The following is a 72,089-nucleotide window of genomic DNA, read 5'->3' on the forward strand; positions in this document are numbered from 1 at the left end:
ACTCTTGAGAGTCCCATGGACTGCAAGAAGATCAAACCTCTCCATTCTTAAAGAAATCAGCCCGGAGTGCTCACTGGAAGGACAGATCCTGAAGCTGAGGCTCCAGTACTTTGGCCACCTCATGAGAAGAGAAGACTCCCTGGAAAAGACCCTGATGTTGGGAAAGATGGAGGGCACAAGGAGAAGAGGATGACAGAGGATGAGATGGTTGGATAGTGTTCTCGAAGCTACCAGCATGAGTTTGACCAAACTGCGGGAGGCAGTGGAAGACAGGAGTGCCTGGTGTGCTCTAGTCCATGGGGTCACGAAGAGTAGGACACGACTAAACGACTAAACAACAACAACAATTGCAGGCATAGGCAAACTTGGCCCTCCAGATGTTTTGGGACTACAACTCCCATCATTCCTGACCACTGGTCCTGTTAGCTAGGGATGATGGGAGTTGTAGTCCCAAAACATCTGGAGGGCTGAGTTTGCCTATGCCTGCCCTACTGTACTGAATAATAATAATAATAATAATAATAATTTATTATTTGTACCCCGCCCATCTGGCTGGGTTTCCCCAGCCACTCTGGGCGGCTTCCAACAAGGATGAAAAATACACTAAAATGTCACATATTAAAAACTTCCCTGAACAGGGCTGCCTTCAGATGTCTTCTGAATGTCAGGTAGTTGTTTATTGCTTTGACATCTGATGGGAGGGCATTCCACAGGGTGGGCGCCACTACCGAGAAGGCCCTCTGCCTGGTTCCCTGTAACTTGACCTCTCGCAGTGAGGGAACCGCCAGAAGGCCCTCGGAGCTGGACCTCAGTGTCCGGGCAGAACGATGGGGGAGGAGACGCTCCTTCAGGTATACTGGACCGAGGCCATTTAGGGCTTTAAAGGTCAGCACCAACACTTTGAATTGTGCTCGGAAACGTACTGGGAGCCAATGTAGGTCTTTCAAGACCGGTGTTATATGGTCTCGGCGGCCGCTCCCAGTCACCAGTCTAGCTGCCGCATTCTGGATTAGTTGTAGTTTCCGGGTCACCTTCAAAGGTAGCCCCACATAGAGTGCATTGCAGTAGTCCAAGCGGGAGATAACCAGAGCATGCACCACTCTGGCGAGACTGTCTGCAGGCAGATAGGGTCTCAGCCTACGTACCAGATGGAGCTGGTAAACAGCTGCCCTGGACACAGATTTGACCTGTGCCTCCATGGACAGCTGTGAGTCCAAAATGACTCCCAGGCTGCGCACCTGGTCCTTCAGGGGCACAGTTACCCCATTCAGGACCAGGGAATCCTCCACACCTGCCCGCCTCCTGTCCCCCAAAAACAGTACTTCTGTCTTGTCAGGATTCAACCTCAATCTGTTAGCCGCCATCCATCCTCCAACCGCTTCCAGACACTCGCACAGGACCTTCACCGCCTTCACTGGTTCTGATTTAAAAGAGAGGAAGAGCTGGGTATCATCTGCATACTGATGAACACCCAGCCCAAACCTCCTGATGAGGCTTCTACTGAGGCTTCTGCTCTCTGTTTTTGGTTTTCGAAAGTTTTCAGAAATCGAATGGTCTTCTGGAATGGATTACGTTTGAAAACTGAGGTTCCACTGTAATGAGTTATATGGGGCTGGGTGAGAATTTGGTTACCATTGAGCAAATTCAAGTCAGGGGAAGCATAGACTTGTAAACCATGAGGGACCCCGAGGGACCCCCACCTAGTCTAAACCCCTGCAATGCAGGAAACTTTTGCCCAGTGTGGGGCTCAAACCCACAACTCTGAAATTCAGAGCCTCATGCTCTACCGACTAAGCTACCCTGATTTGCTAGAGAAAGCTTTCCTTCAAATTAACTTGAGCTCTAGTGCAGCCTCACTGGTAATATGAACCCAGGATTCTAAGTTCCTTTCCCCTTTGTACAAGCTTCCTAATTTCCATCAGTCGCAACACTACAATGCAATCAATCTGTGACTATGAATCCCATGCTTTCAAGACTGGCTTAAAGCTCTCCATATGAGATCATATTCTGTATAGTGCTGAGTGGTGGTACACAGAACCCATGGGGGGAATTGCACCTTTTTCATTAAGGGCTTATCCATACTCCCCCTTGCCCTGCCCCTTTCCCAGGAAAAACTGCTCTTTAGCACTCAACTGGAGCAAACAGCAACTGGGTTTTCCATGGATTGCTATTTGTTTTGGGCTTTCCCTGGAAACGGCTTGGACCTGTGCCTAGAAATGGGGGGTCAAGCAGAAAACCACTAGCACCCAGGCTTTTTCGGCACAGGAAAAGCGTAAGTGTAGATGAGCCCTTAGTCCTCACTTTGGAAAATCCAGCGTCTCTTGTGAATTTTGACTGGTGCCATAAATGTTCCAGGTTGCCAACTGCTTGCTTGAATGACATGCCCTGGACATTTCTTAAAACATACTTGTGCTTTTATACTGAGTACACTGCATGATGGGCTTTGTGATCTGCTTGTGCTACATCAGCAGCTTGTTGTTCTCATGCAAGTGCCTTAGGTTCACAATAATACAAACCTCTATCCTGAGGTAGCCACCACTGGCAGTGGGATGTATAGTCACGAATGTATAGTCCATGCTAGGTAGGTCGCACTGCATCATGGTTTGCTTGTCTTCCCAGGAAGTGAGCACTTCTTAGATGAACAAGCAGTTCTGATTCAAGTAATGCAGATTTCAGTAAATGTGCACGTACATTTTGGAAAACCAAGGCTGAAATCCTATACACACTTATTGGGGTGCAAGCCCCAATAAACTCAGTGGGTTCCATGAGACATGGAGATGGGAAGATTCCTTTCTCTCTCTTCTGAATCAAATGCTGCTTATCTTTCATTCACTACTTGTCTCCTCTGCTCTGAGAGGCTATGTAAATCTGAGCCCTTGAACAGCTAAGTCATGGTCTAATGAACAAATAATGAAGAGTGATAGCAATCCCATTCCATTTGTCCTCAGAATCGAGATATCAGGTGTATTATGCTCTGAATATGCTGTAATTCTAACTTTCACCCATAGACCTTATTCTCTGTGAATGTGTTAATGGCATGTATGCTTAGGAGTGCAGTAAGTCTGCTTGTCCAAGTTATCCAGCGAATGACAGGCTGCTGGTTATTGGCCAGTGTCGGCCAGCCTTGGACAGGTGTTCCCTGGTAGCAGGCCCAACCAACCTACGGAGACAGTTGGGCCCAGTCCCAGGGGTTGTTAAATTGCAGCCTGCCCAGCAGTCTTCCCTGCTCCTTCTTTGGATCTCCTACCTACCCTTCCTTAATTTGATTGCTTTTACTGGTGCTTTGACTTTGCTATGGACCAAGTCAGCCACCATATTCAGGGCCAGGCAGGATTTTTTTTCATTTGGCAAGTTGGCACCAGTCATCTGGTTTTCACCTACCTCGTAGCAATCATCATAACTTTGTAAGGTGGTTAGGTACTGGGTAAGCCTGGATCAGGCATCCTCAAACTCAGCCATCCAGATGTTTTGAGACTACAATTCCCATCATCCCTGACCACTGGTCCTGCTAACTAGGGATCATGGGAGTTGTAGCAAAAAACATCTGGAGGGCCGAGTTTGAGGAAGCCTGGCCTATATCTTGACTAAAGGAGAGGTTGTAACCTCCGCCTGCCACTCCTAGGGAAAGAGAATCCTGTAAAAAGGACCTGGGGGGAGTGGCTTCTGTCCAACGCCCAGGCAGGGGCCAGGACCATACCACTCCTCCAATAGGGACCCCATGGAGGGTACCCCAATTTGATGTACACAAACACCAAGATGTGGTTTACCCTTAGATGCACTCCCAGCAGACGAGCTGGAGTGGTATAGCAACAGCTTTACCCAATACCTATACCAAACCATTCTCCACTGCAACCAATAAAGTTGTGGCCACATTCAAGCCCAAACCCAATATGCTGTCGTCCTATGTGGTTATTCATCTCCCTAGGGAACTGTGGGGTCATGGGTCTTTGGCACGCAATGGCTAATAACTACCTCAACACATCTGCGGCAATGAATTTCAATAATTGATTGGCCAGAACAGTTAACAGCTGCCCCTACAGCCTGAGCTACATGGGATGTGGGTGCAATGTGGCGGCTATGGGCCTGATCCAAACCATGCATCTCCCCCTCCTGTCCCACCTTGCCCCATGACTGCTGTTGCCCAGTATAGCAATAGGGGATCCCACCAACGAGTTCTTGTCATCTCAGCTAGTTTGGTTATCTTGAGTCAGATCACATGGCTCATCAAGGCTACTTTATGTTGTCTATTTTCCTCCCCACCCTTTTTTTTTAAAAAAATGGGGCCAGGCAGCCACTGTAGGACTCTCTGTCACACCTAATTGTGACTCTGATTGGTGTGCAAAGGTGTGCAAAGGAACTACTAAGGTGACTAAGCAAAGGTAGCCTCCCTTTCGCAGGCCGAACCAGCAAATCAAGTCCTGTGCTGAGGTTGAAACGTGAAGCCCATAGAAGCCACACAATGCTGTTGGCATTAACATGCCAGCCTGCATTCCCCCTCCCCTTTAATCCCCATCTGCGCTTTCTAGGGAGAGAAAAAAAATATCCTAACCTTTCTTGTTTCTTAACCTGTTGCCAATGCCTCATTTGCAGCCTCCGAATAACCTGTTTGCAATATTAAGCCCCTGTTTGGAGGCACCCTGAGTATAAGGCAGCGTCCTCTGTTCCTATGGTAACATTAAATCTGACCCTTCCAAGTGCTCCTATTTTCCAGGGATATTCCTGGATTTACAGAAGCAGTGCCAGTTTCCGATTTGGTCCTCAAATGTTCCACTTTCCCTCAGGATGTCCTTGTTTTTATTGGAGAAATGTTGGAGGGTATGGATCTTACAGTGGTACCTCGGGTTAAGTACTTAATTCGTTCCGGAGGTCTGTTCTTAACCTGAAACTGTTCTTAACCTGAGGTACCACTTTAGCTAATGGGGCCTCCTGCTGCTGCCGCGCCATCGAAGCACGATTTCTGTTCTCATCCTAAAGCAAAGTTCTTAACCTGAAGCACTATTTCTGGGTTAGTGGAGTATGTAACCTGAAGCATCTGTAACCCGAGGTACCACTGTATTTTGTTTGCTTCCAGGTCTCTGGGTCTTCATCTGTTGCCTTCTCTTTTCCACCCTCCCCCTTCTTCTTTTTCTTCTTTTGAAGAAGAAGAAGAAGAAGAAGAAGAAGAAGAAGAAGAAGAAGAAGAAGAAGAAGAAGGGTTTGGATTTGATATCCCGCCTTTCACTCCCCTTCAGGAGTCTCAAAGCGGCTAACATTCTCCTTTCCCTTCCTCCTCCACAACAAACACTCTGTGAGGTGAGTGGGGCTGAGAGACTTCAAAGAAGTGTGACTGGCCCAAGGTCACCCAGCAGCTGCATGTGGAGGAGCGGAGACTCGAACCCGGTTCCCCAGATTACGAGACTACCGCTCTTAACCACTACACCACACTGGCTCTTTTAAATAAAGGCCAGGCAGCACCCATGGGACTCAAACCAACAGGGCCAAGGAACTGTATTTGACTGGGACGCCAAGGAACCGCTAGGCTAAGCTGGCATCCTTTCCCCTGGCAGAAATGGTGAATGCAGTTCTTGGTAGAGGATGAAAAAGAAGGTTCAGCTGAGAGTCAGAGCATGGCAGGGCATAGGGCATGTCCTTGAGCCGCAGTGTGATCCAGGATCTTGATTATTATTCTGAAAGCAACTCCAGAGAGAGAGAGAGAGAGAGAGAGAGAGAGAGAGAGAGAGAGAGAGATGGGGCCAGGAAAGGAGAGGGGAAGAAGAAGCCAACTCAGCTTTATCTCCTCCAGATTTTTCATTTTTCTCCCTCTCCTGGGCTTCCCTCCCCACCCCCACTTCACCCTCTTCCCAACACTGCGCATGAAGATGAAATTACCAGGTTAAGATGAATGGAAACAGCTTGTGTGAGAGGGATACAACAAAGCCAGGGAGATTTATGGGGACGGGCGAGAGGCGGGGGAATCTCTCAGGATGCCAGCGCTAGGGAGAAAAACATCCCTTCTCTCCTGCTACGGTTGGCGCAGGCGACTCTGCGGAGCCAGCAGGGGCATGCAACTGTGGTGGCGGCGGGGATGGGGGGCAGGCAGGCCAGGAATGTGCCTTTGTCCTGCTTAATTTACAGCCTGCTTGGATTAGGTTGCAGCAGGAGCTGCTGGGAGCACAGGGAAGAATGTGTTCATTCTTGCAAGGCAGTGTGCGCCTGGGTGTAAATATGGGTTTGTGGGGAGGAATCTCTTCTTCTGAGGGGTGCTGGGCTGGTTTCCTTATACCTGACCTGATAGCATTTTAAAAAAACTAACTGTTTTTCTGGAACAGCTGCCATACAAATCCAAAACAAAATCACAGAGAGAAACAAAAAACTGGAATCGGAGACTCTTGCTTCAAATGACTGGCGTTAAAGGCCTGTGGTTGATTTCTAAAGAAAGAACCAACTTTTTCCAACCCACAACCAGGACACACATCTTCTGGGGTGCGCTCCGGGGTGAGTCATGTGACCTGCACCTCACTCTCACACTGAAAAAGTGCTCTGTCAGGCACCTACCCCAGCCTCTCTACTGCCCTGAACCAACCCTCCACCATCCAGGAACAGGGCAGGAGTGCCACTGTCTGGAGGGCAATTCTGCTGCATTGCCCTGCCATGGACACCTGCTCCTGCTGCCACTGCTCATTGGGTAGAAATCACAGAATTGTAAAGTTGGAAGGGACATCAAGGATCAACTGGTCCAACCCCTGCAATGCAGGAATCTCAACTAAAGCATCCATGACAGATGGACATCCGACCTCTGCTTAAAACCTCCAAGGGTCCACAATCTCCCAAGGGAGACAGTTCCACTATCGAACAGCTCTTGCTGTCAGAAAGTTCTTCCTAATCTATCCATTCTTAAGGAAATCAGCCCTGAGTGCTCACTGGAAGGACAGATCCTGAAGCTGAGGCTCCAATACTTTAGCCACCTCATGAGAAGAGAAGACTCCCTGGAAAAGACCCTGATGTTGGGAAAGATGGAGGGCGCAAGGAGAAGGGGACAGCAGAGGACGAGATGGTTGGACAGTGTTCTTGAAGCTACCAGCATGAGTTTGACCAAACTGCGGGAGGCAGTGGAAGACAGGAGTGCCTGGCATGCTCTGGTTCATGGGGTCACGAAGAGTCGGACACAACTAAATGACTAAACAACAACAACATCACCCTGCCTGATCCATACTCCAAAGCTTCCCCTTCTCATGCTGCCTTCCCCTGCAACAATTATCAGTTGGGTGTCTGTCATTACCACAATTTCTGTTCCTCCATCCTCCGTGTGATAGATATTTGAATACGGCTATCATATTTGTGCCAGGTTTAGGGTGGGTAATAAGTTGCATCATTGAATTTTACCTGGGGTGTTCCACTGGTGTATCCATCAAGGGGGGCGGATATTTAGCATTCTGCCAGTGTCGTGGTAAAGGTAAAGGGACCCCTGACCATTAGGTCCAGTCATGGCTGACTCTGGGGTTGCGGTGCTCATCTCGCTTTATTGGCCGAGGGAGCCGGCGTACAGCTTCAGGGTCACGTGGCCAGCATGACTGAGCCGCTTCTGCCAAACCAGAGCAGCGCACGGAAACGCCATTTACCTTCCCGCGGGAGTGGTACCTATTTATCCACTTGCACTTTGAGGTGCTTTCGAACTGCTAGGTTGGCAGGAGCAGGGACCGAGCAATGGGAGCTCACCCCATCGCGGGGATTTGAACCGCCAACCTTCTGATAGCACCCCGAAGCTGTATATAACTGTAAAGTTGTATTAATTTAAATCTGCCTGTTATCACCACTCACTCTAATTCTTTACCATACTGTTTGCACAACCCTAATCTCCAAGCACCGACAGGAGTTCCAGCACTGAACCAGGGTACGGTTTGCTTGGAATGAAGGACAATGGAGACTGTGATGTTTTTAGGACATATATACAAACTAAGCATAGGATGGAGAGGCTCATAGCATTAACACTCCAGCAGTTCTTGCTTGCCCATTGGGTTTCCAGGGGAGTCCCAAAATCCAGCATACAGCACACATGTTTCTGTGTCTCCAGCTTCCAGGATCAGCCACACTCACTCACAAAACTCTCATATACACAGCTGCCTCCACCAGCAGTGAGGCCTGCTATTTTTCTAACCAGGTGAGGTGGGGAGAGGCCCACCCATTTGTCTCTATGGCAACCACTTTAGACATGTAAATGGAAGTACTTAACAGCCCAGCCAAACGTATTAACAAAGGAACTGGTTTGGCTGGCTTCCACTTACAGATCCCACATACACAGGATCACAGGTTTGTAAGGGTCCCAGGGCATCATTCAGACTTACCCCTCTAACCTATAAAAGGTAAAGGTAAAGGTACCCCTGCCCGTACGGGCCAGTCTTGACAGACTCTGGGGTTGTGCGCCCATCTCACTTAAGAGGCCAGGGGCCAGTGCTGTCCGGAGACACTTCCGGGTCATGTGGCCAGCGTGACATCGCTGCTCTGGCGAGCCAGAGTCGCACACGGAAACGCCGTTTACCTTCCCGCTGGTAAGCGGTCCCTATTTATCTACTTGCACCCGGAGGTGCTTTCGAACTGCTAGGTTGGCAGGCGCTGGGACCGAGCAGCGGGAGCGCACCCCGCCGCAGGGATTCGAACCGCCGACCTTTCGATCGGCAAGCCCTAGGCGCTTTAACCCACAGCGCCACCTGCGTCCCTCCCCTCTAACCTATAACAATATATATAAATGTTATATACTTTATTCCAAACAGCTCCCTCCCTCGTTCTCGCTCTCTCATCTTTGGTGAACATTTTGAGAGGTTAAAAATAGCACTGCCCTTTCCTACTGATCCCCCTTTTCTTCTTGTGAAAATGTCCACTTGTTTATTTGAATTTGTCCTTACTCCACCTAACTCTTGGTGATGTCATGGCAGAAGAAAATGTGATGGACTTGGGCTACATAACATTGCTTGCAGCTCTACCTCTGTCACCATATGGTTCTTGATTGGAACCCATGTGATTAATCCAAGGAGGAAGAAAGACAGTAACCCAATGGACTAGCGGGTGCAGAAGGGCAACCCTAAAACTGCAAGCAGCATGAAAACAATGGTACCAAATGGATTTTTTTTCTTTAAAAAAAAGGCAAATACTTGATCATCATCAAAGTGCAAAAGGCACCCATAATATGGTGTCCTTTATGCAACTTTGCATCAACACTTCATGGCCTCCTTCTCTGACTGGGTGTTGATTCCGGATGTTTGCACATTGCAAACATGACTTCTTCATTTTCTTTGGAAAGTAAAGGGTTACGTCCACAAACAAATTGCATGAATTTGGCTGCATGGTCCTGCAAGCCATGCAGATTGCAAAGGCAACAGAAAATTACCTTCTAATCGATCTTGGTTTGAATTATGAAAATGTTTACTTTGGTAATTGGATCCAAATCCAAATCCAGGCTCATAATGAACTGAAGAATTAAGGAAGTATTAAATGTGACTTACGAAACTATTAGATTCAAAAAAATTAGTTTTGCATTTTGATGCCTTCACTGGAATCTAGAGTGTACCTTTGTCTGCTTTGATTCCCTCTGACTGGAGATTTTAGCTTAGTAATTGGCAACAGGAACTTCACATCTGGTTGTCAGCAAAGATCCTAATTCTAAGGATTCCTCCTATCCACATTATATACTTCAGCTTTCTCCCGCTTGACACTGAAGCGAAGGGCACTCTAAGGGTGTGCACAGATGTGACATTAAAGTACTACTTGCAGTCAATTTTTCTTCCATCACATGAGCTTGGCTTCCTTCCGGCTTCACAATGTAAACAGCAGATGTACATACTAGGGAAGGCTGGTTCATTTATCAGCCTTTCCCTCCCCCCCCCCCCCCCCCGCATGCTTCAGGTGGGCTGTCCACCTTTTTGTTTCATTTAATAAAATCCATCTACTAATTTAAACATTCATTTATTTTTTAAAAAAAATCAATTAAATTTTAAAATTGCAATATCTAGCAAGAGTTATAAAACTGCTCCGGGTTTTCTAAGGGAGGGAAACAAATGGGATTGTGATGTCACAGATGCTAGCCAATCAGTACTATGCACAAAGCAGCCTCATTATTCAGATATGCCACTTTAATCTCCTCAACAGCAATGGAGTTCGGGTGTGTATTTCCCCTGTGGGATCCAACAGGCAAATGGTGTGGAGAAGGTAAGTCGCACAAGGGGGAAACTCTTGACAGTGCTTCTGTTGCTGTTCAGATTGTTACGGAGGTGTGGGGTGAAAGAGACCTAGGCCTATAAGAGGGAAGGAATGACTAAGTGTTGGAGTCAAACTTACTGACCTTTCAGTCTTGCTCATTTCAGTATACATCCCCAGGTACGCATTACAGTGCAACCTATGGCTGTGTACTCAGTAATAAAGTTCACTGACTTCAGTGGGACTTACTTTCAGGTAAAGATGTATAATAAGGTTGCAGCCCTATTGTACGTTAAAAGGATGTAGCTTTCCCCTAAGTATCCTGGGAACTGTACTTTGCTAAGGGTGCTGGGAACTGTAGCTCTGTGAGGTGTAGCTCTGAGTGGGCAGCGGTTCTCAACCTGTGGGTCCCCAGATGTTGTTAGACTACAACTCCCATCATCCCTGGGCTCTGGCCTTGCTAGCTAGGGGTGATGGGAGTTGTAGTTCAACAACATCTGGGGACCCACAGGTTGAGAAAGGCTGCTTTTGGGGAATGTATGGTGGGACTGACTAACTAGCAATTTAGCTGGATCCCTCGTCAAGGGAGGGCTGACAAAAGGCTTCCCCAAACTCTGATCTGAGCCTGGTCAGTTTTGGCTCCCCAGTCCATGTCCTCCTTTACAAGCTGAGCTCTCCCTCCTCTCCTGCAGTGGAACACTCCTTAAGCGATGACTGGGGAGTGGGGACACAGTATAGCAGCCATCGCAGCAACCCACACTACACTTAGCAGGGCTATTTCGCCTGCAGCTTGGCTGCCTTCCATCCACTGTACGTGGGCTGGATATATTATCTACAGAAACCTAGGGGGACCTGCAGGATTATCCCACAAAGGGTAAAATGTGATTCTTTCAACGGAATGCCTGGATGAGTTCCAAGATGCTGAGTAAGTTCTTCACAAGGGCAGTAAAATCCTAGATGCATGGAATCCAGAGATTCTCTCTTGCACGTGTCCATGTGGGCGTGCGCACACTAAGACTGGAAGCCACTTCCACATGGTGAAATTCCATACTGCTGGGGAATGTATATGTATATGTATATGTATTTGGTTAGTCGTTTAGTGGTGTCCGACTCTTCGTGACCCCGTGGATCCCTCCTGTCTGGTGCATCTTATAGAGCAAAAAATACGGTAACTGCCCCAGAAACAAAGACCAGCCACTTTCACACCATACATTTATAGCACTTGGATAGCACTCTAGTCTAAACAGTCATTGCTTCCCCCAAAGAATCCTGGGAACTGTAGTTTGTTATGGGTACTGAGAGTTGTTGCTGTTGTTGTTTAGTCATTTAGTTGTGTCCGATTGTTCGTGACCCTTGGACCAGAGCACGCCAGGCCCTCCTGTCTTCCATTGCCTCCTGCAGTTTGGTCAAACTCATGCTGGTAGCTTCGAGAACACTGTCCAACCATCTCGTCCTCTGTCATCCTCTTCTCCTTGTGCCCTCCATCTTTCCCAACATCAGGGTCTTTTCCAGGGAGTCTTCTCTTCTCATGAGGCGGCCAAAGTATTGGAGCCTCAGCTTCAGGATCTGTCCTTCCAGTGAGCACTTAGGGCTGATTTCCTTAAGAATGGATAGGTTTGATCTCCTTGCAGTCCATGGGACTCTCAAGAGTCTCATGTCTATGTCTATGTCTAGGACAAGGATGTACATGGGGCCCAAGCTTGTGGGTGGGGCCAATCAGGTGGGGTTTTCTTGCCTGATAGGCACCACTCATGTGGGTACAGGAAGCAACCATAGCTGAGTGGCTGAGCACACGGTGCGCACCTTAAGTCCCCAGCTTCGCTCCCTGTATCTGGCCCAGACAAAACAGTCTGATGGTGGATCACATAACTAAACACTCCCCAGCAGCGTGGGGTTGCACGATGGGGAAGGCACTTCCATGCCACTTAGTGGCTGCTTACACACCATGCATTTAAATCACACACACCCAAGAATCCAGGAAACCGTACTTTGTTAAGGGTGCTGGGAGTTGTAGCTCAGGCATGGGGGAGGTAAACTACAGAATAACCAGGGTTCTTGGGCAGGCCCTACTATCTGGCAGAGTGAGGCAGCTGCTTCAGGCAGCAGATGCTGGGGGGGGGAGGGGGGGAGGGCAGTGATATTTGTCCTCTAATTGCTCATCCAGACAATTGTTTCTTCTGCATTCATCCAGATTTGCTTGTGGGGTGTATACATGCCTTCCCAATAATCATTTGTTCATCCCATACTTTTTTGGTGCATTTCCCTGTCACTGGGTGTAATCCTTGACGCCTTTCCATGGAGGCGCAAGTTACAGCCAAGGCGACATTTTTCCACCTTCGCCGCATCAAGCAGTTGGTCCCTTACCTTTCCCGCCCCGACCTGGCCACAGTGATCCATGCGACGGTCACCTCCAGGGTTGACTACTGTAATTCGCTCTACGCGGGGCTGCCCTTGAAGCTGTCCCAGAAACTCCAGGAGGTGCAGAATGCTGCAGCGAGGCTCCTCACGGGGTCTCTGCCATGGGAGCATATTCACCCAGTGCTTTTCAAGCTGCACTGGCTCCCGGTGGAGTACAGGGTCAGATTTAAGGTGCTGGTTTTGACCTTTAAAGCCCTTCACGGCCTAGGACACTCGTACCTACAGGACCGCCTCTCCCGGTATGCCCCACGGAGGCCGTTAAGGTCCAAAAATAGCAACACCCTAGAGGTCCTGGGCCCTAAGGAAGTTAGATTAGCCTCAACCAGAGCCAGGGCCTTTTCAACACTGGCTCCGGCCTGGTGGAACGCTCTGTCTCATGAGACCAGGGCCCTGCAGGATCTGATCTCTTTCCACAGGGCCTGTAAGACAGAGTTGTTCCGGCTGGCCTTTGGCTTGGAGTCAATTTGATCCCCTCCCCCTCTTTCTTTTTCCTGTCTCCTCCTGTGATGAGGCTGCATTTTAATGTTTTAATGTTGTATTTTAATCTTGTTTTAAAGTTGTATTCATTCAACTTGTTTTTATTATTGCTTGTTAGCCGCCCTGAGCCCGGCCTTGGCTGGGGAGGGCGGGGTATAAAAAATTATTATTATTATTATTATTATTATTATTATTATTATTATTATCCTAACCACAAGAAATCAAGTTTCCTTTTTTTAAGTGGATTTGTTGTGCCAGGGCGACAGGGCACCTTAATCCTGGCAGTCTAGACATCCCCTGAGCTAGCCTGCTGATCTGTCACCAAGTGATGAAGGCAGATTCAGCTGTCAGGACAGTTGACTTCTGGATGTTGAATGGCTAGAGTGGGTGGATGTGCTCCATCTTGTCTCTGATAGAAAAATGTTTTGGACAGGCCTCACAGAAAAAGCATGATGCTGGCAGTCACACTGCCTTTCAGAGAAGTTTGTCTGTCATGACTGGGTGCTTCTAGATAACATGTTTATTGAGCATTCATCCTGATTTGTTTGCACAGAGGTTAGACAACAACTGCCCCTCTTTTTTGGTTGGGATTCGGTCACGTCCCAGTAAATCCAGGCTGAGCAAACAACAGTTGATTATTTGGTTAACTTATTTAGGTACACAAAGACAGCAGCACGAATATTGTATTGTCCAAAGATGGCAAGAAGAAGAAGAAGTTCCAACAAAGGAAAATTGGCTTTGGAGTATGCAGAACTGGCAAGATTAACAGCAAAAACTAGAGACCAATGTGACAGGAATTTTGAGGTCTTAGATATATGTTAAATGTTCATAAGTGTACCAACCAAGCACATACATAGATCAGCACAGGAAGACCAACCTGGAACCATTTTGATTCCTAAACTGAGCAAATGTTTTCTCTGCAAGGTCAAAGTGGGGAACCTCCCCATTGTCTTTTTGTTCACAAATCCTGTCTTAAGGGCACATTTAAGATATGAATAGGGTGTGAGCCTGTGACCTGGCCCAGGAACTAAGTATTTATCACTACAAAAGAATGGCCAGGCTACCCAGGCAATCCAATCAAGTAACCTGCCAGACAGGAGATAAACAACGACAGGAGAAAAACAATATTCAAATTTCTGTTTTAGATCGCCTTTTCTGTGATGTAGGTGTGATGTATCTGAGGGGTGGTCTTAGGTTACACCCCTTCTGTGATGTATGTATGATGTTTCTGGGGGTGGTCTTGATCTAGGTAAAAGGTAAAGGTACCCCTGCCCGTACGGGCCAGTCTTGACAGACTCTGGGGTTGTGCGCCCATCTCACTTAAGAGGCCGGGGGCCAGCGCTGTCCGGAGACACTTCCGGGTCACGTGGCCAGCGTGACATCGCTGCTCTGGCGAGCCAGAGCCGCACACGGAAACGCCGTTTACCTTCCCGCTGGTAAGCGGTCCCTATTTATCTACTTGCACCCAGAGGTGCTTTCGAACTGCTAGGTTGGCAGGCGCTGGGACCGAGCAGCGGGAGCGCACCCCGCCGCAGGGATTCGAACCGCCGACCTTTCGATCGGCAAGCCCTAGGCGCTGAGGCTTTAACCCACAGCGCCACCTGCGTCCCACCTGGTCTTGATCTACAGGGTGGCAATTTCAAAAGTCTTTACAAGGCCTTGCACGCCATTTTTCTGGGTCCCTCCTCCTCTCTCCTGCGGGTGAGGGGAGCACCCTGTTGCAACAGATCAATAAAGATCAAGCTTACTAGCTGCTTTGCTTCTCAATATTCTCTGGTTGGCCTCTGTTATCTTCTCCTACCAATAGGGAACCTATGTAAGGACTCTATATGGGCTCTTGGATACCCCATAAGGGAAAAGGGCAATTTTTGTTTACAGCACAAAAATGACAAAAAAATGCATTGAGGACTGGAAACTTTTTATTGAGTATTTAGAGAACTATTATATAAGCAGCGTGAATTATTAAGATAAATAGGTTAAATGGAATGTGTTTAATAGTATAGACAAAATATGCAGCTTTTAAGGGTAAATATGGAAACCATGGAAGGGGAGGCTGTAAAGTCAACGGATAAAGTAACACATTGTTTCTGTTAACATTTGTAAAGTGTTTTTTTCTTTGTGATGTTGCAGGAATTTATGTATAGGTTGGGGGGGGTAGCCCACCCAGCAGATACTGTGGTACCTCGGGTTAAGTACTTAATTTGTTCCGGAGGTCCGTTCTTAACCTGAAACTGTTCTTAACCTGAAGCACCACTTTAGCTAATGGGGTCTCCTGCTGCTGCCGCGCCGCCGGAGCACGATTTCTGTTCTCATCCTGAAGCAAAGTTCTTAACCCGAAGCACTATTTCTGGTTACAGATAGGTAGCCGTGTTGGTCTGCCATAGTCAAAACAAAAAAAATTCCTTCCAGTAGCACCTTAAAGACCAACTAAGTTAGTTCTTGGTATGAGCTTTCGTGTGCATGCACACTTATCTGAAGAAGTGTGCATGCACACGAAAGCTCATACCAAGAACTAACTTAGTTGGTCTTTAAGGTGCTACTGGAAGGAATTTTTTTTGTTTTCACTATTTCTGGGTTAGTGGAGTCTGTAACCTGAAGCGTATATAACCTGAAGTGTATGTAACCCGAGGTACCACTGTATCATGCACATGCAGCCCACTGCCCAAATCAGCACAATCACTTTTGTGACTTTTGTGATTTGTCCCCACAAAACACTTCATCACAGTTTCTTCCTATCTATTCAAAGGGCCTTTGCTGCATGATACCAAATGTAAGAATTCACTGATAAATGTATATATGTACTGGCTCACTGGAAAACTTCAGAAATTCATATAGATATGTGAGCTCAGCTACTCAGCAGCCCCTCTGCCTGAGTGATAATCACTGGAATCCTGATACCTGAGTGCCAGACAGGTAGCCATTCCAGAAATAACAAACCCAGATGGAGATAAAAGGGTGTGATTAACTTGGCTGGGAAACAGGGAAATGTAAATATCTTTTTTGTTACACTTGATGGGTGTTTGGTGGAGAGCAAGGAGAACCATGGGGCAGGGTCCAGGATGCTCAGATTACTGCCACCAAACCTCCCCTTTCATGATGTAACCGTGATGTATGAGTGATGTAGTTTGGGGGGATGTAACATGGGGATTCTCCTGCCAACCCAGCAGTTCGAAAGCACATCAAAAAGTGCAAGTAGATAAATAGGTACCGCTCTGGTGGGAAGGTAAACAGTGTTTCCGTGCATTGCTCTGGTTCGCCAGAAGCGGCGTAGTCATGCTGGCCACATGACCCGGAAGCTGTACGCCTGCTCCCTCGGCCAATAAAGTGAGATGAGTGCCGCAACTCCATAGTCGACCACGACTGGACCTAATGGTCAGGGGTCCCTTTACCCTTTACTTTAACATGGGGATTAGCAGCTAATAAATGTTTGGGTTCTCTTTTGTATGGGGCTTCCATCTTGTTTCACCTTGTGGCAGGTGGGAGTCCTGTCACAACAGTCTTCAATAAAGACCAAGCCAACTGGCTGCTGTTTTGCTGTGGTATTCCTGGCTGGTGTCCTTGTTTTTTGTCCAAGGGAGCCCTCAGATTTCTCCGTGAATAGTTGTGAAAAAATAAGTTTTTTAAAAAAAACCCTAATGATGTTTTCTCTCTCTGCAAACAAATCAGAATGAATGCTCAATGACCAGTTCATCTGAAAGTGTCCAACAATGGCGATATATAATGAGCATTTATCCCCCCCCCCTCCATTTGTTTGCCGTGAGGTTAGATGATGTTGCATGAAAACAAGTGCTATCCCATGGCTTCTGGTACATTCTCCTGCCACTTCCTTTATGGTACAAAAGGTCCAATTTTGGGGGGAACTGGGCTGGCTAGGCAAGATCTCCCAACCAACTCTAATTGTGGAGCTTGACTTTGCCAGCATGTGATTGAATCCCACCTGAAAACAGTGACCGTCTGGAAGCATCCATCGCCTTGGTCACTGAGGAACTCCTGATACCTTTTCCCAAGGAAAACCAAAGCTTCCTGGAACACAGTTTCAAAATCTCCCTCTATATCGTAATAATAATATTATACTACTAGGTGCTATATATGACTATAGCCTCAATAGTTCCAGTATTGACACTCTGCTGGTATCAGCAGCAGCCGTACATAAATAATATGGTAAGTGGATGATAAATAAGCTGTGTGCGTATTTCTGGCCCCCCAAACACCCCACCCCCCACAATGGCAGCCCGCAAAAGAAAATAAATAAATAAATGCAATAAAACAAAATACAATGCAATAATAAAAAAGCAACATGTTTGAGAGCCCAATCAATTCTGCTGGAGCAAAGTGAACCCCCCCCCCCCCCGTTAGGGCTGGCGAACGGTGCCCACTAGATTTAGTTAGTGTTTAGAGTCTCAAATGAATAGCGGCTGCGGCCAGAAAGCCCACCATAAAAGCAGGATTACTTTGATAGAGTATTGATTTTCCTCCATGTGCCCATAAACCAGCCGCACATTGGATGTCGGGGGAAAGGGAAAATATCTATATATATAAAACTAATTCGGAGATCACAGCCCTGGGCAGCAGCAGCAGCAGCAGCAGCTCAGCTCTGCCCAAGCATGGAGCTCATGTGTGAAAGGGGGAGGGTAGCTGGAACCAGACTTAAAGGGAGGGGGTGATTGGGGGAAGCGGGGCTCATGCTCAAACTTGGGCTAGCCCCCACCACACCCTGAGAATGGTGGTGTGTGGGCGGGGCTTTTGCAGGCGTATTCGGCAGCTTGTCATTGATGCAACAATTGTGCATCACTATATCCAAACTTGTTCGAAAACCCAGCCATGGTATTGACATTAGCAAAACAACAGCAGCAACCAGAGGTTTGTTGTTGTTTTACAGTTGTGCATCAGCCATGGATTTATATTGGACTGTCCACACATCATTCTGCTTTATCAGTTTGTTCTGTGATGCTTCTGTTATAAGAATTTTAAGGTTATATATATATATATATATATATATATATATATATATATATATATATGAGATGTTCATAAATGTACCAAGCAAACACATACAACTATGTAAACCACATGTCTGAAACCCACAGAAAAGTCCTGAAACCCTTTTCTCTCTCCCAAAATTATCTCAAATATTTCTCTGCAAGGTCGAAAGAAATGGGAAATCTCCCCATTGTCTCCTTCACAAATCCTGTCTTAAGGGCACATTTAAGATATTAATAGGGTGTGAGCCTGTGACCTGTTACCTGGATTCAGGAATTAAATAACAAAGGAATGGCCAGGATGCCCAGGTAATCCAATCAAGCAACCTAGCAGACAAGAGAAAAAAACAACGCACTCAGATTTCTGTTGTAGACCACCTTTTCTGTGATGTAGGTATGATGTATCTAGGGGGTGGTCTTGTTCTCCAGGGTGGGCTATTTCAAATGTCTATATAAGGGCAGGCATACCTTTGTTCGGGGTCCTCCTCCGTCCTCCTGCATGTGAGGGGAGCACCCTGTTGCAACAGCTTTAATAAAGATCAGGCTTACTAGCTGCTTTGCTTCTGAATATTCTCTGGTTGGTCTCTGTTATTTTCTCCTACTGATAGACAACCTACAAAAGGACTCTATATGGGCTCTTGGGTACCCCATAAGGGAAAAGGAGCAGTTTTTTCTCATAACAATTCCACAGCATGATTGCCATCCAGAGGGGCAATCCTGTGTTATGCACAACGAGAGCAGGATAGGCCCCCTGCCTGAACATTGTGCAGTATGAAAATGCCTTGGCATGAAGATTTCAGCAGGCAGCTATGGGACATGCGTAGGTTGGAAACGAAGCACTGCATCAGCCCTGAAACTTTCAAAGGTGCAAACAGTATTGAAAGAGTGGGATTGTCCATAACCATCCTGATGGCGTCATGAGCCCAAATCATCACGGCTGCTCCATAATTGGATTTGGAGGAGCCATGGATCTGCACAGCCTGGGCTGCTCCCCACTTGCTGAAGTGGTGCGCTTATCCGCTTCGCTATTTGGGTGCGCATGGAGAACAGGGGTAGGAAGTCACCCCATACCCCACAATGGTATTGTTATCAATTGGGGGTGGTAAACTCTAGGGAGGGACGCAGGTGGCGCTGTGGGTTAAAGCCTCAGCGCCTAGGGCTTGCCGATCGAAAGGTCGGCGGTTCGAATCCCTGCGGCGGGGTGCGCTCCCGCTGCTCGGTCCCAGCGCCTGCCAACCTAGCAGTTCGAAAGCACCTCCGGGTGCAAGTAGATAAATAGGGACCGCTTACCGGCGGGAAGGTAAACGGCGTTTCCGTGTGCGGCTCTGGCTCGCCAGAGCAGCGATGTCACGCTGGCCACGTGACCCGGAAGTGTCTCCGGACAGCGCTGGCCCCTGGCCTCTTAAGTGAGATGGGCGCACAACCCCAGAGTCTGTCAAGACTGGCCCGTACGGGCAGGGGTACCTTTACCTTTACCTTTAAACTCTAGGGATTAATAAATGGTAGGATTTAGATGAGGTATCCCCAAACTTGGCCCTCCAGATGCTTTGGGACTACAATTCCCATCATCCCTGACCACTGGTCCAGTTAGCTAGGGATGATGGGAGCTGTAGTCCCAAAACATTTGGAGCACCAAGTTTGCGGATGCCTTATTTAAATTATTTAGGATGGGGGGGGGGGAGAGGAAAACCAGCCGCAGAGGAATTCTTGTGTGTAGCCTATGCAAAACAACCTGGCCAAGACAAGGGCCATTAAGAAACAATACAGGGCCATAGAGAGCCATTTGGAATGCAAGCGAAATGTCCTCTCCCCTTGCCCTTAGGTGTGAACTGAAACTTGGAAGGGGGGGTGGAAGGTTGCCAGGGTAACTGGGTGTGATGTGACAGTAAAACAGAGTTTTTAGCAGGGTGTTCTGGGAGGAAGAAGGAAGAAAGACTGGGATCCATTTTGGGTAGGCTGGCTGAAGGCTGGCTGCAGTGGTGTGGGGACAAGCCCCTCTTGAAATGACCATGCTGCAGGATCGGGACTCCCTCCATGCAGACTGAAGGAGTAAATTGGTAAATAAACCATATTTCTTAAAGCTATGATAGGTTCTGCTGTGTCTCAAACCTCCAAAGGAACACAGACCCTGGGTGAGTGCCTGGCTCTTGCTATCACTTGGCGGGGGGGGGGCACCCAACTCTTGCTAGAGTATCCTAACATTTCAAGGATTATTCTGTTTGGAAGGGTGTGTGCAGCATGCTCTAGATGCCTCACCACCACCAACAAAGAGAACAGGATCCTGCACCTTTAATAGCTAAGAAAGGATTTCAGCAGATGGGAGCTTGGCATGCAAACTTCACCTGCAGAAATCTATATAACTATTAAAGGTTCAGGAGTGCTGTTCTCTGCCTGCCTGCCTGTCTGCCTGCCTGTCTCTTTCCTTTGTCAGCAAGGGGGGCTTTTCACACCCTGGAAAGAAATCATCATCACAGGCCTTATTGTCTTTCAATTCAAGGCACAGTGTCTGTTTCCAACAACTTCCAGCTCCCCCACCCCTTGCATTTGGAAACCATACAAAAATCTGCTGCAGGAGCCAGGCTGTGAGCAACATCTTCTTGTTTCTAGAACCAAGGTGAAACTGCTAAGCTCCCTTGTTGTTTTTGCTATTGCTAGGAGGTGGAGCACAACCTTATTACAGTGGTGCCCCGCAAGACGAATGCCTCGCAATACGAAAAACCCGCTAGACGAAAGGGTTTTCCGTTTTGGAGGTGCTTCGCAAAACGAATTTCCTATGGGCTTGCTTTGCAAGACGAAAATGTCTTGCGAGTTCCTGCAGGTTTTTTCCCCCTTTCCCCCCTTTTTCTAAGCCGCTAAGCCGCTTATCCGCTTATCCGCTAAGCTGATAAGCCGCTAAACCGCTAATAGCGCTAATCCGCTAAGCCGTCATTGGGCTTGCTTCGCAAGACGAAAAAACCGCTAGACGAAGAGAATCGCGGAACGGATTCTTTTCGTCTTGCGAGGCACCACTGTATATTGATGGTGCTGAAATGTTACTGTTTGCAAATTGCTATTGTGTCGTCGTTTCATTACGCTACAATGAAATTGCTCGTTCCTCTTTTCTTTGTCGTGAGCTGCTTCGAACACAATTCTGTTTGTAGAAAGGTAAAAGGTAAAGGTACCCCTGCCTGTACGGGCCAGTCTTGACAGACTCTAGGGTTGTGCGCTCATCTCACTCTAGAGGACGGGAGCCAGCGCTGTCCGCAGACACTTCCGGGTCACGTGGCCAGCGTGACGAAGCTGCTCCGGCGAACCGGCACCAGAGCAGCACACGGAATGCCGTTTACTTTCCCACTATAAAGCGGTACCTATTTATCTACTTGCACTTTAAGGGTGCTTTCGAACTGCTAGGTGGGCAGGAGTTGGGACTGAACAACGGGAGCTCACCCCGCCACGGGGATTCAAACTGCCGACCATGCGATCGGCAAGTCCTAGGCGCTGAGGTTTTACCCACATCGCCACCCGCGTCCCTGGCGTTTGTAGAAAAGCAGCATACAAATTTTTTTTATCGAGGAATGAATGTTTGAAACATTGTTGCCCTTGACCCCTTTGAAAATACTATTGAGAAAGAAGAAGGGATGCCCCCTGTGATAGGAATTTTGAGGTCTTACATATATGTAAAATGTTAATAAGTGTACCAACCAAGCACATACATAGATCAGCACAGGAAGACCGATCTGGAACCATTTTTGATTCCTCAACTGACCAAATGTTTTCTCTGAAAGGTCAAAGGAAAATGGAAACGCCTCCCCATTGTCTTTTCCTTCACAAATCCTGTCTTAAGGGCACATTTAAAATATGAATAGGGTGTGAGCCTGTGAGCTGGCTCAGGAACTAAGTACGGTATTTATCATTACAAAAGACTGGCCAGGCTCCCCAGGGTATCCAATCAAATACGTGTGCATTAACAGGTAACTTGCCAGACAGGAGATAAACGACAGGAGATAAACAACGCACTCAGATTTCTGCTGTAGATCACCCTTTCTGTGATGTAGGTATGATGTGTCTGGGCGGTAGTCTTGATCTACACCCCTTCTGTGATGTATGTATGATGTTTCTGGGGGTGGTCTTGGACTCCAGGGAGGGAATTTAAAATGTCTATATAAGGGCAGGCACACTTTTTGTTTGGGGTTCCTCCTCCTTTCCTGCCTGTGAAGGGGGCACCCTGTTGCAACAGATCAATAAAGATCAGGCTTACTAGCTGCTTTGCTTCTCAATATTCTCTGGTTGGCCTCTGTTATTTTCTCCTACCAATAGGGAGCCTACGTAAGGACTCTATACGGGCTCTCAGATACCCCATAAGGGAAAAGGGCAGATTTTTGTTTACAACACCCCCACCCCACACACTTATAGTGCCGCTGCCCAGTTAGGGTTACCAGCATTTGTACTGGCCCAGCTCCTATGTAAAGCCCCACAAATGAGGCTGGGTCAACCAGATTCCAAATGCAAATAGTTGGAAGCTTTTTCTCTCACTTTGGATGTTGCCAGATATATGTTTATTGTGGAATGGGGGCTCCTCCTGTGTCCAAGGCTTTTCTGCAGAGTCCAAGAGGTGTCACTGACATGCAGAGCCTAGGACTTGCCAATCAGAAGGTTGGTGGTTCGAATCCCTGTGACGGGGTGAGCTCCCGTTGCTCGGTCCCTGCTCCTGCCAACCTAGCAGTTTGAAAGCACGTCAAAGTGCAAGTAGATAAATAGGTACCGCTCCAGCGGGAAGGTAAACGGCGTTTCCGTGCGCTGCTCTGGTTCGCCAGAAGTGGCTTAGTCATGCTGGCCACATGACCCGGAAGCTGTACACCAGCTCCCTCGGCCAATAAAGCGAGATGAGCACCACAACCCCAAAGTCGGCCACAACTGGACCTAATGGTCAGGGGTCCCTTTACCTTCACCTTTACCCACCAGTTTGGGGCTAGTGGGTATAAAATAGCATTTAGAAAGAAACTTTAGGTTCTCCCTTAACTGGAAAGTCCCCTCATTTGTTCGGAAACAGAAAGCAATCTGAGAATGGCAGGCTCTAGGTTTTAAGCACTTAAAGAGATCCCACTGAATTTGTGGTGTTTAATATGTGAATCTTGGATGGATTTACAGGAAGGTGATGAGAAAAGCACAGGGAAATATTATAGCATTGGTGAAACATTGTTGGCCACTGTGTGAACACCCTGGCACCCATGCTTTCTTTGAAATGGATGTCGGGGGAAACTGGAGTACATGTAGGGAGGTGTTGGAAAGATGATTTGAGGGTTTAGAGAAGCCAGGCTGCGATTGGACCTCAGGACTGCAATCCTTTCAACTTGTCAAAGGGATGACATGATTGCAGTGTGTAATTTACCTTTATGGGGAGAATGCAATAGGTGCCAAAGTCCTTTATAATGGAGCACAAACACAGCTCCATACCTCCCGGCACCTCGGGTTCAGAGCTGGACAAACTCATGTTTCTAACTAGGAAGGTGATTAAGAATTCTCATAGATTGCCTAGAGAAGGAGGGAGTGGATTTCTCTATTTTCATCTCAAACACTGAAAAAGGAAAGCATGTGGGGTCAGACCAATTCACATGCCAAAACTAAAGAGAAGATGGACAAACTCAACATTCCTAATAGAGATCATAATGGGTTCTGAATGTACATTGTGACCTCAGCTTTGTAACCTGCCTTGGGCATGTATGCATCTTGCAACCGTAGGATAGCTTAGTGTTATCCTTCTACCCAGGGGTCAGCAAACTATGGTTCGGGGGCTGGATGCGGCCCCCCAGGCTCACAAATCCAGCCCTGCTCTGGTTCGCCAGAAGCTGCTTAGTCATGCTGGCCACATGACCCGGAAGCTGTACACCAGCTCCCTCGTCCTATAAAGCGAGATGAGCGCTGCAACCCCAGAGTCAGCCACGACTGGACCTAATGGTCAGGGGTTACCTTACCTTACCTAAACAACAGCTTGGGTTGTAATTCAACTGAGTTCTAAAGCAAATGGTTCCCTGTGTCCTCGCCCCCACCAAAAAAAAATTAAAAAAAATCTGTTCTGGGGGTTCCTCTCACCCTCTGGAGGAGATTTGGGAACAGTGTGGGGCATGCACAGGGGATGAGAGGTTGAAGTCCCATTGCACTAACACAGTTGTTTAGCTGAATGCCACCCCTTGGCTTGCTCTTGTCCTTGCTGTGCTGCGCTGCACAATAGGGTCCGGGATGAATTCTAAGAAACTCATTTAAGAGGCATAATCATGACCATCCCATGCCACTTTCAAGTCCTTGAAGGAAAGGTGAGCATCATCCCATACGTATCACTTTCCGATTCACACACAAAAAAAATCCAGTATTTTGTGCAATACCTTCCAATCAGCTCTAACACTCCAACTTGAATTTGCCATGGTGTGACTGAATTGAATCCCTTCCAAAAATATTGACTGTTCAGAAGTTCCCCTATCCCTACTCAGAAGTAAGTCGAATTCTATGAGGCTTATTCCCAGGTAAGTGGGGTTAGGATGGAATTCAAAGTTGCACTAAGGCAATCTTTCTGTCAGGACAAGAATTTCTGCTTGCCAGACAGAACATACCGTCCAACTTTTGGTGACTCAAAACTGGGGCTTGCCTCTTCTGGGATGTGTTGCCGGGCAAGTCACATGACCCGTGCCTCACTCTCGTCCTGAAAAAAGCACTTTTTTCAAGGGGGTGGGGGGAGCACAAAGATCACAGCATCCAAAATGGCCACTGTGATCTCACACAGAAAAATTAAATGTCCCATTGTTTTCTAGGGCACTTAGCCAGTGTGGACAGAACCATCACCCCTTTCCCCCCGTTCTGGGGGTCCTGAGCCCCACAAGCAGATATGGGGAGGGAGCAGGGGTTGCACAGGATTGGGGGGGGGGAAGTCCCTTTGCACTAGCGTGACTCCTTACACTGGCTTTGGCTAGCAGAACAACGTAGTTGAATCCGTCCCTTAGTTTGATTTATAGAAAGATAGATGGATGTGTGTGTATTCTTACTAATAAAATGTCAACTGCACTTTGGCATAGATCTAACCATTGTTTGACAGGGAGCAAACTAGTAGGTGATGAAGATACTTTTGCAGACATATTACTCTGTGGTGCACTGACTGGGCAAAAGGAGCAGGGAGAGGCAAGGAGAAATGGTCCCGTCAACAATATATAGTAATGTCGGGAAAAGTGCAATTTGGGGAAGATACATTTTTGAGTTTCTAAGGCAGCTGAGCAAACATTGCATATATATTAAGCAAACAAAACCTTGTTATCTCCGAGGCCCTGACTAGTGCAGCATTTTTGATCCCCTTCTTAACACGTGTTTCAGCTGACTGATGTCAAAGAGGCCTGCAAATTGTGACAGTGCTTGTTGGAAAGAAACAGGTGTTGCACCAATAATCTATGTGTGTGCACCTTGGGTTCTTGCAATAAGTGCTTAAGATTCTTACAGTGAAATTAATGGGTTTTTATTAATGTGCTTAGCTGGAGCAGGATTGTGCCTATGCTCCACATGATCAATCACAGACAACTCAGCCTCTGACCGTCTCTGAGATGTTTCCTGGGTGGGGCGACCCCATTCCCCATCCATTGGTATCTCCCTTACTTATCTTGTCCATATTGTTTCTGTAGTACGTGTGTATCAATTGCTGGGACAACTAAATGCCTTTCTAAAATCTAGTGCGTTCCATGCTTGTCTCAGCCTGTCTTGAGTGGGGATTGGGAAACTGGGCTCAGGACAATTCAGTTCCACATAGTGCAGAGGTCCTCAAGGTCCCTGTCTCTTTAAGAGCAGCCCCTGGTAGGGAGGTGCTGATGTAAGAAGATTAAAGAGTCACCCTGATGGGGATGGATGTTAATGGAAGTGTTTCACTAAGTGGCTGGCGCTCAGCGCAGCCCAGAGGGCAATGACATGGTGAATCCGTCATCATAACAGCCTTGCCATCCTGTCCGTAAATCACCCACTCCGCCCAGCTGCAAGGAACCAGCCTCCCCACTAGATCAGGACTCGTCTCCCTACATCTAAACCCAGGTTCAGCTCTTGCATACGGCTGGCGGAGGAAGCAGAAACAAGTGCACTGCAGAGGGACGAGCCTGTAGTCTGCACACTCATTCATTGCATACCACAAATGGATTTGCTCTCCGTTTCCTTCCTGGAAGATGGAAACAATCTGAACCCCACAGCTAAGGATGACAGAACTAGAAAGAGGGCCTGTGGAGAAGGAGGCAGTGTTCTATGTATTTGGCTCCCAGGCCATTTAGGGCTTTCATGGGAGCACCTTGAATTGGGCCCAGAAATCACAGAACCATCATCATCATCATCATCATAATTTTTTATTTATATCCCGCCCTCCCCAGCCGAAGCCAGGCTCAGAGCGTCTAACAACAGTAAAATAATACAGCATTCTAAAATCAATTCATTATAAAATCAGTTCAAATCCAATTAATGGCAACCATTCGGCTAGAGTTCTGTGAGGATTATCAAAGGAGGCGGTCAGGCTGTGCCTTGGCCAAAGGCCTGGTGGAACAGCTCTGTCTTGCAGGCCCTGCGGAAAGATGTCAAGTCCCGCAAGGCCCTAGTCTCTTGCGACAGAGCGTTCCACCAGATCGGAGCCACAGCCGAAAAAGCCCTGGCTCTGGTTGAGGCCAGCCTAATCTCCCTGTGGCCCGGGACCTCCAAGATGTTTTTGTTTGAAGACCGTAAGGTCCTCCGTGGGACATACCAGGAGAGGCGGTCCCGTAGGTACGAGGGTCCTAGGCCGTATAGGGCTTTAAAGGTTAAAACCAGCACCTTAAACCTGATCCTGTATTCCATCAGGAGCCAGTGCAGCTGGTATAGCACTGGGTGAATGTGATCCCACAGCAGGGACCCCGTAAGAAGTTAGAAGTTGGAAGGGGTCCTGAGGATCATCTAACCCCTCCCCCCCTGCAATGCAGGTATATGCAGCCATCCTATACAGGGATCAAACCTGCAACCTTGGTGTGTTATCAGCACCACAATCTAACGAACTGGGCTGTTTAAAAACAGGGGTTGCTTCAAGTTCTGAATGGAAGCCCAGCCACTAATTTTGCTGTGGCATTTTGGACCAGTTGACGTTTCCAGATAGTCTTCAAGGGCAGCCCCATGTAAAGCACATTGCTGTAATCCAGCCTGAAAGTTACCGAAGTATAGAGTACAGTGGTCAAGTCATCTCAGCCCCAAAGGGCTATGGCTAACCAGCCATAGCTGGAAAAATACTTCTAGCCACCAGAACCTGCAGTGACAATTCTCCTAGTACCCTGGATCCAGACCTGCTCCTTCTAGGAATGTGTAGGCCATCTGACCATCTCAAGAGCTCAGAACACATAAGACAACAGTCTTTTTAAGATTCAGCTTCGGTTTATTGGACCACATCCAACACATCACAACCTCCAAGCACCGATCTAGCCCCTCAACTCACTGCTCCCCAATTCAAATGGAACAGAGATGCAAGAGCAGGGAATCGTCTGCATATTGGTGATACTGCACTCCACTTTCCTGATGACAATTCCCAGCTGTTTTCAGATAGATGTTAAACAGCATGGGGGACAACAGCATAGGATGCTACAGGATAACTCCTACGGCACCAAGCCATGCTCTACCGCATAACTACCCTATCCTGGAAGGAGGAGCAAAACCACTAATGTACAGTGCCCCCAACCTTCTGAGCCATTCCCAAAAGATATCATGTCCAGGGGTATTGAAAGTCAACAAGAGGTCAAGAAGAATGAGCACAGTCCCATGGTCTCGCTCCTAGCAAATTTCATCTTTTTTTTTTTTGTTAGAGTGTTTAAAAATTTTCCAATAAAAACATCCAATTAACATTCAAATCATAATCCAATAAAAATTTAAAAATCCAATTGTCTTCCGAATTTAGTTCTGGTTTTACGGCTTCCCACGGCCTGAACTTCAAAGCAACTCCGAATTCTCAGTCCTGCCTCTCACGATATTTCCATATCCGATTTTATCTCTCCAGACTTCTTTGCCTCTGGCTCTCTAGCAAATATCATCAACTAGGGCAATTAAGTCACATCATGCACACATAACTGTCCGTCCCCGCCCCCAGTGTTGGGGGCAGCTCAGTGCCTCTGGTGGGGCCCTGACCCATGCAGAGTGAAGAAACTGCATTTAGTCCAAACCACACACAGGGGTGAACTATCCCTGACAATGGGACCCTCCACACATGCACACAAACACCAAAGTATTGCCAATCTACTGTATGGCAAAGATCAGGTGGTATATGTGTGGCTAAAAGTGCCAGGCCAGCAATGCATACATGCCATAAAGTTAAAGCACATGACTTCCCTCCGCCCAACAATCTTGGAAACAGAGCTACAATTCCCAGAATCCTTAAGCTACATTTCCCAGAACTCTGTGAGAACAGCTTTAGATATATGCAGTGTAAGAGTCCCACCATTACAGAATTTAGATTCAGGTAGGTGTTGGTCTGATGCAGACAAAATAAATAAATAAAAATTTTAAAATGTCCAGTAGCACCTTAGAGACCAACTACGTTTGTTCTGGGTATAAGCTTTCATGTGCATGCATGCTTCTTCATCTATTTTAGTGTATCTGAAGAAGTGTGCATGCACACGAAAGCTTATACCCAGAACAAACTTAGTTGGTCTCTAAGGTGCTACAGGACATTTTTTTAACCGTTTCAGAAGCTGCTTTTCTTTAGAAATGGCAAGCAAAGTTTGCATTCATAGACTCATGGAGCTGGAAATGACACCCAAGGGTCATCTATCTATCCCAGCCCCCTGTAACTCAGGAATGATAGCTAGCTAGAATGATAGGGACACGGGTGGCGCTGTGGTCTAAACCACTGAGCCTAGGGCTTGCTGATCAGAAGGTTGGCGGTTCAAATCCCCGCGACAGGGTGAACTCCCGTTGCTCGGTCCCAGCTCCTGCCAACCTAGCAGTTCAAAAGCAAGTCAAAGTGCAAGTAGATAAATAGGTACCACTCCGGCGGGAAGGAGGAAGAACTGTGAGGGGAGAGACTCCATCAGGCAAGGCCTCTTTCCACCTGCCTTGCTCTGCCCTCTGTTTCTCAATGTGTATTGTACTGTTTTATGTACTGTGGCTTGCCGTTGTTTTATTGATTATAGTTTAGATAGGATTTCTGTTTAACTTTTATATGTTGATATTATTATTTTATACTATTCTAATGATTGTTGAATTAACTTTTTTGATAGAGGTTGCCTATTTTAAAGTTATGTTTTATTATCTCATTTTTGTATTGCATTAGATTGTTATAAGATGTACATTTTTTGTTTCTTCAGCTTGTAAACCGCCTTGGGTATTGTAAGATAGAAAGACGGTATACAAATTAAAAATGAAGATGAGGAGGAGGAGGTAAATGGTGTTTCCGTGCTCTGCTCTGGTTCGCCAGAAGCGGCTTAGTCATGCTGGTCACATGACCCGGAAGCTGTATGCCGGCTCCCTTAGCCAGTAAAGCGAGATGAGCGCCGCAACCCCAGAGTCAGTCACGACTGGACCTAACAGTCAGGGGTCCCTTTACCTTTAGAATCATAGGACTCACAATGCCGCCACCCCCAATCAAAAAAGTATTGCCAATCCATTCACATACAGGGAGTGCCTCTGAGGAACTGGATCCTGCCCTTCTTAAAAGGGCACTCCAGGGCTAAGCCGTGAGTTATTTTGTAATAGGAGGACTGCGGCTTCAGCACATTTGGGGAGAACAGCTAGGGACTCAGAAGCCTTACAAACAGATGTGTGGCATCTGGGCATGCTATGCAGGGGCGGGGTGGAAATTCACTTAGTACTAGAGAAGGAAGGGGGAGAAAATGTGTCCACAATGTGGCAATCACAGCTTCTGCATGGTACACAAAACAAAATAATGTCCAGGTGATGGAAAGAAAACCATACTGGATTCAATAAGCACTGAAGCTGGAGGCTGGCTGGAATCACGTCTTCTTGGCCTTGCCCAGATGAAATTGATCTGGGCCACATCAGCTTAACTGAAGAAGCTTCTTACACTTCCCCTTGGATGCAAACAAGCTACAAGATAGATAGATTCTATCTACCTAGAAAATTGTTTTTTATTCATTCACCCACACCCAGTGAAAGACCCATTCCAGATATCTTTCCTCGAGATAGAGCTGAGATTCAGGCATCAAGATTCAATATGGCATCACAAGCAAGGGAGGAGAGAAAGAAAAAGGGAAAAAAAACTCAAAATGGTTTGGAAACGTTACCATGGGCCTTTTTCAAAAGTCAATAAAATTGTGCCTGTATATACAGGACACTAAAAATGAACAAATAAAGCCCCAGATTTCTGGAGTCCAGTTTCATCTAAATATTGAATGAATTTTGAAATTGCTGGCATAGGGGAGCAGCGAAGGATGTGAGAGCTGCAAGCCATGTAAACGCTGTTCGAAACCCCATCTCAGCCAGGCAACTTTGGAGCAACCTTTCCTTTCCCAGGGGTGCAACTGAACACGAAGGGTGCATACACATGCAACCTTTGAAACAAACAGGGGTTCCTCCCCCCGACCCCACCCAGTGCACTTTTATACATAACAGTTTGCAATTGTATACTCCCTGGCGTGATTCCATAATCTGAAATGGCAACTACTATCTGTTGATGCAGAGAGCTGGTGTAAAAAGTGCTAATAATAATAATAATAATAATAATAATAATAATAATAATAATTTAATAATAATAATCTTATTTGCACCCCGCCGATCTGACTGGGTTGCCCCAGCCACAGTGGGTGGCTTACAACATATATAAAAACACAATAAAACATTATTTGTTAAAAGGCTTGCCTGCAAATGTCTCCTAAAGGTTATACAGTGCTACCTCAGGTTACATATGCTTCAGGTCACATATGCTTGAGGTTACAGACCCCGCTAACCCAGAAATAGTACCTCGGGTTAAGAACTTTGCTTCACAATGAGAACAGAAATCGTGCTTCAGCAGCGCGGCGGCAGCGGGATGCTTCAGGTTAAGAACAGTTTCAGGTTAAGAACAGACCTCCAGAACAAATTAAGTACTTAACCCGAGGTAGCACTGTATAATTACTCATCTCCTTGACATCTGATGGGAGGGTGTTCCACAGGGTGGGTGTGAGATGTAAACCACTGAAGCAGTCAAGTATAGCATTACCTGTTTTGCTAGAGTGGTCATGCAGGGGATGTTGGTCCAGCCAGTTGCATGTGACTAGTAGGCGGGCGTGACCCTTCCAGACCTGGTAAAAGGCCAAGTCACATAGCCATCTCCCTTCTTTTTCGTCCTACCTGCTTTCTGCTTCACCTGGACTGCACTACTGTCAGTCAGCAGTCCCTAGGTTATCTCCCATATGGGGTAAACCTGTTTTGTACATATTTGTAACTTTAAGCCTAAAGCCTGCCTTCAGGAATCACACTGCTCTGCCTGATTGTGAGTAAAACTATTTTTGTTACTTATGAATAAGACTGTTGTGTTCTTTTAGGAGGGATTCAAGAGGTCTTACCAGGAACACCTCAATCTGGACATGCCAGATTCAATTGCTTATTATCTTAAGAGACTCACACGAGTCTGCAACCAGCTTTCTGCTGTGTAAATGCACTCTGCTGTGTAAAGAAACTTGCTAGCGCGAGTTAGGAAGGATTACATTAATCAATATATCCTCTCCTGTTACCCACAACATTCCCACAGTGGGTGTCACTACCAAAAAGACCCTCTACCTGGTTTCCTGTAGTTTTACTTTTCACAGTGAGGGAACCACCAGAAGGCCTGGACGTCTGTGTTTGGTCTGAATGATGGGGGTGGAAACGCTCCTTCAGGTATACAGGGCCAAGGCTGTTTAGGGCAACAGCTCAATAGCAGTTGGGAGAGGGGTAATCCTTTATCCCTTGTGTCAGTCCCTCCCCCCAGTGAAAATCCAAACCCACACATCCCCCAAAGCTGCTACTTGCCTTGTGGAAAAAACACAAAGCTACGCTACAGGTAGCCCCTATTCTAGCCTCCACCCCACACCTGCAATATAGGGATATTACAACTGGCCTACCATACATAGCTATTGTTAAGTGTCGGTCAGGTAACGTATGGGAAGCGTTTGCAACACACGAAATGTGCTTTATAAACACTGAGGATGTTTAATAAATTACAAAATCCAAGAACGATCAGTTAGCAGTAATTGCCTAAAATAACTAGGGTTGGGAGATGATTGGTAAGTAATTTTTTGTTGATTAATCATCTGCCTTGTACCTGATTAAATAAACTTGCATATTACCGAAACCTCCCTCCTGGTGCTTTTTCGAGAATACTGAAGGAAGGGTAAGATTTAATGCACAGAAGTTGCTACTCATTATCAGAGACGGAACCATCATTTATAATTTTAGCTGTCATTCTCTGTTAAAGTAATACATACACTAGCGCGCTAAAATGGCCTCTCAGAATAAGCAGCCGTGCCCTTAACTCTCAGCATCATCATGATTAGAAATCTGCCCTCATGATTAATGTCAGCCCCCAGCAATTAGTCAACTAAAGCTCTAGTTGTTTAACCTACCAATTACGTTGACTGAAGCTTGCAACTCTACCAATAGCTATGAAAAGCAGAGGCAGGAAACCTCAGGCCCTGGGACTGTCTGTGGCCTTCTGGGCATCCATTTCTGGCCCCCACCTCTCCTTTAGTTGCTTTGTCCAGCTAGAATGTGTTCCTGTGTGTGTTTAGAAATCTCTGACTTAACGACTGGCTGGAATGTAGTCTACTGTAGTGGCATAGTGTGGGTGAGCAGGAGGACCGTGACCTCGGGTGCAAATTTCTGAGAGGGCACAGCTAGGTGCCCCCATTACAGGTACCCTCATCGAGGCCAGAGCCGCGGGGAGGCAATCCACACCTGGGTAGACCTTCAGGGCTGCAGCAGTGGCAGCGCCACCTCCTCCTCATGGCTGGCAAAGGGACATCTATGCCTGCCCCGCCCTGGACTGGACTGGCCAAAAGGAAGGGAGGGGGAGGGCAGTGGCAGTGCCCACCAAGGATGGAGGAAGACATTACCCAGAGCATCTCGCTGCAAGGAGAGGAGGAAAAGGCAACACAGCAGTGTTCCTGGCTTTGCATTTCTCTTCCTTATCTCTGCTCCCAGGTTGGGGCAAGTTTGCAAGGAGAGGCTCCCTTGATTAGACACTTGCCGGCCAAGGGACTGACTCTTGCCCAGTCCACCAGGGAAAGGCAACACTTGCCCTGTCCCGGGCTCAGGCAACCCACGCTACACCTCTAGCCTACCGTACAAAGGTAAGAGTCAAGTCTGTTGCTCCACCAGGGCCTGTAGACGGAGCCCCTTCTGTTTCTCCTCCTGCTTCGCTGAAGGGGCGCTGCGCAGAGAGGGAAAGCTGTGCAGCGCCTCTCCAGCGAAGCGAAGCCAGGAGACCAAGAGGGTTCGGTGCGCACGCATTCCTCTTGCTCTCCTGGCTTCAGCGAATGCAACGCGAAGCCATGGAGCCTGCATTCGCTCCATGAGACACACACACACACATTTCCCCTTACTTTTTAGGAGGGGAAAAGTGCATCTTATAGAGCAAAAAAGACGGTAATCAAATGCCATTTTTTAAAAGGAAATCTCATCCTTTTTGGTGCTCCTGCTTTGCTGGTGCCCTAATCATGTGCCTAGTCTGTTTGCTGGTTAATGCAGCACTGGAACACCACCCTCTTTTGCTGCTGGCCACACCCTAGAAGGCTGCTCATAAACAGATGCAGTTCTCAAGCATAGAGAAGTTCTCCACTTGGGTGTCGAGGGTTGTAGTTTAAATCTGCAATCTGAAGCCCACCCAGATGGAAGTAAGGGTGTGTTAACAACATTACTGCACAGTGAGGATGGGGGGTTGCGGGAAGGGAGGCCGCACAGCTCTTTCTCTGCTAGCTAGCTGATCACGTCAGCAGGGCTCCCATTCCTTTGCCCTAACAGGTGTTCACGCCTCAGCTAGACACAAATTAGAAACGGCTTAAGGACTCCACTGGGTGTGAAGCTGGTTTCGGATAACGTGTGGGAATTGTGAACACAACCTAAGTCCAATGAAATCAATGGGACTTCCTTCTGAGTAGACTGCAGCACTATTCGTATTTACCTGGGTGGGAGTAAGCCATATTGAACTCACAGAGGGATGTGCGTCCAAATCGGCATGGCACCATTGGTCATAATCGCATCCCATGAGCTTTGCTGATGAAGAGCAGAAGCGGAAAGGAGTCGTTGCAAAACAGAACATGCACTGTAGCCAATGCAAATGTTTCATTCCCATTTCAGAGATGGGTGGTGAGTACATAGTGGATATGCCTTATACAGTGTCAGATATTATACCACCTTTCCCTGCCTGAGCAAGATGAGTATTAAACTCTAAAGCTAATTTAAATATGGAAACAGATTCAGGGTTTTTTGGCTTATCCATACTTATAATCCAAACTGAATACATCGGAGAACATATATAAATGAATTCCCAATGAGCTGTCCAGGCCCCTCCAGATGGTCTTTAGGTTTGCCTAATTGAAGCGGATTGAACTATTCTCTTGCAGTAGAAAATATATCCACTTTAAAAAAAAAGAAATGGACTTGTTGTGGTTAGGAAAATGACAGGGAAATGCATTTTAAAGTATGGAATGAGCACATGATTAACAGGAAGCCGAATAACACCCCTCAAGCAAATAAGGAAGAATGCTGATTGTTGTATAACTCTGAAGAAACAAATAAGAACAAATGTTCAATAAGGACTGGACTTTATCTAACCTCTGCAAAAGCTTTGAGCAAGCAAATCAGAATGAAAACAGGCCGTCTGGAAGGGACCCTTCTCACATTAATAGTGCAATCTGAACCATGTTTACTCAGAAGGAACATCCACTAATCTAAATGGGGAATATTCTGTAGTAAAACAATCCTATAAGGTCTACACAGAAGCAACTGTGTACTCAGAAGTAACTCCCACGGTGTTCAAAGGGAATAGAATTCCAGTCTAAGGCATTCGCCTGTGCCACAGATCAGAGGTGCCACAGCCGATAGGGCGCCACAGCTACAATGCAGAATGTAGAAAAGGCATGAGGAGCACCAGATTTTGGTGTCACACAGGGCCGCACTAAAATGCGAGTCCCCAAGGTCTGCCACTGCATGGATTGCATAAGAAAAGCTCAGATCTAAGGTTTGTCTTAACTCTGGACCATTCCTGACCTGTCCCATGGGGGTGGGGAGAATCACCCCATAGATTTGTGTTCTTTATATGGATGGGTAATGAAGGGGCCTAGCTGCTTGCAACATTTCCAGCTTCCTGTTCAAGCAGGAGAACAAGGAGATGCTCTGAAAACTACTCCCAGAATCAATAACCATATGTATCTCATTGTGCAATTCACAGCTACACAGGGATGTCTCCTTCATTGAACAGCATGGCTTGGGTTATTGCTGCACCACTGTACCAGAACCGGTGCCAGGCTATTTAGTGCCTTGGCAGAACTAACTACAGTGGTAGCTCGGGTTACATACACTTCAGGTTACAGATGCTTCGGGTTACAAACTCCGCTAACCCAGAAATAGTACCTCGGGTTAAGAACTTTGCTTCAGGAAGAGAACAGAAATCGTGCAGCGGCAGAGGGAGGCCCCATTAGCTAAAGTGGTGCTTCAGGTTAAGAACAGTTTCAGATTAAGAATGGACCTCCAGAACAAATTAAGTACTTAACTCGAGGTACCACTGTACTTGTTCCCCCTCCCCCCCAAAAAAAATTGGCTAACTTCAATTTTCAAAAAAAGCAAGTGTTTGTAGAAATGCTAAAATTCTTCAAAATATAAAATGAAAACATTATCAGAAATGTATAAGACACAACAAAAACCTAATCAGTATAAAACTGTGCCCCTCAAAGGTCAATAACGCACCACCCTGAGGCCTGCGCCCTGGGTGGCTGCCTAGCACCCGGCTAGCAATGAGCGATGTCAAAATGTCACCGATCAAATCTTCGAACGTGTAAGGGGGGGGAAGGACCCACAGAAGGCGGGTGCCTTCTTCGCCTCTTCACCAGTGGCGTAGCGTGGGGGGTGCAGGGGGGGCCGGCCGCACCGGGCGCAACATTGGGGGGGGGAGCGCTTGCCGCCTCTGGAGTCGCCGAAGAGCCTCGGGCGCAGGCTGTAGCAGAGCCCCATGTCTCGCGGAACCGACGAGCTGTGCGCGCGTCTGGGCTGAAGGCGTGCGGCAGGCAGCGGCTCTCAGCGCTCGCCGCGGTCCCAGCGCGTCAGGGCCGCGGAGGGCGCGCCAGGCAGCCCCTCCTCACAGCCCCGCTGCCGCCGCCGCCGGGCCATGTTGCATTTTCCTCGCCTCTCTGCCCTCCTCCTCCTCCGGGCAAGCGGCGTCGTTTGGGCGGCAGCGCCAGTGGCAACTCGCCTCAGATCACCTGACACGGACCCGCCGCCGTGGCTACCTTACCGTAAATCATAGAATCATAGAATCATAGAGTTGGAAGAGACCACAAGGGCCATCGAGTCCAACCCATAGAATCATAGAATTCTATGAATAGCCCAGGCTGCAGCAAGAATAGCCCAGAATAGCCCAGGCAGCAGCAAGAAGAAGCTGGCAGCGGCAGCAGGTTAGGGGTTAGGGGCGCAAATTACTTGCCTTACCCCGGGTTAAAAGGTAAAAGGTAAAGGTACCCCTGCCCGTACGGGCCAGTCTTGACAGACTCTGGGGTTGTGTGCCCATCTCACTCAAGAGGCCAGGGGCCAGCGCTGTCCGGAGACACTTCCGGGTCACGTGGCCAGCGTGACATCGCTGCTCTGGCCAGAGCCAGAGCCAGAGCCGCACACGGAAACGCCGTTTACCTTCCCGCTGGTAAGCGGTCCCTATTTATCTACTTGCACCCGGAGGTGCTTTCGAACTGCTAGGTTGGCAGGCGCTGGGACCGAGCAGCGGGAGCGCACCCCGCCGCAGGGATTCGAACCGCCGACCTTTCGATCGGCAAGTCCTAGGTGCTGAGGCTTTAACCCACTGCGCCACCTGCGTCCCCTTACCCCGGGTTAGGGGGCGCAAATTACTTGCCTTGCCCCGGGTGCTGACAACCCACGCTACGCCGCTGCCGTTCACACACCAGACATTTTTTAAAATGGAAACCTCACTCACTGCCTCCTCCTCCCAGAATCGTGGGAACTATATTTTACCCCTCGCGGAGCTACAATTCCCAACACGCAGCGGATTTTGACATCGCGCTGAAATGGAATCCACTGTGACGGAATCCACCGGTTCGGCGGCCAGGGACCCTTCTGGGTGGGAGGGAGGGAAAGCGAGGAGGCAGGCAGGTATTGCCTTTTGTTAAAGCAGCGCTGCTGGGGGCGGTGGGCAGGTTTGGGGGCTTCGGAATGACACCACTTTCTCCCGACCGGGGCAAGAGAAAGGAGAAGCGCAGCAGCGAGGGAAAGTGAAAGAAAGAGAAAGCCGAGTCGGGGAGGAGCCACCGCCTGAGCCCCTGGGGAGACATTCCACGCTGCAGCTGCAGCCCGCCGCTCCCTCCGCCAAGCCCGGCTCATAAATTACTTTCCCCCTCCCGCGCCCGTCCTCCCTGCGAAACGCAGGGACCGGCCAATAGCGCGGCGTCCATCAATAACCCTGTCAAGAGTCAGCCAATGAGCGGGGGCCCTAAATCAGAGCTGTCAGCCTAGCCAGCCAATAGGAGCAGCCGAGCCGTAAATCTGTTAAAAGAGGGGAAAGAGGCGGGGGGGGGGAGAGAGAGAGAGAGAGATAGAGCCAAGAATCGATTTGCGCGGAGACCTCTGGAATTGGGGAGGGGGGAGTGCGCGAAAGGAGGAAGGGGCGAGCGAGCGTTAAGCAAAAAAATGAGGAGGGGGAAAGGACACCCCCATTCTCCCAATATACCGGGAGAGGGTCTCCTAGGGGTGCACGGCATACCTTATCAGGGCTGGACCACAGGCAGCGAGATGCTCAGGGGTGCAAATCATCTTTCCCCCACCCACCAAACCCCGCCAAGGTTCCTTTCTGATGTAAATCTTCCCTCACCCCCTTCTTCACTGGTGGGGAGGGGGGTGTCGTTTTGAGACACCCCCCCCCCTCAAGTGCCAAAATGTCTTGGGCTGGCGCTGTACCTTGCACAATGTGCAACATCCCACGGTCCTAGATGTCTACTTAATGCTCTGTGGTCTATGCCACCCTTTGCTAAACTGGGTGTGCCCCCCCCCCAAGTGCTTGGCGCTACAACTCCCATCAGTCCCAGCCGGCAGAGCTTCCCCTACACACCGGCTCAAAGCTGTGTGAGCCCGGTGGGAATTGCAGTACAGTGGTACCTCGGGTTACATACGCTTCAAGTTACAGACGCTTCAGGTTACAGACTCCACTAACCCAGAAATAGTACCTCGGGTTAAGAACTTTGCTTCAGGATGAGAACAGAAATCGGGCTCCGGCGGCGCAGCAGCAGCAGCAGGAGGCCCTATTAGCTAAAGTGGTGTTTCAGGTTAAGAACAGTTTCAGGTTAAGAACGGACCTCCAGAACGAATTAAGTTCCTAACCCGAGGTACCACTGTACCTGGTTAGTACCAGCTTGGTACCCAGGTAGCGAAGGCTGGTCTATATTGAGTTCAGGGGTGCCAACTTGAATAGAATATTGGGGGGGGGTGTCAGATAAGCCCTGCCCCGCATAATCAATCGCATGACGTGGCATCATTTGAATGGCAATACCCATCAACTTTAAGGGGAGGCCTGACCACCTCAAATATTTTATTGAGGGGGGGGGGCAAGGGACCTCAGCCCCTAGGAGTTGGCTCCTATGATTGACTGGCAAGATTTCAGATGGGGAGCCTTTCCCAACTGGAAATTATGGAGGCTGAACTGCTGCAAAGGCTTTTTTGTGGGTGGGGGGTAGGGGTGGGCAGCTACTGAAAATAAGGCCGTTCCCTTCATACCATTTGAAAATAAATGGTTTTGACCGGGAGGATGGGTTCGTATAAGAGGTAGATTATGCACCTGCCCCATTAAGTGGCAAATGGAAATAACGTTCCTAGTAATGAACCTAATAATTACCCAGCACCCATTAAGTCATCTCTAGACTATCCTCGCAAATCCTGTTACATCATCATGCACTTGTAGCGCGAGCTTAAGAGTCCCCCGACGCAGCACCCTCATTAGCTTAATAGTGGCTGCTGAAACTGTGCCTCTGAAACACAGACACACACACACAAAAATCAGGGTCTGAATCTGTAGTTATTTTCTCTCCTCTCAGTCCATAGTTATTTACATCACTATACTTTGGCCAACCAGAGGTCTGTTGGAAGCAAAGGACCTGGGTGCAACAGCACTGTGGTTTCCAGCAACTGTTATTCAGAAGTAAACTTCCTCCGACAGGTTGTGTACAACAATCAGGTTTGGTAGCCGCAATTCTTTAAAACACCAGCAGCAGGCAAAGGAACGACAGCTTAAAAGTGCAGGGCTAAAGCAGAGCCACACATTGAAAACATTAAAAGCCTGAGCAAACAGGCACATCTTCACAGTTGCCACCAAAATGACAGCAAAGTGGACATGGGCATGCCATAGGCACATTGCAGATAATAGCCATCTAGCCTTTAAGCTTATTTTTTTAAAAAAAAAACAATTCTGTATTATCATTATTATTATTATTATTACTATTATTATTATTATTATTGCCAAGTTTGAGTCTATTTTTGTGTCCCACTGTTCCTCCGAAGACCTCAAGGCAACATAAACAATTTCTCCCCTCCAATAAAATACACACATCTTTTTCCCTCACAGCAACTCTGTGAAGGGCACCTGCTGAAACCCTTACTTTTAGACAAGTGTTTAAGATGAAGGAGTCTCATCCTCTTTTCACCTGACCATCCTGGGTGGGTCACTAGAAACTGGCCTGTGATCCAGTGCTGGACCACAATCTATATCACCACCTCTCTTCCCCAAGCAAGAGGGTGACTGGTTTTGTTCAAAGCTGAGAAGGGGCTAGGCACTGATGACTTAACCAGGTTTCAAAAGTGCAGGAAAATTCAGGACTAATGAATATCCTAGCTCTACAGACGAGTTGCTAAGAATGAATAAAAACAAATATTTACCAGGTGAAAGCATACCATGAAGGACATACAACCACATGTGGAGCTAATATACCGACCATGTGCTGTGGAGAATTTCCTTTTACTACACAGCTGCCAGTGGTATGATAAAATTCTCCTAAACGTGTGAATGGAATGTAGATACTGTCCATTTTGTTTCATTTATGTCCCAGCCTTTTTTCCCTTTGAACTGAAGGCAGTGTACACAAGCAGCCTCCCATCCAGGCACTGACCAGATCTAGACCTGCTGCTTAGCTTTAAGAAGTGCTTTTGGTTCATCATCAACTCTCTGAACTGTTGGATCCCCATCCCTCAGGGCTGAGTTATCACTTGGCCAAATGGTCATCTGTGTTTAGCCTAAAGATATATGTTACTCATTGTATGGATGATGGTCTAGAGCTGGCGTGGGAAATGGTGCTCTAGCCATTGCTGGACTCCAACTCCCATCATCCCTAACCATTGGTTATGCTAAGGTAAAGGTAAAGGGACCCCTGACCGTTAGGTCCAGTCGTTGCCGACTCTGGGGTTGCGGCGCTCATCTCGCTTTATTGGCCGAGGGAGCCGGCGTACAGCCTCCGGGTCATGTGGCCAGCATGACTAAGCCGCTTCTGGCGAACCAGAGCAGCGCATGGAAACGCCGTTTACCTTCCTGCCGGAGCAGTACCTATTTATCTACTTGCACTTTGACGTGCTTTCAAACTGCTAGGTTGGCAGGAGCAGGGACCGAGCAATGGGAGCTCACCCCATTGCGGGGATTCGAACCGCTGACCTTCTAATCGGCAAGTCCCAGGCTCTGTGGTTTAACCCACAGCGCCACCCGTGTTATGCTAGCTGGGTCTAAGTTAAGAGTCCAACAACATCCAGAGTACAGGACGTTCCCTACCCTACAGCGTTAATCTGTTATGGGAAAAGAAAGAAAGAAAGAAAGAAATTGCATAGATGGAAGGGACCTTGAGAGTCATCTAGTCTAATTCCCTGCAATGCAAGAATCACAGATTAAAAAATCTCTGAAAAAAATATAAGAAGTGTTGTGGTTTTTAAGGCTACTACCAGAGACCAACAATAGTCTTTCCAAGAGAGCAGAAGGTGATTTGAGAGAAGCATGTTTTCTATCAAGCAGCTTTTGCAACAACGCAATAAACAGCGTACTGCATATAGGAGGTCATCATATACCAACAACAGGAAGCAATCTTTTTTCCAAAATGCTTTCGACTTTTCAGAACCATCACCGTAGGCAGGGGTGATTTAGCACACCAGCAAAACCCCTTACCCCAGGTCCAGGGGATTTCAGTTCGCACAATTCATAGATTGTCAGCACAGGCCACTATGGGTTGTACCGCATGTACAAAGATTGCACTGTGTGAGGATGGCCGGGTGAGGGTGGGAGGAGGAAAGTGAAGAAAAATACCTTGCTTTTGTTGGGCACATCCCACACTCAGCCCAGGAAACTGCCCATATCCTACACTCAGCACAGGAAGCTGCTGTCTGGATGGGTCTTCAGAGATTCACTGCTTTATTGTGGTGAGCTCTTGGAAACAAGGGACATCTGGAAAACATAAGGTAAAAAAAATATTTAAAAAATCAGTTGAAGTCATGGGATTGAGTGGAGTGGCAGGGAGGGCTTGCAGTCTGGACGAACTGGCTTTAAGCTACTCGGCTGTGGGCTCACACAAAGGCAGGCAGGTTTGGCTACCTTAAGCAAAATGCTAAACTAGTCTGGCAAGGGAAGATTTAACTTAATTCCAGAGGCATGTGGGGGTTTGGGAGAAGGATGTCAGGTATGCTTGTTCGGCTGATCCCTGATAATCCAAATGACAGACTCGGACCCAGCAGCATCAGTGCGAGCCTAAAGAGTCAGGGCAATGCAGAAGCTCATTGCATTAACTGCAATATTTTTTCCTTCTATGCTCCCCACCCCCTTCTAGGTTATGCTGACAGCAGTCGACCAGCTTCCAAGGAGGGGGAAAGAGACTGGCCAGAAAAGGGCCAGTTCTATGTGTGCTGGGTGGATCCACACTTAACAGGCTGGGTCTGGATCATGGGTAGGCAAACTGAGGCCCGGGGGCCGGATCCTGCCCAATGGCCTTCTAAATCCAGCCCTCGAACGGTCCAGGAACCAGCGTGTTTTTACATGAGTAGAATGTGCCCTTTTACTTAAAATACATCTGTGGGTTATTTGTGGGGCATAGGAATTCGTTCATTCCCCCCCCCCAAAAAAATATAGTCTGGCCCCCCACAAAAATATAGGACCGGCCCCCTGCTGAAAAAGCTTGCTGACCCCTGGTCTAGATGTTCAGAATGCAGAGGTGTTAAAAGTAGCCAGTGCCACATCGGGGGGGGGGGGGGCGAGAAATCACATACTTAATACCCCCGCCCCCCCCCACACACATTACCTGCAAATATAAACGAGCACCTACAATGGAGAGAACGTTTGTCTGCAGAGCCAGTGTGGTGTAGTGGTTAAGAGCGGTAGTCTCGTAATCTGGTGAACCGGGTTCGCGTCTCCGCTCCTCCACATGCAGCTGCTGGGTGACCTTGGGCCAGTCACACTTCTCTGAAGTCTCTCAGCCCCACTCACCTCACAGGGTGTTTGTTGTGGGGGAGGAGGGGAAAGGAGAACGTTAGCCGCTTTGAGACTCCTTAAAGGGAGTGAAAGGCGGGATGTCAAATCCAAACTCCGCTTCTTCTTCTTCTTCTTCTTCTGCTACTCTGCAGCACTGCACTCAGGACGGGACTTTGGGGCAGAAGTTCCAGGGGCCCCACTCAGCAGACTGAGCAGGAGGGATAATAAACACAGCAGGGATAGCTCACCCTGTTTTGAAGGATGGTGGCCTGGTGCAAAAACAGCAACAGGTGAAGCTTCTCATTGGAGCAGCTCCTTGATGAAAGGCCCTCTTCTGCTCAGCTGCTAAAGGCACAGGATCCCTTTCCACTTTTGCATCTGACAATCTTAGTAATGGACATTGTTTGTCTTAATTCAAACTATCTAAAGGGGTGGGAGGGACCTCCAACCCTCTAGGTCAGTGTTGGCCAAAATTGGCGCTCCAGCTGTTTTGGGACTACAACTCCCACTTTCCCTAGCTAACAGGACCAGTGGTCAGGGATGATGGGAACTGTAGTCCCCAAACAGCTGGAGGGCCAAGTTTGGCCAACACTGCTCTAGATCTTCTTGGACCCCAGATCTCATCAGCCCCTGGCTGGCCAGTATGACCAGTGGTTCAATGAGAGGCACAATGTAGAAGCCACAGGTCCCCCATCCCTTATGGGCAGAGGCAGAAGACAAGTCCCATTTCTAAATTTACTGCTAATGTGCTGGTGGTTTCCTGTTTCTGGAAGGTTTTTAACAGCGGGGAGCATTCCTAAAGGCACCCCCCCTCCCCATCTGCAGTCTGATATAGCACAGTCCCCTGTACAACCTCATTCTGTTGCATTCACAGACCAGACCTTGGCTAAACACTAGAGGGTATTTCGGGACAACCTGAGCCTGTACAAAACAGATGGGCTCCTTCTGAACTACTTGCTGGCACGTAACATGCAAAAGCACACAGAGCAGCTTTTAAGCTGAGTCCTGGTGGAAAGCTGAGGAGCTTCAGGAAGACTCATCCCTTAGGGACAGATGGTGTCAAGTCTTTCAGACCCTCACAGTGCAGATCAGGTGCTGGAACTTGGCAAGTGGCGGACTGAAGCAAGCGGTGGCAGCTGTTTTATAGAGAGTCACAGATGAAGTTGGGCAAGAAGAGGACATTTGGTACAAGAAGCTAATAAGAAGGTGTTTATATGTGAATGCCAGATAGGGGTATTGGAAGTGCTTCTTACTAAAGAGAGCACAGGTAGTGCAGGCATATTTGATGCCCAGAGGAAGAGTGAAAATCAGTGTGATACAGTTATACCTGGAAATGAAATCTGCAGGCAAAAGGACGTATTGAGATGGGATTGCCCTGGCTGCCAGAGATCAGAGGGAGTTCAAAGAAGAACCACTGTGGCTGAAAATATCCAAGCCCAAAAAGGTAATATGGTATTTGTCACCTGATCAAAACTCTGATGACAAATGTGAGCTGGAGGAAGAAATCAATGAGGCGGCCCAAGAAGAAACTATTAAAATAACGGATGACTTCAGCACAACCCTCCCATTGATTGAGGTCGCTTCCAGACAACCTGTTTATTGAGCATTCATCCTGATTTGTTTGCACAAAGTTTGCAAAGCTATGGGTCAGCTATTTACCGAGCATTTATTCCAATTTGTTTGCAGGGAGGTTAGACAAGGTTTTGTTAAGCAAATGTTACCCCATACTTTCCAGTGCATTTTCCTGTTACTTCCCTAGCTACAAAAAAATATGATGGGGTTGTACACTGGTTTGTTGTGCAAGAGCTCCAAATCTACTATAACTGTGCAGCCTGAATTTGCCAGTATTTGATTGAAACCCACCTGAAAATAGTGACAGTCTGGAAGTGCCCCGAATAAGTGCTTGTTCAAGTTGTCACAAAAAGCTGATTAGAGAGCAAGGCAGCTCCCATCAGTTGGCACCTTGACTTCACTTGATGCTTCCCCCAACCCAATTAGTTCTGTTGTTCTGTTATTGATAACAATAAAGCAATTGTGGGGGAATACAATAATTCATCACCATGACCATTTAAATCTGCAGAGTGGCTGTGCCCCTCTATATTACCTTCTATATACCTCCTAGTCACATCAAAAATGTTGGATGCAAGCTTTTGAATCTTGATCATTTTGGCTCAGAAAAACAGGTCAGACCTATATGTTTCATCCAAATCTGCCTCAAATCATGCATTAAGGAAAGGGGGGGGAGTGGTCTGATTTTAAAACCAAAAGAAACATGTGGGTAGTGTTGTGTAGTGGTTAAGAGTGTTGGGCCTGGGAGACCTGGGTTCAAATTCTGGCTCGGCCATGAAGTTCAGTCAGAGACCTTGGGCCAGTCTCTCAGCCTAACATACCTCACTGGGGTTCTGTGAGGATAAAATGAAGAAGGGAAAACCATGGACATCACCTTGAGTTTCTTGAGGTGGAGTGGAATATAAAGACAATGCCAACATTCATCTATGGCTTGCTTTTACTCAGCAAGTCCCTCAAAAGGGCTGCAACCACAGCAATAAGCCCAGCTGAGAAAAAGCTTACGGTGGTAGGTTGCAGAGATATGAGCAATGGGCAGGAAGGGTTCCTGTACCCTTGACCTATTTGCCCCATATGCTCACAACTGGGATCTCACTTTGACTTTATGCATGATTCCAAGCAGACTTTGTTCTGGGAGGGGAGAGGACGGCGAACAAATATTATTATTATTTTTTAGAAAGGAAGACAGGCAGAAAGAAAAGGAGACAGGTCATGTTGTTTCTGCCGTTATGGTCAGGTCTGTGGATTTTCAGCAGAAAGATAAATGAGCGAGGCTAGATAATTAGATTACCAAATAGACCAGGATGATAAGGCATCCAGTTACAAGGAGCATAGCAGTAAAAGAACGATATGTGATCCCTCTGGAAATACAAAACCAGCAACAACCCAGCGGCTTGTGAGTCTGCAGTCTTTTATGGATCTAGGCATTAACATGGAGTTGCATGCAATTACTTACTTATCTGCATTTTATATCTCACCATTCTCCCATGGTGGAACTCAAAACTTAAGGCCAACACACACAGGGTTCCCATGCAAGCACTGGCCAGAACCATACCTAACAGCTTCAGCAAGTTGGCAGCCTCATGCCCACCTGCCCACCATTCACTTCCTGATTGCAGCCTCCAGCAGTAATTGGCAATTAGCAGATTATCAAATGCAGCTGGATGCCACAAAAGGTCTTGGCCACTTCTGCAAATCAAGCTTCTCTTAAAGATATAACTATCTGACTTTTAGAAGACATCTGAAGGCAGCCCTGTCTAAGGGCTCAATAACCAGGTCATGCAAAAGGCTGGACCGGATGAATCCCAAGCCGGAATTAAGATTGCCGGAAGAAATATCAACAACCTCAGATATGCAGATGACACAACCTTGCTGGCAGAAAGTGAGGAGGAATTAAAGAACCTTTTAATGAGGGTGAAAGAGGAGAGCGCAAAATAGGGGCTGAAGCTCAACATTAAAAAAACTAAGATCATGGCCACTGGGCTCATCACCTCCTGGCAAATAGAAGGGGAAGAAATGGAGGCAGTGAGAAATTTTACTTTCTTGTGCTCCATGATCACTGCAGATAGTGACAGCAGTCACGAAATTAAAAGACGCTTGCTTCTTGGGAGAAAAGCAATGACAAACCTAGACAGCATCTTAAAAAGCAGTGACATCACCTTGCCAACAAGGGTACGCATAGTTAAAGCTATGGTTTTCCCAGTAGTGATGTATGGAAGTAAGAGCTGGACTATAAAGAAGGCTGATCACCGAAGAATTGATGCTTTTGAATTATGGTGCTAGAGGAGACTCTTGAGAGACCCATGGACAGCAAGAAGATCAAACCTATCCATTCTGAAGGAAATCAGCCCTGAGTGCTCACTGGAAGGACAGATCCTGAAGCTGAGGCTCCAATACTTTGGCCACCTCATGAGAAGAGAAGACTCTCTGAAAAAGACCCTGATGTTGAGAAAGATCGAGGGCACAAGGAGAAGGGGACGGCAGAGGACAAGATGGTTGGACAGTGTTATTGAAGCTACCAGCATGAGTTTGGCCAAACTGCAGGAGGCAGTAGGAGACAGGAGTGCCTGGCGTGCTCTGGTCCATGGGGTCACAAAGAGTCGGACACGACTAAACGACTAAACAACAACAACAACCAGGTCATTTGAAAGCACCCCACATGGTGGTGATGATGATGTTTGGAGTGAGGATTTAGTAGTCAGATGTTCTGAATGAGGTTCTTTCAACTTGGCTACATGAAAAGGCTGCCAACTTTTTCCCATGTCAGGGCTCCTCTGCCTTTTATCTGCGGAGTGAGCTTTTCTATCACACCTGGGGAAAACCTCTCCTGGAGAATTTCTGCTCATAATTCAGAGAAGCCATACTAGAAGGGGAAATCTGGCAGCTTCAATGGGCTACACCAAACTGCTAGCTGTATACAATAAGGACTGTTTGCACAATCCATTTCCTTTGTATACATTTTCCCCCTTTGTGGTTTTTATTGCAGAGATTTTATGATTGTTTTACTGCACTGCTTTAATTTGTAAACTGTCCTAAGTGTGGTTGTTGAAGGGCGATGTAAAATGTTTAATAAATAATAAATCCATCAGAGCAAGCCACAACTGCATTTTTTTCTGCGCAAGATACTCCCACAAGTCTCTTTCAATCACAATAAGGCAATATCCCATTCCCATGTAAAGATTGGCGGACAGGGCAGTGGCGGTGAAGAGGTAGCCTTGCTGCAAGGGACAAGAGCACTGTGATTTGTCCCTCTCCACAAGCTTGAATTGATTAAATATGTGCTCCAGCACTGAAATGAGGCTGCCAACTTTCACTGTCGCTGTGGCTTGAATAGCAGCTTGATTTGCCGAAAGTAACAGGTGAGGCTTTTTAACTGTACGGGAGATAAACTTTATCACCGGCTAATTGCAGCAGAAGGGACGCGGGTGGCGCTGTGGGTAAAAGCCTCAGCGCCTAGGGCTTGCCGATCGAAAGGTTGGCGGTTTGAATCCCCGCGGCGGGGTGCGCTCCCGCTGCTCGGTCCAGCGCCTGCCAACCTAGCAGTTCGAAAGCACCCCCGGGTGCAAGTAGATAAATAGGGACCGCTTACCAGCGGGAAGGTAAACGGCGTTTCCGTGTGCGGCTCTGGCTCGCCAGAGCAGCGATGTCACGCTGGCCACGTGACCCGGAAGTGTCTCCGGACAGCGCTGGCCCCTGGCCTCTTAAGTGAGATGGGCGCACAACCCCAGAGTCTGTCAAGACTGGCCCGTACGGGCAGGGGTACCTTTACCTTTACCTTTTTAATTGCAGCAGATCAAGCCTTTGTTTAAAGTATCCATCTAACAGAGGCCAGTTCTGAAGCTGACAATCTTACCATAGGAAAGAAGGAGCACACAGCCTTCAAAGTATTGACATTGGAGGGGAAGAAAGGTTCCCAAAAGAAGATTAGGAGGCAGAGGCAGAGTCCATAGTAGTGTTCACTATTGAGAGGCAGAAAAAAATCTAGATAAGCGTTTTCTTACAGTAGCTGTACAACAGTAACCTGTAAGTAACTCAAGATGCCAAACACAGTTCTCCTTGCCACCATTTAAATACCCAGCTCTCACTCACCCACCCCCAAATACGTATTTTTCCGTGTATAAGACTAGGTTTTTCCCCTTTAAAATTATGTCAAAAATTATGGGGAGTCTTATACACAGATAGTGACTCCCCCCCCCCCCATTTTCTTAAACCTGAGTTCCAAAAAATAGGGGGCGTCTTATACATGGGGGCATCTTATAGACGAAAAAATACGGTATATACCACCCTATACCCGCAGGTCTAAGGGCGGTTCACAAAATGAAACCAGAATATAAAACCAGATAATACATAATCAAAATAAAAACAACAACCCAACCCCCCCCCCCACACACATTTTTAAATCCACTCTGGTGGGTCAGCCAATCCCCCAGAACATGCAGGTGCATTGTGTTTATGGATTCTGTTGGTTGGCCAATGTTTCTCAAACTTTTTAAAAAACTCTGTGTATCCCCTAATACATTTATTCTATCACCCCTGCCCCCCAAATGCAGCATTGATCATGTTAAGTTGTGGGTGAACATATCAGACGACACAGTGATTCTTCAAACAGCTCTTGTTTATTCACAGGCCAGGACAGAACTGTACTGAAGGGTTCAGCCAGCCTGCTTATATAGAGCTCCAGTACAACGTAACTGTAACAACTTTCTAAAACTATGCAATCACTGAATGTCACTTTCAATCCCTTATTTGCATAACTATCTACAGTATCCCCCTGCTGGCCCAGGGTGAGAACTTCAGCACATAACAGATCACCTGTTGTATAGGTGAATGGGCCAAACTCTCTGCATGCAGCTCTACCACACACCTCACCTAAAACTATATCCAGGGAATTATGGGGTGAGCAGATGGAAACAGCAGCTCATCTTCATCTCCTTTCTTTCCAAATCAGACTGGGATGGCCAGGTATCAGTGCTGGATTTACATAGAGGCTGAGTGAGTTGCAGATCACAGCCTCATAATCTAATGGGGTCTTGGCAACTTAGCCCCGCAAAAGTTGAAAAACAGGCAGATTTCACTATCTAGGGCGGCTCAGTTGCTTAGTAGCTGTAAGGAAGAGAATGAGGTTTTGTTTCTCAAGATTAGATGGTATTAAGTTTGGGCTGCCAAAGATCTCCTAGCTCAGGCGCTCCATTTGCGTCAATCCATTCCCCCCCCCCCCAATAATATTTATTAAATTTCATACAAATACAACACATACTGTACAATCAATGAAACAAAAAGAAAAAAGGGGGGGGGGGGGAGAAATAAAACAGATATAGCAAATGATAACCACCAACACAAAGACAATAAAAGTTAATTAATTAATTAAACTTCCAACTTCTTAAACATATTACTTGACTTCCTCTAATCTCTTCCATCTGAATTTCCTTGTAACTGAATATAGCAGTTTTCCAATATCATTATTCAGAAAACAGTATTCCGATTATAATCAAATTTCTTAACTTTTCTTAACATTCTCTGTCACATTTATTTATTTATTTAATCCTAATTTAGTCCTAGGCCTATTTAATACCTTCAAGTAACTATTAATCTTTAATATTTCCATTTGCTGCAATCCAGGCAGGTGAGGCAGTGAGGATGCAGCCAAATGTTCTTTGAAGACAACACACCCTGGTTCCACTTGGCTGGAAGAAAAATAAACCACCTCTCCCCTCTATGTACATTGAGACCCAGTAAAATAGTAAAATAGTAAAATAGAAACAGGTTACAGACGCTTCAGGTTACAGACTCCGCTAACCCAGAAATAGTACCTCGGGTTAAGAACTTTGCTTCAGGATGAGAACAGAAATTGTGTGGCGGCAGCAGGAGGCCCTATTAGCTAAAGTGGTACCTCAGGTTAAGAACAGTTTCAGGTTAAGAAGGGACCTCCGGAATGAATTAAGTTCTTAACCAGAGGTACCACTGTAACAGAGACCAACCAGAGAATATTGAGAAGAAAAGCAGCTAGTAAGCCTGACCTTTATTAACAGCTGCAACAGGGTGCTCCCCCACACGCAGGAGAGAGGAGAGGACCCCGAGCCATGAACACAAGTCCTTATATAGACATTTTAAATTGCCCGCCTTGGAGTTCAAGACCACCCCCAGAAACATCATACATACTGTACATCACAGAAAAGGCGGTCTACAACAGAAATCTGAGTGCATTGTTTATCTCCTGTCTGGCAAGTTACCTGATTGCATTATCTGGGTTTTGGTCACTCTTTTGTTAGTATAACTACTTAATTCCTGAATCTAGGTCACAGGTTCACACCCTGTTCATATCTTGAATGTGCTCTTAATACAGGATTTGTGAGGAAAGAGACAATGGGAAGGTTTCCCACATTGACCTTGCAGAGAAATATTTGAGGTCAATTTGTTCAGGACCTAATCTGTGGGGTTTCAGACACGTGGTTTATATATACAGTTATGAACTTATGAGCATTTAAATTTTTTATATATGACCTTAAAATTCTTATAACAGATACCACCCAGGATTGTGCCCCAAGGAGGTCACTCTAGAACTGCTAACACAGCGGTTTGACTTCACACCCAGAGGGGCACTCTGTTGTCTCTCAAGAACGATTTCAAGTCAGGTGAGAGGCTCGCCCCTCTCCGTGTTGCCAGAACCAGCCTTTCCCCATAAACTATAACAAGCTCTGCCTTAACTGGATTGGTTGTAGGCTAAGATTCTGTGTCCAGTTGTGGCCAGCCAGTTACATCTGGGAAGCTTGCAAAGAAGGCTTGGAATTGGTGCTGACTCTGTAGCATATTGCAATATAGGGTATACTGCACCTGGGTGTGGATGCTCCATCTTGACTAATAATGGCTGTTAGAAAGAGTTAACTGCTATGAATTTGACTAAGCCTTTTTCAAAGCATTTAAGCTAGCGCCCTTCCGTCTTTTCTCTGTTCCCTATTTACTCAAGTCTTCCTCGCTTGGAGGAAGCCGGCAGCATACTGAGGGATGAGCTCAAATTATCCATTTCAATCTCCAGCAAGGCACTGCCTCCTGCTCCTCGAGAGTTAGAACTGCAGACAAAAAATATTGCCTAACTATTTCGCCTCTGAGTTTCAAGGGTTCCCCCACGCCTGCTTGAGTCCATCAAGTTAGAAATCCCAGAAGGGAATCGTTGTGGGTGATGATAGCAGGCCCCAAGAGTAATTTAGCACTGGGAACATGGTATCATCCTCCCTGATCAAAATGCTCAGGGAGATCTTGAGAAGAATATAATCAAGAATGAACAGAGCAGAGGCAATTTTGTAGGAATGAATGGGTGACTTCAACTGCCCTCACATAGGCTGGTTACATGGGTGTTCAAGCCATGACAAAGATTTCTAGATACCCTAATGATTGCACAGTTAGCCATGGAACCTACTAGAGCAGGCATGGCCAAACCTGGCCCTCCAGCTGTTTTGGGACTACAATTCCCATCATCCCTGACCACTGGTCCTGTTAGCTAGGGATGATGGGAGTTGTAGTCCCAAAACAGCTGGAGGGCCAAGTTTGGCCATGCCTGTACTAGGGGAACCAGAACCAATCTAGAGTAGTGCCAAGAATCTAAGGCAAAATTGCATAAGGTCAGGAATCCCCTACTCACAAAGGAGAGTGCTGTTTACCGGGGTCTGGGAGGGATCCTGTCAGAGCCCTCCTGTTCCCTTCCAAAAGCCTGGTAAGCGAAGAAAACCCGCTGGGTAAAGTAAAGCGAGTAGAAGTGGCCGGCTTGGCTTACTTTACATGTAAATGGCCAATTGCCAAGAAAATCCACTATGGTAACATTTGACTTCAAAAGAGGAAATTTCCCCCAAATGAGGGGTTTGGTAAAAAGAAAGTTGAAAGGCAAATCACTCAAAAATGTTCAGGAGTGGTTTAAAAACATAACCGAGTATAAACCACAGATCAGGAAAGATACCATGAAGGCCAATAAGATACCAGTATGGTTAATGAGCAGAGTTGAAGAAACTATTAGAAGGAAGAAGTCCTATCCAAAAGAAGAGAACAAAAAGGAACACAAACTTTGATTTTTGATTTTTGTTTTAAAGAGGTACAAGTATAGAGTAAGGGATGCTAAAAAAATAATAATCTGAGGAGCACATTGCTAAAAACATTAAGACCAACAACAAGAAGTCCTTTAAATATCTTAGTAGCAGGAGAACAGGGACGCAGGTGGCGCTGTGGGTTAAAGCCTCAGCGCCTAGGGCTTGCCGATCGAAAGGTCGGCGGTTCGAATCCCTGTGGCGGGGTGCGCTCCCGCTGCTCGGTCCCAGCGCCTGCCAACCTAGCAGTTCGAAAGCACCTCCGGGTGCAAGTAGATAAATAGGGACCGCTTACCAGCAGGAAGGTAAACGGCGTTTCTGTGTGCGGCTCTGGCTCGCCAGAGCAGCGATGTCACGCTGGCCACGTGACCCGGAAGTGTCTCCGGACAGCGCTGGCCCTTGGCCTCTTAAGTGAGATGGGCGCACAACCCCAGAGTCTGTCAAGACTGGCCCGTATGGGCAGGGGTACCTTTACCTTTTACCTAGCAGGAGAACATCTAAGGAGGAGGTCCCTTGGATAAGAGTCAAAGGTGTGCCAAAGGAGATTGCAGAGAAGTTGATTTAATTCTTTGCATCTGTCTTCACAAGATAGATCCCAGATCTAAGGTAGATTCCAGAACTAACTTTTACAGGTAGGAAGTCTAGAGAATTGTGGTAGATAATGGTGATGAGAGAGGAAGTTCTAGGCCTAATAGACAAAATAAGAACTGACAAATCACCAGGTATGGATGGCATCCATCCAAGAATTCTCGAACTCAAATGTCAAATTGCTGATCTTCTAACAAAAATATTTAACTTGTAGATGAGTTTGCTCTTTGCTGGTACTGCACCTACTTACTCTGTTAACTACTGTACAACGAAAGCACTTCTGTTTGAAGTCTGGAATTTGCCAGCCTCTCTGCTGTTTTCGTGGGACGCGGGTCGCACTGTGGGTTAAACCACAGAGCCTAGGTCTTGCCGATCAGAAGGTCGGCGGTTCGAATCCCCGTGATGGGGTGAGCTCCCGTTGCGTGGTCCCTGCTCCTGCCAACCTAGCAGTTCGAAAGCACAGCAAAGTGCAAGTAAATAAATAGGTACCGCTCCGGTGGGAAGGTAAACGGCGTTTCCGTGCGCTGCTCTGGTTCGCCAGAAGCGGCTTAGTCATGCTGGCCACATGACCCGGAAACACTATGCCGGCTCCCTTGGCCAATAAAGTGAGATGAGTGTCGCAACCCCAGAGTCGGTCACGACTGGACCTAATGGTCAGGGGTCCCTTTACCTTTACTGCTGCTTTTGTCTGATTTCTGGGAGTAAACAAACCATTCATTCACGGTCTATATATTATAAGTGGCCAGAAGTGCTTTTTACCATCTTCAGGTGATTTGCTAACTAATCCTTATCTGAAGAGTGCATATCTCATTCTTTTTCATTCTTGTCCGCTTTCAGATGATTTTATGGTTGCTATATTAAATAACTTCTCCTGCTACTGTTATTTTAATGTTGTTAATCATTATTTCTCAGCATTAGGTATCATAGCTTAACTAATTATAACCATGGCTTGAATTGTTCTTTCTAACTTAGGGTCTTGCGGGTGACAAAGCTGAATTTGTTAAGATTTCAAGAGACAATTTTAAGGGGAAGGATTATAATATCTCAAGAAATGTTTATACAAATACTGATCTCTCAAGATTGGGAGAGGGAGCTCTTAGCAGACCTGGAGTAACAGATGACTGTTGAGGATAGAGAAACCGAAAATCAGGTGGGAAGGAGAATGAAATGAGTTGGAAAAGCAGGACAGATATAAAAAGGATAGCGAGAAGCAGCTCATTGTCTGAATAGGTCGTTTCCAAGCTCACACTGAGAAGCTATTTTTAAATGTCACCAGGGGTGGAAGTGAGAACTGCCCAGAGACGTTTCCAAGGTTTTGATGAAGCTGGAATTGGACATCAGTGTGTCAGCTCTACCTCATTCAAAACAGTGTAGAAAACTGACTGAATGCTAGCAGGGAGGCGGGGAAACAGTATGGAATTCTAAACAGGATCATTCCACACTGCAACATTTTGTTACAGCACCCTACATGTAAAAAATGCATAATGCTCACTGATTGCAAAACAGTGCTGAGTTTGGGAGTTGTCTGTTACAGGTTATCTACTTAAGGTAAAAGACCCCTGGACGGTTAAGTCCAGTCAAAGGCGACTATGGGGTTGTGGCGCTCATCTCGCTTTCAGGTCAAGAGAGCCGGCGTTTGTCCACAGACAGCTTTCCGGGTCATGTGGCCAGCAGGACTAAACCGCTTCTGGCGCAATGGGACACTGTGATGGAAGCCAGAGCGCATGGAAACGCCATTTACCTTTACGGGGATTCGAACTGCCGACCTTCTGATTGGCAAGCCCAAGTTGCTCAGTGGTTTAGACCACAGGGCCATCTACTTAACGACCACTTAAAACAAACAAATGAACTGAAATGGTTCCTTGTAAAGCAACACTGATCCGTTCAGCGTATTGTGTTAACATTTTCCCTTCTGGGTCCCCCTCCCCTTTTCTTTTAAATCAGAGGGAAATTTACAACATCAGCGCTTAATTCCACCTACGGTGTGCCTGTAAATGATTGTGATCAGTTCCATGCATGCAAATATACTGTCTCATATGATGCGGATAAATAAAGTGTGGAAACTGTGCATCCAAATCGTGAAACGGGCTATGACTGCTATGGAACCGATGAAACGAATACAGCACCATAGAATTGCAGAGTTGGAAGGGACCCCCAGAACCATCTAGTCCAACGCCTTCCAGTGCAGGAATGTTTCGCCCAATGTGGGGTTTGAACCCACAACCCTGAAATTAAGAGTCTCATGCTCTACCCACTGAGTTAAAGCTCTGTTGAACAAACAGAGGGCAGGTGCCACCAAAGACTCTCCTATCCCAGGGCAGAAACTGATTTAGGGCAAAGAGCAGAAACATGTCCAGGAATCACTAAGCAAAAGAAGGAAATTCCAGCCAAGCAGTCTGGAGCAAAAGAGCAGTCAGTAGACTTAGATCCTATATCGTTGTGCAACAATTTGTCAGAATGGACCCAATAATAATAGAAAATATGCTTTTGAAAGAATAGATTTGAATGCCAGTTCATTCATTCCATGCACATTTTGGAAAGGGGGGTGGGTGGGTGGGTGGGTGGAAAGAGTGAATTCATCACCAGGGGGCTTCCAACTCGTGGCAATCTACTTCTTGCATTTATTTAATATTTGAAGAGTCCTTCTTGCTTCAACTTTGGGTTTTTTGTGTTTTTATTTTTTACACAAGATAAAAACACAAATAAATAAATAAATAAAACAATAATAATAATTTAGTTAGACCCCGCCCATCCGGCTGGGTTTCCCCCTCTTTTAATTCTAATAGAGCATTAGAGTTCTGATATAAAAGAGGGAATATAAGTTGCAGTTAAGGGTGGAAAAGAATAAAAAAACATCCTAGGAAATGGGATGGGAAGCAGATAATAGAAAAGGGGGGGGGGGTACTGCTCCAGCCGGACAGTAAACAACGTTTCTGTGCACTGCTGTGGTTTTGCCAGAAGCGGCTTAGTCATGCTGGCCACATGACCCGGAAAAACTGTCTGCGGACCAACGTCGGCTCCCTTGGCCAGTAAAGCCAGATGAGTGGCGCAACCCCAAAGTCGTTCGCGACTGGACTTAACTGTCAAGGGTCCTTTACCTATTTAAGAGCACTGCACACTGCCGTGTAATGTGGTCACAACTACTGGGATGAATGGATGGCTCCAATGCTCCATTTGCTGCCTTCCTTCAAACATTAACATTTGTGTATTTTCTAAGTTGTTTAAAATAAGTCAAAAAGATGACAGCTTTTAATTCCTCTGAATTTGATATCTACTTTAGATTTTTAAAGGCTGGCTCCCAAAGTTATTTCAGGTGAAATAGATGGATTTAGGCCCATTGCTTGGCCGAATGTTAATCACACACACACACACACACACACACACACTTCAGTGGAAACTGCATGCAGCTGAGCAGCTCACATTCGGAGCATCAACACAGAAAGGAACAGAAAGAAAGCAACACAAATATTTTGACGGAAGTGTCTTAGGAAAGCGATTTCAAATCATGGACACCTAGGTTCTGAAAATGGTGTTGCCCGTATTGGTGTGAGGGATGGGGTCCCATGGCACAAATTCCATGTTGTCCCAGTGCAAAGGAAAAGAGCTAAGATCTTCTCCCTTACTATAATGTCCAAAAAAGATGGGATGGGGAAGAAGAATGAGAGGTTTGTAAGGAGTCTTCAATAATTTTGCCAAGGAAATTCTTATGGTTCAGGGCCTCATGCTATTAGCCTTTCTTGTACATGGAGATCATTTATGAAATGCATTCAGGATGAGCCCAGCAATTGTCACCTCTGGGCATTTCCTGGGGCAGGAGGTGTGTATATATGTCTTCAAGCTTGGTGGGGTGGAAGGGGAAAAAGTCCTTTTTCCAAGGGCAAAATGGTGTTGGAATGGAGGAAACTGGCAAAGGGGTTGATTTTATATGATTCATAAAGTTAGGTATCTTCTCTGAGCTGTCAGGTCGAAAGGATACATTCAGGCATAATATTTGTTAACATTTAATAACTTTAAAGATGCCCCCCCCCCCCGGAATTTCCGTAACAAGAGCAAAGAGCAGAAACACATCCAGGAATTGCTAAGCAAAATGACATCCAGCTGGGAGTGGCCTCACCCAGATGTATGGCAAGTAGGGCTATTTAAAAAAATAAAATCAGAAAAAAATAAAAGGAAAGCCAGGTAGACCTGGAGGGCGTCAGGGTGGGAAAGGCTGTACTAACACAAGCACTACTAATGATAAGTACGGTAGCCGCAGTGCCAACAGAGGGGGAAGTCATAATACCGTAATTCCAGTTGGTTCAAATCCTGGCATCTCCAGGTAGAGCTGGGAAGATACTGTTAGAAGAATTCTAAGGTCCCAAATATGAATTAAATGTTCATTAATGTACAAGGCAAACACATACAGTATATAAACCACGTGTCTGAAATAGTACAGGAGAACAATCCTGAAGTCATTTTGACTCTTCCAAACCGTTTGACTCTCCCAAATTGACCTCAAATAATTCTCTGCGAGGAGGAAGGAAATGGGAAAGTCTCTCCATTGTACAGTGGTACCTCAGGTTAAGAACTTAATTCGTTCTGGCGGTCTGTTCTTAACCTGAAACTCTTCTTAACCTGAAGCACTACTTTAGCTAATGGGGCCTCCCGCTACCGCTGTGCCGCCGGAGCACGATTTCTGTTCTCATCCTGAAGCAAAGTTCTTAACCCAAGGTACTATTTCTGGGTTAGCAGAGTCTGTAACCTAAAGCGTATGTAACCTGAAGCATATGTAACCCCAGGTACCACTGTATTTTGCTTACCTGTCTTAAAGATGTATTTGTGTATGAATAGGGTGAGCCTGTGACCTGGATTCAGGAATTAAAGTACAGTGGTGCCTCGCAAGACGAAAAGAATCAGTTCTGCGATTCTCTTCGTCTAGTGGTTTTTTCGTCTTGCGAAGCAAGCCCATTGACGGCTTAGCGGATTAGCGCTATTAGCGGCTTAGCGGCTTCTAGCGGCTTAGCGGATCAGCTGATAAGCGGCTTAGCGGCTTAGAAAAAGGGGGGAGGGAAAAAAAGTTGGAAAAACTCGCAAGACATTTTGTCTTGCGAAGCAAGCCCATAGGGAAATTCGTTTTGCGAAGCGCCTCCAAAACGGAAAACCCTTTCGTCTAGCAGATTTTCCGTCTTGTGAGGCGTTTGTCTTGCCAGGCTGCCCAGGTAAAGCAATCAGTGAACATTAACAGATACCCTGGCAAACAGGATTTCTGCTGTAGACAGCCTCCTGTGATGTATTTCTGCTGTAGACAGCCTCCTTCTGTGATGTATGTATGATGCTTTAGGGAGTGGTCTTGAGCTACAGGGTGGGCAATTTCAAGAGTCTATATAAGGGCTTGCGCACCATTGTTCTGGGTTCCTCCTCGCTCCTGCGTGTGGTGAGTGGGGACCCTGCTGCAACAGTTTAATAAAAATCAGGCTTACTATCTGCTTTGCTTCTCAGTATTCTCTGGTTGGCCTCTGTTGTTTTCTCCTACTGATAGGGAACCCACTTAAGGACTCTATATGTGTTCTTTTCCCCATAAGGGAAAAGCAGCAGTTTGTTTCTTCTAACAATGTTGTTGTTTAGTCGTTTAGTCGTGTCTGACTCTTCATGACCCCATGGACCAGAGCACGCCAGGCTCTCCTGTCTTCCACTGCCTCCCGCAGTTTGGTCAAATTCATGCTGGTAGCTTTGAGAACACTGTCCAACCATCTCGTCCTCTGTCGTCCCCTTCTCCTTGTGCCCTCAATCTTTCCCAACATCAGGGTCTTTTCCAGGGAGTCTTCTCTTCTCATGAGGTGGCCAAAGTATTGGAGCCTCAGCTTCAGGATCTGTCCTTCCAGTGAGCACTCAGAGCTGATTTCCTTCAGAATGGATAGGTTTGATCTTCTTGCAGTCCATGGGACTCTCAAGAGTCTCCTCCAGCACCATAATTCAAAAGCATCAATTCCAGATCCAGCCCCCGGGACTTTGTTTCCCTACCCATGTTCTAGAGAAGGCATCTCCAAACTTAGCCCTCCAGATGTTTTGGGACCACAACTCCCATCATCCCTAGCTAGCAGGACCAGTGGTCAGGGATGATGGGAAGTGTAGTCCCAAAACATCTGGAGGGCCAAGTTTGGGGGTGCCTGTTCTAAAGAGAGCTGGCCCCACTATTAGGCAGAAGGAAGCAGGCACCTTAGGCGGCAAATGCTAAGGCGTGTTGTGTGCCATGTGAACCCTAAACTGGGCTCCTGCCCTCAGGAGTGCTGTAGGAGCCTGTTCTTCAACATGTCAAGGACCGACCCAGGTTCTGGGCAACCCAGAAGCTCCTCCTAGCTGACCTCCCTATGGCTTATTTATTGAATCCTTACTACAAGAGCAAGGGCGTGGCTTTATTGCACGTAGCCAAAGGCCTTAGCATCCTCTCCGTACTGTTACGGCAAAATCTGGGTGCGAGGCTGCTCTGCCACCCAGCTCATCGGACTAAGTCCGTGGGTCCCTGCGGAGGAAAATGAGCTCAGCCGGAGACAGGAGCAAACAGCAGAAGATCCAAGTTTATTGCGCAACAGGTTCAAGGCAAGATTGAACAGTGAGAAAGGGGTGACATGAGTTTTTGAAACTCCCTCCATGTCCCAGAATACAGTGCAAAACACGTCATGAATACATTAAAGAGAGGTTTGGTTACACAGATTACATCATGAATATATTAAAGGGAGGTTGGGTTACACAGATTAACATATGGAGGAGGGAGGGGGGAATATGCAGAGCTGGAGATATGCACAGATAAACACTTCCTGGGGATGAGAAAACAATGGTCCCAAATATGCATAGTCTGCCACCTGACATTGCCTGGAGGAAAGGCTGATCAGAGCGATTTGACAGGATTAGGGTCTTGACACCTTGAGGGATTATGGAGGACAGGGGAGGGGTGATGGAGTCCTAGAGAAATTGAGCAAAATATATTGTAGCTAAGAAGGTGAAGAAGACATGCCCCCCCCCCTTCCGTAACAGTACATACGCTACATAAATAAGCTATCAAGCATTGCAGTGTACGTTAACGATATTCATAAAATCGACCGTGATTAAAACCAAAGTTAAAACCTCATAATTAAACTCCCGTTATCAGGTCATAATTGCTGCGTGCATGAATCTTATTCAGCTCAATCAATAGCAGAATTTGTTTGCCCTTGTTGCTTTTAAATGAGCACACCATTTCTGGGCTGCTGTGGCAAAGAATGCCGCCGTAATGTAGGTAATATGAAGCTGGCTGCCCATTAGTAGCTCAGTCACAACATCTTGTACAGTGGTATCTCGGGCTACATACGCTTCAGGTTACATACGCTTCAGGTTACAGACTCCGCTAACCCAGAAATAGTGCTTCAGGTTAAGAACTTTGCTTCAGGATGAGAACAGAAATTGTGCTCCGGCGGCACGGCAGCAACAGGAGGCCCCATTAGCTAAAGTGGTGCTTCAGGTTAAGAACAGTTTCAGGTTAATAGCAGACCTCCGGAATGAATTAAGTACTTAACCCAAGGTACCACTGTATTTATATGTCGCTTTCCACTCAATGCGGCTTACATGCAATAAAATGATACTATTGCAGAACATCACAGTTGCGACAGAAATTATATAAAACAATTAAAAAATCATCGTTAAAACAACCACCTTCTATAAAGCGCTATTAACAAAACAACTTAAAAATAGATTAAAGAGCACAACCACATGAAACGTCATATTATAAAATTCAGAAAGCCTTACAGCACTCATAATCCACAAAATAGTTTTAACAACACTAACAAACTAACAACCAAAACCAAACAATGCATTGCTGAATTCACACACACTCTCCCCAACCCCATGATTCATAGTCTTCTACTCAGTTCATTTAAAATAATAATAATAATAATTCACATAATGGCCATGGAAGCAACTTCCTTCTGAAAGCTCTGAGGGCTTCAAGGTTTGGAGAGTGGGGCAAGGAAGGGAAAAGTCATTGCCTGGTCAGCAGAGCTCAACCCTCTCCTGCCCTGTTCTGTGACTGCAGATTCACATTGTACATTGTGGCATTAAGGAAAAGGTGGTTAGTTTGAGAAGGGTACTGCTTCTGAGAATGTGCAGAGTGCCCCCTCATCACAGCCCACCCAGATTCATCCAAGACTGGGGAGGAATGTTTCCTGGTAAGACAGTGTGAGAAATGTATATGTTGTCTTTTCAGTTTGCTCCCGCAGAAGAGGAAAATGCTTTCATTAATCATAAAAATCATAGGGTTATAAGAAAATTGCAGCTGGGGTGTGTAAGGCTAAAGGAATATTGCAGCCAGGAATATTGGAATGTTTAAAAGACATCTGAAGGCAGCCCTGTACAGTGGTACCTCAGGTTAAGTACTTAATTCATTCCGGAGGTCTGTTCTTAACCTGAAACTGTTCTTAACCTGAAGCACCACTTTAACTAATGGGGCCTCCTGCTGCTGCTGCTGCCCCACCACCACCACGCGATTTCTGTTCTCATCCTGAAGCGAAGTTCTTAACCCGAGGTACTATTTCTGTGTTAGCAGAGTCTGTAACCTGAAGCATCTGTAACCTCAAGTGTCTGTAACCTGAGGTACCAATGTATAGGGAAGTTTTTAATGTTTTATTATGTTTTTATATATGTTGGAGGCTGCCCAGAGTGGCTGTGGCAACCCAGTCAGGAGGGTGGGGTAATAATAATAATAGTAATAATAATAACAACAGAATAAAGGTAAAGGTACCCCTGACTGTTAGGTCCAGTTGTGGACGACTCTGGGGTTGCGCACTCATATGTGTTTGTCCGCAGGCAGCTTCCGGGTCATGTGGCCAGCATGACTAAGCCGCTTCCGGCAAACCAGAGCAGCACATGGAAACGCCGTTTACCTTCCCGCCAGAGCAGTACCTATTTATCTCCTTGCACTTTGACGTGCTTTCGAACTGCTAGGTGGGCAGGAGCAGGGACTGAGCAACGGGAGCTCACCCCGTCGCAGGGATTCGAACTGCCGACCTTCCGATTGGCAAGCCCTAGGCTCTGTGGTTTAGACCACAGCGCCACCTGCGTCCCAATAATAGAAGAGGACTTCTCCATTTTCATCGGAGAAATGTTGGAGGGTATACCATCGTTTTAACTATTTGCTGCTTTGCAAATAAGTGCTTCCTTTTGACCCTCTTCCAACCTCCAGTCTGGCATTATCAGCACTTTTCTGGAAGCGAGCTGCTGGCTGTGGGAGCCTGGCAGTGGGACATGTGTTTCTTGCCCACCTCCCACAGCCCCTGATGCTATCTGATGGGCCCCATAACCTGCCTGGCCTCTGGCAAAACAGCTGCTGCATGGCAAAGGCAGGCATCTTTCCCCGATTCCTGTCCAGGTATTGGCACATCTTCCTGTGCTCAGCCGCAATAAAGCATCTCTGACGGCTCTGAATGGTTGCCGAGCGGCAAGGAACAAAGCACTGGATCCCAGCATTCTCCAGGAACCCACCTGGTACCTGTCACAGCCCTGCAGGCAGGCCCAGCTGCAAGGCAGTAAAGGTTGCAGACATGCCACCGGCAGCATCTCTACCCAATGAGGTGCAGGCAAGTTACCACGGAATCCGGGTGGTGAGTGGGGGTGAAGGATAAAGTTGGGCAGGCTTGGTGTGGAAGAACAAAGGACCAGCCCTGCTGGCTAGATGGGCCCATATAGACTGCTTCCAGCAGCAGCTTCCAGATGCTCCTGGAAAACTAATGAACACAGTACAGAGGCAGCAATCCCCCCCTCCGGTGCCCACACCTCTCCTCCAGCTACTGGATGCATTGAATCCCTTTTCAAAACCCTCCAGCACACTCTGTGGCAGAGAAGTCCATAAGTTAATTGCGCCTTGTCATAAACAGGCACTTTCTTTCATTTTCCTGCAGTGCTCATGCGACGCCAGGCAGGAATTCACCGACGAAGCTTTCCCAGAGTGGGGAGTGGCAACTCTTCCTGTTGAATTACTGCCTGATCTTTCTAGGTACTGCACAAGAAAGTGAGAAAGGTTATTCCTTTCTCTCTTCTACCTTCGCCCCTTTATCACTGAGCGATTCGGGTTGCCATATTTCTGACACCCGCAAAGTTGTTGAGCTTTTTTGGGGGAACAAACTCTGCACCCCAATGCCATTTTTGCACCCAAAATCGAGGGCGTTCAGAGGGTGGATGCTCTACCACTGAAATTTGCAGGCAAATATTTTCCAACGAGGGGATGCAGTGATCAGGAAGCTGTCCCTGTTGAATTTCTGCCTGCTGTACAGGAGCCTGGGTGAGCTGGTAATCCATGAAAACTGACCTGCCTCTTTCCTTTCTTCTTCTTTTCGGGAGTAGAGAAAGCTACACTTGAAAGCCTGACATTATATTTTTTTGCTTGCCCTCTGCTGATAGAAACTAGTATTCCACTTATCTCTGGGTAGCCTGTTGACACTTTATGGAACCCTTACGGCTCTGATCTGATGTGCTTTTGGGACTAAGTCTGAAAGGAGGAGAGAAACTGGACAATGCAGGGAGTCCCAGGAGACGCAGGTGGCGCTGTGGGTTAAAGCCTCAGCGCCTAGGACTTGCCGATCGAAAGGTCGGCGGTTCGAATCCCTGCGGCGGGGTGCGCTCCCGCTGCTCGGTCCCAGCGCCTGCCAACCTAGCAGTTCGAAAGCACCTCCGGGTGCAAGTAGATAAATAGGGACCGCTTACCAGCGGGAAGGTAAACGGCGTTTCCGTGTGCGGCTCTGGCTCGCCAGATGCAGCTTTGTCACGCTGGCCACGTGACCCGGAAGTGTCTCCGGACAGCGCTGGCCCCCGGCCTCTTGAGTGAGATGGGCGCACAACCCCAGAGTTTGTCAAGACTGGCCCGTACGGGCAGGGGTACCTTTACCTTTACCTTTACCTGAAAGGAGGAGAGAAACTGGACAATGCAGGGAGTCCCAGGAAGCATTTATATCAAAGGGCTGGGGATTTCAGCAGGAAAAGGGGATCTATTCCATATGATAAATTGAGGCTGCCCAGTACTGCACCTGTTTTGGGATATTAGGCTGCCATCTCCTGGTGAAAGGCAGAGTAGCAACCAGCTTGTAAAAAGAAGGGCATCTCTGTGTGTTTAGTTTGTTAACATGATACAGCTGTGCACCACACAGTGATGGCTGGTGCTGTGACCCTATGCAAGCCTCCTTGGAAAACGAGTCTCCGTGAATTAAGTTGGTCTTACTGCAGGAGAACCAAAGTTCAGTCCCTGGAATCTCCAGGTACGACTGGGGATGTCCCCGTTTGAAACTCTGGAGTACGTCCATCAGTCAGTGGCAGACAGACTGAGTCAGACCTTTGGTCTGAGACACATTTCTCTATACCTGTAAGGATTCACCTTTGGAGAGGCAGAAACACATGGTAGCAGTAGTACACCTCTGAGTACCACTAGCTGGGAATCAAAATTTGTGGGGGGCGGCGAGTGTTGCTTTGCTCTGGTCCTAATTTTGGGTTTCCCATAGAAACATCTGATTGGCCACTGTGAGAACAAGATGCTGGACTAGATGGACTTTCATGCCGCGGGAGCTGGCGTTTGTCCACAGATAGCTTTCCGGGTCATGTGGCCAGCCTGACTAAACTGCTTTTGGCGCAACAGGGCAACAGGACACCGTGAGCACACGGAAACACCATTTAACATCCTGCCATAAAAAAGGTAAAGGTACCCCTGCCCGTACGGGCCAGTCTTGACAGACTCTGGGGTTGTGCGCCCATCTCACTTAAGAGGCCAGGGGCCAGCGCTGTCCGGAGACACTTCCGGGTCACGTGGCCAGCGTGACATCGCTGCTCTGGCCAGAGCCAGAGCCGCACACAGAAACGCCGTTTACCTTCCCGCTGGTAAGCGGTCCCTATTTATCTACTTGCACCCGGAGGTGCTTTCGAACTGCTAGGTTGGCAGGCGCTGGGACCGAGCAGCGGGAGCGCACCCCGCCGCAGGGATTCGAACCGCCGACCTTTCGATCGGCAAGTCCTAGGCGCTGAGGCTTTAACCCACAGCACCACCTGCGTCCCTCCTGCCATAGCAGTACCTATTTATCTACTTGCACTGGTGTGCTTTCAAACTGCTAGGTTGGCAGGAGCTGGGACAGAACAACAGGGGCTCACCCCATCGTGGGGATTCAAACCGCCGACCTTCTGATTGGCAAGTCCTAGGCTCTGTGGTTTAGACCACAGCGCTACCTGCATCCCTTGGACTGATCCCACAGAGCTGTCAAGGATTATCTCCTGTGGATTGTTGTAACCTGGTATGGCATGTAACGAAGTTTTATTCAGCGCTGACCCACTGTCCCTCAAAGTAACTGCTTCCCTTATTTAACCGCATATACCATGAAGTTTTTGCTCCTAATGTGCAGCTGTATCACTTAAAGACCATTGATGGTGCTTAATTAGATGGGGGCTTAATTTGCAAATGGGCTTTTAAAATAGCACATGGCTATTGGCAATGGTGTGTGCATGTTTTGACATTGGATTAAATCAGGGAAGGACAGGCTGGCATTTTGATGCCAGTAGCATTGTGTGGACACTGTTTCTTTTCAATAATAATAATAATAATAATAATAATAATAATAATAATATAAGGAATATCTGGGAGGGGTGGCTAACACCCCAGAGGACAGGATCACACTTCAAAACGACCTTGACAGATTAGAGAACTGGGCCAAAACAAACAAGATGAATTTTAATAGGGAGAAATGTAAAGTATTGCACTTGGGCAAAAAAAATGAGAGGCACAAATACAAGATGGGTGACACCTGGCTTGAGAGCAGTACATGTGAAAAGGATCTAGGAGTCTTGGTTGACCACAAACTTGACATGAGCCAACAGTGTGACGCGGCAGCTAAAAAAGCCAATGCAATTCTGGGCTGCATCAATAGGAGTATTGCATCTAGATCAAGGGAAGTAATAGTGCCACTGTATTCTGCTCTGGTCAGACCTCACCTGGAGTACTGTGTCCAGTTCTGGGCACCACAGTTCAAGAAGGACACTGACAAACTGGAACGTGTCCAGAGGAGGGCAACCAAAATGGTCAAAGGCCTGGAAACGATGCCTTATGAGGAACAGCTAAGGGAGCTGGGCATGTTTAGCCTGGAGAAGAGGAGGTTAAGGGGTGATATGATAGCCATGTTCAAATATATAAAAGGATGTCACATAGAGGAGGGAGAAAGGTTGTTTTCTGCTGCTCCAGAGAAGCGGACACGGAGCAATGGATCCAAACTACAAGAAAGAAGATTCCACCTAAACATTAGGAAGAACTTCCTGACAGTAAGAGCTGTTTGACAGTGGAATTTGCTGCCAAGGAGTGTGGTGGAGTCTCCTTCTTTGGAGGTCTTTAAGCAGAGGCTTGACAACCATATGTCAGGAGTGCTCTGATGGTGTTTCCTGCTTGGCAGGGGGTTGGACTCGATGGCCCTTGGGGTCTCTTCCAACTCTATGATTCTATGATTCTATCTATCCCACAACTGACACTCATCTGGAAGCACCCAAGATTTAATCCTGTTCTGTGGGGCAAAGAAGAGTTTTCCTTCTTTTGTGTGACCACGCTATAACTATTTTACTACAGAACTGTAGAGTTGGAAAGGGACATCAAGGGTTATCTAGTCCAACCACCTGCAATGCGGGAATCTCAGCTAATAATAATAATAATAATAATAATAATAATAATTTCTTATTTATACCCCACCCATCTAGCTGGGTTTCCCCAGCCATTCTGGGCAGCTTCCACCAAATATTAAAAACAATACAGCATCAGGCATTAAAAACTTCCCTAAATAGGGCCGCCTTCAGTTGTCTTTTAAAAGTAAAATAGTTGTTTATTGCCTTGAACTCTGCTGGGAGGGCGTTCCACAGGGTGGATGCCACCACCGAGAAGGCCCTCTGCCTGGTTCCCTGTAACCTCACTTCTCGCCAGTGTGGTGTAGTGGTTAAGAGTGGTAGATTCGTAATCTGGTGAACCGGGTTCGCGTCTCCGCTCCTCCACATGCAGCTGCTGGGTGACCTTGGGCCAGTCACACTTTGAAGTCTCTCAGCCCCACTCACCTCACAGAGTGTTTGTTGTGGGGGAGGAAGGGAAAGGAGATTGTTAGCCGCTTTGAGATTCCTTCGGGTAGTGATAAAGCGGGATATCAAATCCAAACTCTTCTTCTCTTCTTCTTCTTCTTCTTCTCGCAGCGAGGGAACTTCCAGATGGCCCTCAGCGCTGGACCTCAGTGTCCGGGCTGGATGATGGGGGTGGAGACGCTCCTTCAGGTATACAGGACCGAGGCCGTTTAGGGCTTTAAAATTGAATTGTGCTCAGAAACGTACTGGGAGCCAATGAAGATCTTTCAAGACCTATATGGTCTTGGTGGCCGCTCTCAGTTGCAAGTCTAGCTGCCGCATTCTGGATTAATTGCTGAGGCATCCATAGACAGATGGCCATCCAACCTCTCTTAAATACATCCAAGGAGGGAGAGTCCACAGCCTCCTGAGGGAGTCCGTTCACTGTCAAACAGCTCTTACTGTCAGAAAGATTTTATGTATGTTTAGTCTGACTCTCCTTCCTTGTAACTTGAAGCCAGTGGTTCAAGTCCCAGCCGCCAGAGCAGAAGAAAACAAGCTTGTTCCCTCTTCCATACAACGGTCCTTGAGATATTTGAAGATGGTTATCATATCTCCTCTCAGTCTCCTCTTTTCCAGGCTAATTTTACGGCAGTCATACTGCTGCAGCAACACACCCATCCCTCGAGTCCAGCTGAAACTATGCACTGGGTCCTGATTCCCCCAGGGGGGTAGATAATGCCTTGCACATATTTCATGGCAGAAGGACCGATTTAGACCCTTGACAACCAAGACACTCTAGCCCAGTGATTCCCAAAAGGTAGGCCACTAGAGTCAAATTAATTGCATGATTAAATAATAATACAGTGGTGCCTCGCAAGACGAAAAGAATCTGTTCTGCGAGTCTCTTTGTCTAGCGGTTTTTTCGTCTTGCGAAGCAAGCCCATTGACGGCTTAGCGGATTAGCGCTATTAGCGGTTTAGCGGCTTTTAGCGGCTTAGCGGCTTGGCGGATAAGCGGATAAGCGGCTTAGAAAAGGGGGGGGAACCTGCAGGAACTCGCAAGACATTTCCCATAGGAAATTCGTTTTGCGAAGCACCTCCAAAACGGAAAACTCTTTCGTCTAGCGAGTTTTCCGTCTTGCGAGGCATTCGTCTTGCGGGGCACCACTGTAATAATTTTTTATTTATACCACGCCCATCTGGCTGGGCTTCCCCAGCCACTCTGGGCAGCTTCCAACAAAATATTAAAATGCAGTAGTCTGCCAAACATCAAAAGCCTCCCTAAACAGGGCTGCCTTCAGATGTCTTCTAAAAGTCTGGTATTTGTTGTTCTCTTTGACATCTGGTGGGAGGGCGTTCCACAGGGTGGGCGCCACTACCAAGAAGGCCCTCTGCCTGGTTCCCTGTAACTTGGCTTCTCGCAGTGAGGGAACCACCAGAAGGCCCTCGGCACTGGACCTCAGTGCCCCAAACCAGACACCTACAGAAGAGTCTCCCTGCTGCATCTCTGCACGAGTCTCTTATCTAAAGGGGAGTCGTTCTGCTGTATCTGAAGTGATTGAATCAGCCGCACTCCCCTCCAATCAGCAGAATGGCCTGCCCTTGGAGGAGATATGGATGGAAGTGACTCAAGCAGAAAATGCAGTGCTCATTTGAAGGTCGGGGGCAGTTCTGTTTTTTTGTCACGTGCTAAAAGCAAGTTTTTGGTGCTACGAGAATGAAGTGTGCCTCCGATTTTAATTTATATAATATGTGGGCCTTCATAACCAGAAGTCTGGAGGAGTTTGTCTAGTCACTACTCCCCATATCAGTGCTCAGCCTGGCTGATTCCCGTTCTCAGATGAGTAACATGTGCATGTCTTGATCAAAGAGACACTTCCTATGCCGGTGTAATTGGTATAAAAAGACACCAGGTGCTTCCAGACTGTTGCTCTTTTCATGTGAGATTTAATCACACACTGGTATATTCAGGTTGTGTCATTATGGGTGATTGGGAGCTCTGGCACAGCCAACCCATTCATCCAAAAGATCAGGCTTCTTGCAATAGGGACACTGATTAGACCATGCGCTGGAAAACGTGGAATAAACATTTTCTTTGATGCAACAGTTATGTAGCCTCACCGCAAACAAATCAGAGTGAAGTCTCCTTAAATGTACTGACTGGCCCCTGCTGAAAAAGTTTGCTGAGCTCACATGTCTATATGAATTTCTGAAGTTTTCCCAGTGAGCCAGTGCATAGATACATTTATCAGTGAATTGTTTTAGTTACAGGTAGGTAGCCGTGTTGGACCGCCGTGGTCGAAACAAAACAAAATAAATAAAATAAAATAAAATGAACGAATAAATTGCTTCCAGTAGCACCTTAGAGACCAACTAAGTTAGTTATTGGTATGAGCTTTTGTGTGCATGCACACAAAAAGAAGTATCTGAAGAAGTGTGCATGCACACGAAAGCTCATTATTTATTTACTTATTTATTTTTATTTTGTTATCAGTGAATTGTTACATTTGGTATTGTAATAAACAAAAATCTGTCCTTATTACCTTATGGGGAACACAAGAGCCCTTATAGAGTTGTTTGTAGGTTCTCCATCAGTCGGAGAAAATAACAGAGGCCAACCAGAGAATATTGAGAAGCAAAGCAGCTCGTAAGCCTGATCTTTATTGAACTGTTGCAACAGGGTGCTCCCCTCACACACAGGAAAGGAGGAGGACCCCGAACAAAGCCCTTATATAGACATTTTAACTTGCCCGCCCTGGAGTCCAAGACCCCCCCCCCCCAGATACATCACAGAAAGGGCGGTCTACAACAGAAATCTGAGTGTGTTGTTTACCTCCTGTCTGGCAGACCTGTTAATGGCCATTTGATTGGATACCCTGGGGAGCCTGGCCAGTCTTTTGTAATGACAAATACTTAGTTCCTGAGCCAGGTCACAGGCTCATCCTATTCATACACAGACATACCCTTAAGACAGGATTTGTGAATGAAAAGACAATGGGGAGGATTTTCCATTTTCCTTCGACCTTGCAGAGAAATATTTGAGGTCAATTTGGGAGGGACAAAATGGTTTCAGGACTTTTTCTGTGGGGTTTCAGACATGTGGTTTATATATGCAGTTATGAACATTATATATATATGTAAAGGTGACCCCTGACCATTAGGTCCAGTCGTGACCGACTCTGGGGTTGCGGCGTTCATCTCGTTTTATTGGCCGAGGGAGCCGGCGTACAGCTTCTGGGTCATGTGGGCAGCATGACTAAGCTGCTTCTGGAGAACCAAAGCAGCGCACGGAAATGCCGTTTACCTTCCCACCGGAGCGGTACCTATTTATCTACTTGCACTTTGCTGTGCTTTTGAACTGCTAGGTTGGCAGGAGCAGGGAGCGAGCAACGGGAGCTCACCCCGTCACGGGAATTCGAACCGCCGACCTTCTGATCGGCAAGTCCTAGGCTCTGTGGTTTAACCCACAGCACCACCCACGTCCCATTATATATATATATATATATATATATATATATATATATATGACCTTAATTTTTTTATTTCAGTATTGTGCAGCAGAGGCCCTTTGAATAGATAGGAAGAAACTGTGATGAAGTGTTTTGTGGGGACAAATCACAAAAGTCACAAAAGTGATGGTGGTGATTTTGGTGGTGGGCTGCATGTGCATGATATCTGCTGGAGGGGCAACACAAAACTCCCCAACCTATACATAAATTCCTGAACAGCAGATATGGCTGGATGAAACTCCTTCCTGAAACCCTGGAACCTGGGGCCTTGTGCATGCTCTGTCACTGAGCCACAGCCCTTTGGTCATGCGTAAGTGTCGACATTGCACCTTACTGTTAATGTGCATGCATTCATATGGATGTGCTTGCCAGAAAGAGACATCTGCTCTCCGATCAGGCATATGTGAACTTCTACAGACCACTGGGGAGAAAAATGTTGAGGAATGACAGCTTTCGGAGTTCACTCTGTGGTAAACAAAAACCTGCCCTTTTTCCCTTATGGGGTATCCGAGAGCCCACATAGAGTCCTTACGTAGGTTCCCTATTGGTAGGAGAGAATAACAGAGGCCAACCAGAGAATATTGAGAAGCAAAGCAGCTAGTAAGCCTGATCTTTATTGATCTGTTGCAACAGGGTGCTCCCCTCACCCGCAGGAGAGAAAGAGGAACCCAGAAAAATGGCGCGCAAGGCCTCATATAGACTTTTGAAATTGCCACCCTCTAGATCAAGACCATGGGACGCAGGTGGCGCTGTGGGTTAAAGCCTCAGCGCCTAGGACTTGCCGATCGAAAGGTCGGCGGTTCGAATCCCTGCGGCGGGGTGCGCTCCCGCTGCTCGGTCCCAGCGCCTGCCAACCTAGCAGTTCGAAAGCACCTCCGGGTGCAAGTAGATAAATAGGGACCGCTTACCAGCGGGAAGGTAAACGGCGTTTCCGTGTGCGGCTCTGGCTCGCCAGAGCAGCGATGTCACGCTGGCCACGTGACCCGGAAGTGTCTCCGGACAGCGCTGGCCCCTGGCCTCTTAAGTGAGATGGGCGCACAACCCCAGAGTCTGTCAAGACTGGCCCGTACGGGCAGGGGTACCTTTACCTTTTACCTTAGATCAAGACTACCCCCAGAAACATCATACATCCATCACAGTAGGGGTGTAACCTAAGACCACCCCTCAGATACATCATACCTACATCACAGAAAAGGCGATCTAAAACAGAAATTTTAATGTTGTTTTTCTCCTGTCGTTGTTTATCTCCTGTCTGGCAGGTTACTTGATTGGATTTCCTGGGGAGCCTGGCCATTCTTTTGTAGTGATGAATACTTAGTTCCTGGGCCAGGTCACAGGCTCACACCCTATTCATATCTTAAATGTGCCCTTAAGACAGGATTTGTGAGCAAAAAGACAATGGGGAGGTTCCCCACTTTGACCTTGCAGAGAAAACATTTGCTCAGTTTAGGAATCAAAATGGTTCCAGGTCGGTCTTCCTGTGCTGATCTATGTACGTACTTGCTTGTTATGCTTATGAACATTAGGAAGAACTTCCTGACAGTAAGAGCTGTTCGACAGTGGAATTTGCTGCCAAGGAGTGTGGTGGAATCTCCTTCTTTGGAGGTCTTTAAGCAGAGGCTTGA

The sequence above is a fragment of the Podarcis cretensis genome (genome assembly GCF_951804945.1).
Source record: "Podarcis cretensis genome assembly, chromosome: 2".
Lineage (NCBI taxonomy): Eukaryota > Metazoa > Chordata > Lepidosauria > Squamata > Lacertidae > Podarcis > Podarcis cretensis.